Source organism: Telopea speciosissima, chromosome 6, assembly GCF_018873765.1.
Source record: "Telopea speciosissima isolate NSW1024214 ecotype Mountain lineage chromosome 6, Tspe_v1, whole genome shotgun sequence".
NCBI classification, from domain to species: Eukaryota; Viridiplantae; Streptophyta; class Magnoliopsida; order Proteales; family Proteaceae; genus Telopea; species Telopea speciosissima.
The window spans coordinates 45,218,273-45,279,220 of NC_057921.1; the positions used below are offsets into that span (position 1 = coordinate 45,218,273).

A 60,948-nucleotide genomic window follows, 5' to 3' on the forward strand; every position below is an offset into this window, starting at 1 on the left:
TGGGTCACTTATCTTATCACCACAATGAATTCTCAATTGTCACCAGGGAGCTACGTCGATCGAAACCTCCAAGACCACTCAGTGGCAGACCCCGATAACCAATACTATCATGACTGGCCTCCCTCCCCTCCACAGAATCCGGTGTACTGATTACCCAACACCTAAACCCCTATTGGTAAGGGTCGTAGCATAAGGGTGCAAAATCCTAGCCGCAGATATACTAAATGTAAGTCCTATCGTCCTGAGAGGTAATCCGGGCGGATCAACTTTTCATTTGGTTTAGTACCCGGTTACCAGCACGGCACGACGCATACAGTTCAACATGACGTTCAACATAATTACTTCATAAAAATATATATAGTATACGGGATTCCGGCACCGGCACCGGCACCCACCGGCACCGAGACCCATCAAAGTAAAGCATCTCCAATCAATCATCATAACAATCATATATAATGCAATATGCGCAAGCATGCTTAATAATTTATAATGATGACATAATATACAATGCAAAAATAAAATCAAGCCCAAACAGCCAAACCTACTCACCGTATGTGTTATGTCTCAAGTTATGGGTTGCCGCCGAGGTTAAGTAACACGTTGCAAGAAAGGGGAAATATAACCTACTGGAAAAGTGAGAACAGGGTTAATTATATAAAATGGGAGAATCCCCAAAAGATACCCCATAATTTAGCTAAGTTTAAGGTTTCAGAGATAGGGTGGTTTTATGGGTGGTTTCATGCCCAAAACCTAAATCCACATGTAAATCCTAGCTAACCAGGGGCTCAGGAAGGTCTTTGCCCAATGTGGTTTTATGGGTGATTTGTCTTAGAACATTAAACTACGCCTAAAACCGACTTTAACAGAGCTTTCTCAGGAGGGTGGTTTCAAGGTGGTTTCTCGTAGGTACTGAAACCGTATGTAAAACCACATACCTGTAGAACAGAAAATGGAAAGGTTTCTCATCAGGGGTTCCTTCCCCAAGGGGTTTGAGGGTAAGGAGGCTTCAAGAAAGCTTCCCCCTAAGTTCAGTAGGGTCCTATGACCTCATTAGGTCCATATAATCCCAAGAACTCAAGAGGAAAAGCAACGAGAATCCTATTTTAGGGCATAATAGGGTAGAAACCCTAAGTCTTTCAATTGGAGAAGGATTGTGAGCTTTAGGACTAGCCATGGAGTGAAATAGCTCCACAATAATCACAGCTAAGGGTTCCAATCGACCTTTGGGTTCTAAGACAAACCCTAGACCGATTCTCTCCCATTTCTCCAAATCCTAAATCAAAATAAAAGAAGGGAGAAAGCTTTAATGGCTTACCTACCCTAAGGTAGAAGCTCCACGTTGAGGCTCCAAGAGGTGGGGTCTCTAACCTCCCACTAAGCTGCTGCACTCTTCTCCCTCCTTCTCTCCTTCCTCTTTACTCCTCCACGTTTAGGGTAGATGAGAATGATGAATGAGAAGTAAATGTTCTCTCTCTCCCTCTTGGACTTATTTATAACAAGTGGGTATTTGGGTACCTCAAGTCAAATGGGTCATGAGGGCCTAATGGGTTGACCCATTAGTTCTATGTGGGTAAGTGAATGGGATAACCCATCCTTTGGTCAATAGGGTTAAATGGGCCTTTAGTGAAATGGACCATACAAGTTAAATGGCTTCTTAAGTTAAATGGGCCTGCCCACAAGCTTTAATTAAGGAAAAGCCCACTTTAAGATGGGTTCACATGAGATGGTTATAAGTTCTCAATGTACTTTCCAAAGGTAAGTGGGACCCAAAATTAAAATATTCCCCTCTCACATGAAATAGCTCAGCGGTTCAGGCCTTGACCTGCACTTCGAGGTCACCAAGGAAAGAATAAATAATAAAACTTGAGGGTTAGAACTTACTTTTCCCTGGTCATGGTTTATCACCCATGACCCCGAATAGCTTCGCCACCGCAATGCCAAGCTCATCACTGAACGAAGTGTCCAACTGAGACGACGGTCCAGGATGCTCTCTCCTAAAATCCTCGCTTCCCGGGCTGATACTTGGAGGATAGTCAACAAAGTCGCCGTCAACGAACTTTCCCCACTGGCGGTTGAGGAATCTTTCCTCCACAGGCAAACCCGTATTGTGGTCAATGATTTTGTAACTAGGTTTGACCAGCATGGAGAACAGGTCACCAGCATACATGGCAGCGGTATCTACACGTCACGAGAAGAAATAATATTTAATTATATCTCGAGGTGCAGGTATAACATCCCCCCCCACCTTATAAGAAATTTTGTCCTCAAAATTTGACGTACCTTGTAGATAGGCAAGAAAAGGGTATTTTGCCCGCATCTCTACCTCTACCTCCCAAGAAGCTTCCTCTTCAGGATAGTTGCACCATTTCACCTTCACATAATAGATGGACCGGTTGCGAAGATGAACAACTTTGCTATCCAAAATCTTTTTAGGGAGCTCTTTGTAGAACATGTCGGTCGCAAGTTCTGGCGGTCCATGTGTCAGTACATGGCTTGGATCATGGACATACTTCCTCAATATGGACACGTGGAAGACGTCATGCACACCTTCTAAAGATGGAGGGAGTGCTAACCGATACGCCACTGGTCCAATTCGTGCAAGGATCTCAAATGGCCCTATAAACCTCGGGCTCATCTTGCCCTTCTTGCTGAAGCGCATCACCCCTTTAGAGGGTGATACCTTAAGGAACACTTTATCGTCGATAGTGAACTCAAGGTCTTTTCGCCTCAGGTCTGCATAACCCTTCTGCCTGGACTGAGCCGCCTTGATCCGCTCACGAATTAAATCCACCTTCTCGCATGTCACCTGAATCAACTCGGGTCCAAGAATACGTCGTTCACCTACTTCGTCCCAATATAAAGGTGTCCGACACTTCTTCCCATACTGAGCCTCAAACGGTGCCATGCCTATAGTAGCCTGGTAACTGTTATTGTAAGCAAACTCAATAAGTGAGAGATGCTCGTCCCAGCTGCCCTGCATATCAATGGCACAAGCTCGGAGCATATCTTCTAATGTCTGAATAGTCCTCTCCGACTGTCCGTCCGTCTGAGGGTGGAAGGCTGTACTGAAACTCAACAGTGTACCCATTGCCTTCTGAAAACCACCCCAGAATTTAGATGTGATTCTAGGATCCCGGTCGGAGATGATGCAAACAGGAACTCCGTGCAGACGAACTACATTATCAATGTACAAGCGAGTCAGCTTGTCCATCGAAAAGGTGATCTTCATGGGGATGAAGTGAGCCGTCTTTGTCAATCTATCAACGACGACCCATATGGTATAGACACCTCTAGGTGTGCGGGGTAGCCCGGTGATGAAATCCATAGTAACATGCTCCCACTTCCACTCCAAAACAGGCAATGACTGTAAGAGGCCATGAGGTCACTGTCTGTCCGCCTTCACCTACTGACATGTAAGGCATTTTACCACATACTCAGCCACATCCCTCTTCATTCCACTCCACCAATAATATTCCTTCAGATCTCTATACATCTTCGTACTACCTGGATGAATAGAATAAGGAGAGTCATGGGCTTCAGCTAACACTTCCTTCCTCAACTGAGGGTCACTAGGAACACATAAGCGATGTCTAAACATGAGAACACCACTTTCTGTCAAAGTAAAGTCTAGTTCCCACTGTGTGTCTTCCCTGATAGCCACAATGATCTTTAGGAATTCTTCATTTGAAGCCTGAGCTGACTGGATTCGCCCTACTAGTGTTGACTGTACTGATAAAGCTGACAAGGATAAGGTAACACCATCAACTAGTAGTTTCAGGTCCATTCTTCTAGCTTCCTCAACAAGTTTCTCACTGACTACCAATGATGCCAGTGACAAGGACTGAGATTTCTGGCTCAGCGCATCAGCTACCACATTTGCCTTGCCGGGGTGGTAATGGATAGTACAATCATAATCTTTCAACAACTCCAACCACCGTCGCTGCGTCATATTGAGTTCCTTCTGTGTAAAGAAGTATTTGAGGCTCTTGTGATCACTGTAAATCTCGCCCTTCTCACCATACAAATAATGTCTCCAGATTTTCAAAGCGAAGACCACTGCTGCAAGGTCCAAGTCATGGGTCGGGTAGTTCTTCTCATAGTCCTTCAATTGCCGAGAAGCATAAGCCACAACCTTTCCATCTTGCATTAGGACACAACCTAAGCCCATTTTAGATGCATCACTGTAGACTACCATCCCTCTAGTACCATTAGGAATAGTAAGTACTGGAGCGGAAATCAGCCTCTGCTTGAGCTCTTGAAAGCTCTTCACACAGCTATCAGACCACTCAAACTTCACTCCCTTTCGGGTCAGTCATGTCATAGGAGCGGAGAGCCTTGAGAAGTTCTCAATGAACCTCCTGTAATACCCGGCTAGTCCCAAAAAACTACGAATGTCTGCCACACTCTTGGGTATCGCCCAGTCAACTACTGACTTCCCCTTGCCAGGGTCAACCTCTATACCCTTACCAGAAATAAGGTGTCCCAAAAATGCCACCTGTTATAGCCAAAACTCACACTTACTGAATTTGGCGTACAACTGCTTCTCCCTCAAGCGTTGTAATACTAGGCGAAGATGGTCTGCATGCTCCTCCTCGCTCTTAGAATAGACCAAGATGTCATCAATGAAGACAATGACATACTTGTCTAGAACATCGTGGAACACCCGGTTCATCAACTCCATAAAGGCGGCTGGGGCATTGGTCAACCCAAAGGACATGACCAAGAACTCATAATGACCATAGCGAGATCTGAATGTTGTCTTGCTGATATCACTATCTCTGATCTTCAACTGATGGTACCCTGATTGGAGATCAATCTTCGAGAACACCTTAGCACCCTGTAGTTGATCGAATAGGTCATCGATCCTAGGCAAAGGATATCAGTTCTTGATTGTCAATTTGTTTAACTCACGGCAGTCAATGCACAGATGCATACTACCGTCCTTCTTTTTCACAAACAACACAGGGGCTCCCCAAGGAGATACACTGGGTCTAATGAAACCGTTCTTCAACAGGTCATTCAACTGCTCTTGTAGCTCCTTCAACTCAGTTGGGGCCATCCTGTAAGGTGCCTTGGATACTGGGGCTGCACCAGGAATCTGATCTATCATGAACTCTGTCTCACGATCTGGTGGCAACCGTGTTAGATCTTCAGGAAAGACATCTGGAAAGTCTTTCACCACACACAACTCTTCTAAAGGCCTGACTTTGGCTTCAGTGTCTATCACAGATGCCAGGTAACACTGACATCCCTCTGCCAACAACTTCTGTACTGGGAGAGTAGAGATGATAACTTTCTTGGGTCTCTCCCGCCTAGTACCCATAAACACAAACTCTTCACCTTCAGCTGGTTTGAACAGAACCTTCCTCTTTGAACAGATTAGACTGGCCTTGTGAGTTGATAGCCAATCCATTCCCAAAATCACATTAAAGTCTTTCATATCCAGCAGTAATAAACTTGCTTTGAGCCCACGACCACACACATGTATAGGGCAAGGACCGCAAATTGAGTCAAGTTCAACCTTGCTACCCGTTGGTGTACTGACTATTAATTTTTGGGCCATTTGCTTTGGTTCGACAGGTATCTTCTTAGCAAAACTAGGGGACACAAAAGAATGTGATGCCCCCGAGTCAAACAAAGCATAAGCAGGCTGAGAGCAAATAAGAACCACACCTGACAAGCAACAGACAACCAATCATAGAAACAAAAGCTATAAATATGCACATCTTAAGAGTAGAGTGCATTACCTGTAATAACACTAGGATCGTCCTGGGCCTCTTCATTTGTCACAGAATATACCCGACCTTGAGATCTGTGGCCCGGAGTAGGAAGAAGAGAACGCACAACTGCCTTGGCTTGGGGTGCCTTTTGTGTAGTTGCACCTGGAGGACCTGTCATCCAAGGATGAGGACAGTCTCGAACCATATGCCCGGACTCCTTACAATTGTAACATATAAGGGTCTGGTAACCATAGTGAGGAGTTGATGTAGGCTTGGGTGCTTGCACCGCATCTGACCTACGGGACTGGACCGGAAAATCTATAATGTAGGATCCTCGCTTTTGGAATTTTGTGGATCCCTTAGGCTCATAAGAGGTCATGGGTCTTTTCCCAGCCTGAGTGGCCCTGTAGTTCTCTCTCTGCTGGTCCGCAATCACCTTGGCGGCCTGGACCATCTTAGCATAAGTAGGGTACTTGTGAAGCACCACAAAAGTACTAATGCTAGGTCTAAGCCCCTTCTCAAACTTCCTAGCCTTCACATCCTCAGCCTTCATGTGCATCGGGGCGAAGTAAAACAGCTCCTCAAAAGCTTGCTAGTACTCAAGGACCGATTTGGATCCTTGAAAGAAGCTCATAAACTCAAACTCCTTCTTATCACGGCTTATCACGGAAGTTCTGAGGGAAGAAATTTTTGAAGAAGACTTCTTTGAATTGAGCCCAAGTTGCCTCTGGGTGAGTTGCCCAAAAATGGTCTTTAGAGGAGAGCCACCAAGCATCAGAATCACCCCGAAGCTGGTAGGTAGCACACCGGATCTTGTCCTTGTCATTGCACTATATCACTTCAAAGATCCTCTCAAGGTCCCTTATAAATGTTGCCGGGAAAAAGGAATCATGGGCCATCTTGTAGAAGTTGGAGGACGATGTTTCTGAAATCTTTCCAACAGCTTAGCGGCATCTGCCCAAGCCGGAGCCACCGCTTGGACTGGAGGAGCCACTAAAGTGGGAGGTAGAGTAGGTGTTAGCACCTCTTGTGCCAAAGAAGTTCCAACGACAGTAGGAGTCAAGGGAACATTAGGTATGGCAGAATCCACAGGGGCAGGTGGGGGAGGATTGACTTGCACAGGAGGGGGCACTGACTACCTTTCCTTAACAAAGTCTTGGAACATAGTAGTCATATTTTGCATAAATTGGCGCTGCTCTTGTTGCGCCTCCCTATGCTCTCGTTCCATAGATTGTAATCTATTGCTCAACAAGGCGGCGACATCCACATTATTATTAACTGGCGGTGCTACCGATAAAACCGTATTCGAAGCCTCGTCGGCTTCTTCCCTAGCAGAGGAATGGTTGGCATTGGACCACGTGTTAACCATGGTAAACACCTGGTTACAGTCAAAACCCACAGTTATGGACACAATAACAATCATAGGCAATCAACCATAAAATTGCTTTACAAAGGTAACCACAGGCCATAAGAGGGGTAAGGGAAGCAATAATGAGGGTAATAAGCATTAGAAACAAGTCGGTTAAGTAAAACAGGGTCAAAAACTCTTTCTGGCCAGGGCGGTTTTAAGTGTGGTTTCACTTAATATTCAAAACCGCAGGTAAATCCGACTTTAACAGAACCCAGAAAATAGCTTCTGTTAAGTGCGGATTCACAGGTGGTTTAACTAGACTAAAACCATGGGTAAAACCACATGGCCCAAAACTTAAAAATTAAAAACCCGCGACTTAAAGGGTTACTGTTCTATTTTCAAAACACCTTTGAAAGGCTCTGGAGAACCTTAGGAGCAACCGTAGCCTCTCTCTCTCCACCATTTCTTGGTAGATTTTGGTACTCAAATCACTCCACCATAGCACTCGATCGATTTCAGGTATGGTCTCTTCCTTTTCTATCGATCCCTCTCTCTCTCCCATCAATTTCTCTCATGGAGAAGCCCCAATATGCGTTTTTTTGTTTATGGCAACTTGGGGTTTCACTTTCTTGTTGTAAAATAGACTGTTTATAGCCCACTCCTAATCGATTTCACACCATATGCAACCTATATGAGGCATCTCCCACGATTTTGCACCTGCATTAGGGATTTGGGTTGGGTTTTGGAGAAATCCCAAACCCTAACCGAAAAATTCCGTTTCTTTTTGCCCCAAATGAATTCGATTTTTCTATATAGTGTCAATTTGTACTAATTTGGGTTGTCACTATCATATTTACTTTGTTTTTCATTACTCAAATTCCCAACCCCAAGTCTAAACCGAAATTTCTGTTTTCCTTTTTGTCAAATCTGAATCAATTTTTTTTGCTATATATATGCTTAGTTTCCTCTAATTTAATTGCCTCAAGACATAGTTACTTGTTTATCATGATGTAAACTCCAAGCACCACATCTGAAAATTTCCTTTGAAATTTTGAGCATGCTTTATACCAATAAAGCCATATATAATTTTTTTTCTTCTTGTTTGGTCTTGCTATTTTGTATGAGATTTCAGGTTCTAAGTACAATATAACCATAGATCTTTGTTATCTACCAAATCACCCCCACAATGGCCATACATTCCCTATTTCCCTAGCATCTTAGGCCACAGATCGATAGAAATCTGAACTTTCAAATTTAAAATCCTGTTGTAATTTAGTTACTTGAAAGGGGAAAATCGAGGACTAAAGTTTAAGCCTCATTTCCTTACTTTATTCATTTGTTCATGCCTTAGCATTCAATATATTAACCTGCTATACATGTTTGATTTTGGCTGCAGGTTAACAAAATCCATGGCCCCAAGGACACGACGTGCACGGGCTGAACAAGCTGTACACCTATAGTTCTGGATCCATTGTGGTTTCGAGACATAGAGAAACAGGGGCTTTACCGAGACTACTTCCGCCTCAAGAGTATCATGGAAGGACAGGATGTAGTGTTGGATGATCTCAAAGCCTACAAGGTGGGGCCGAGATATGATGCATTGGGGTGGACCAACCTCCTCAATCTCCCAGAACCATTTTACCCCAAGCTCATCCATCACTTTTACTCCAATCTGGTCACCGAGAATTTGGGCACAAGAGACTATAGAATTATCTCATATGTCAAGGGAGTTACTATAACTTTCACAGCAGCACAGCTAGCAGGTATCCTAAATGTGGGTGTTTGGGGACCCCCCCCCCCCCCCCCCCCCCCCCCCCCCCCCCCCCCCCCCCCCCCCCCCCCCCCCCCCCCCCCCCCCCCCCCCCCCCCCCCCCCCCCCCCCCCCCCCCCCCCCCCCCCCCCCCCCCCGTCAAGAAACTCTCACCTCGACCCGACCCCGCCAGGTCGGGCCGGGTCGGGTTGGTCTTGATTTATGGCACCGTCCACGTGTCTCATTAGACCATGTTTTTGTAACATAGGATCTCAACCTATGGGACAACTAATAAATATGTTGAAAAAATGGCGTGTGTATAAACTCTCTCTCTACGTTGTAATCGTGTCCCCTCAATAGGCCTGGAAGCTTATAGGGGCTACAACTAAATAACAATCATGTCGCTGACTCTTTCTATGGTCCCGATCAAAATAGTAGATGATCTACTCTTTTTATGGGTTCCCACTTCATGATGATGACAAAGCTAGTAGTTATCTCTGCATAATTCTCTTCTGTTTTTTTTTTGTCAAGAAAATACTTATATTAAGTATATATATATATATATATATATATATATATATATATATATATATATATGTGTGTGTAATATTATATACCTATAATTAATACGTGAGGTCGGGTCGGGCGGGCCGGGCTAGGCCGAGGATCTAAACCCCGACCGACCCGACCCGCCAGTGGTCGACTATAACTAAACCCAAACCCGCCCTCGGGGTCAAAAAATCAGGGTCGGGCCCGGCCGGGCGCAGGGCGGGTTTGGGCTGGTTCGGGCCAGCCGGGCTTTATTGACACCCCTAGTAGTGCACCGAAAAAGAGCCATTATTCCTTCCTCAAGCGGAAGGCTTACATAGGACTATACAAGGAGCTTACCCACGGGGCATTTGAGAAGAAGGTGCCTAAAACCTCATTTGCGAAGTCTCCAAGGATACTGAGCCGAATTGTACAGCACAACATCGTGCCCATAGCAGGTCACCGCACCATGCCTTCTATCTTTGTGGGGTATGTGGCCTATCATCTTTACAAGGGCATACCAATCTGCCTACCCTACATCATTATGCGCACCATGGCTCATGTTGGGCAGAATCCTAAGAAGAACTTAGATTTACCTTATGGGAGGCTGCTTACAACTATCTTTCTACACTTCGGGGTTGACTTGGGCGGGGAGGATCAAGACTTAACTGAAGATCCACCTCTAGATCGCAATGCAGTGGCGAGGATGCAGATTACAATTGACACATACAGTGATGGGGAACCAATTCCCCCAGTAGAGGGTTACGGGCCTGAGCCTCAGGTACCGGAGCCTCCTCCTCAACCAGCTGCACACAAGGCCTCGACATCAGGCACTGCTCCAGGAGGGTCAGACATAGATAGGATTCTTGCGGTCTTGGGTCAGATGAGCACTGACATGACTCAGGGCTTCGCTGGTGTAAATGTCTGACTAGATGTATCCGACCAGCACATTGAGAACCTCGGGAGGCAGGTGCACGACATGCATTCCTATCTTCATGATGAAGGGACCGATGATGAGTCAGGCAGTGATGATGAGATGGACTTATAGACTCCCAACCCTTTCTAGCATATTTCTCCTTGGAACTTCCAGTTATTAGCCTTACTATTTAGCATTTTCTTTTTCTTCCCTGGTTGTAAGAACTCGCAGTTATCATTTCAGCTGAAATTTTATAATTCCCCTTTTTGGACTTGTGAACAATGTACTAAACAGCTGAAAATTAAGGAATATATATACATATATCTTTTCCTTCTACTATTGTTCCTATTATTCACTATTATCACCGGCTTTCACCCTCACTTGTCTTCTCTCTAAAGTACACACATATTTCAATTATTCTTGTTGAAGGCTTTTAAATTAGACCCTCGTTGTATAAAGTAAATCATAAGTCCGCAAGACTGTGGTTGGTGCAGAGCATCACGCTCTGATACCACGCTGTCACGCCTCTATTCCAGACAAGGAATATAATTTAATATAAAAGGTGACTAGGACGACGGGTGTCATCCTACTAAATCACCCAAATCACTGACACAGTATTCCAACACACAATCATAATCAATATTAACACAATATAATATCAGAATGCAGGAAAAAAGAATATTACATTCCAAAGATCAGTAGTATTGCGGAAGCGTATAGAATTAAATAGTTACAAGATGTTCAAAGGCTAGATGATAAATACAGTAGTTAGTTACATTTTCAATGACCATGTAATAATTATCAAAAGGGTATAACAATAAATGTTTCAACACAGGCCTAAGCCCCAAAAGTAAATCAAAAAGGGACCAAGTCCCGAATATCCTCACGGCCCTTAGGCGCAATCATCACAAGGACAACCGCCGCCATGTTCCTCGAACACAACTCCCGGCTCCTCTTCACCAATCTCATTGTATCCCGAGGGCTGAACTCCAAGTCCCGCGAGATACCCGCCACCTGCATCATAATCTAAAAAGTGTGCGCACGAGGGGGTTAGCTCCACTGAGCCAGTGAGGTGATGGGGATGCACAAACATGCAATTCACATAGTCCAATGATGCATGCACATGTTAATTCTATTTTTTCATCTAACAAACAACTAAGTCAGAGGTATATGCTACTGTGACAACTCGGAAGACAATGTGGGTCACTTATCTTATCACCACAATGAATTCTCAATTATCGCCAGGGAGCCTACGCCGATCGAAGCCTCCAAGACCACTCAGTGGCAGACCTCGATAACCAATACTACCATGACTGGTCTCTCTCCCCTCCACAGAATCCGGTGTACTGATTATCCAACACATAAATCCCTGTTGGTAAGGGTCGTAGCATAAGGGTGTAAAATCCTAACCGTAAATATACTACATGCAAGTCCTATCGTCCCGAGAGGTAATTCGGGTGCATCAACTTTTCATTTGGTTTAGTGTCCGGTTACCAGCACGGCACGTCGCATACAATTCAACATGACATTCAACATAATTACTTCATAAAAATATATATAGTATACGGGGTTCCGGCACCGGCACCCACCGACACCGAGACCCATCAAAGTAAAGCATCTCCAATCAATCATCATAACAATCATATATAAAAGTATGCAATATACGCAAGCATACTTAATAATTTATAATGATGACATAATATACAATGTAATAATAAAATCAAACCCAAACAGCCAAACCCACTCACCGTATGTGTTATGTCTCAAGTTATGGGTTGCCGCCGAGGTTAAGTAACACGTTGTAAGAAAGGAGAAATATAACCTAATGGAAAAGTGATAACAGGGTTAATTATATAAAAGGGGAGAATCCCCAAAAGATACCTCATAATTTAGCTAAGTTTAAGGTTTCAGAGACAGGGTGGTTTTATGGGTGGTCTCATACCCAAAACCTGAATCCACATGTAAATCCTAGCTAACCAGGGGTTCAGGAAGCTCTCTGCCCAGTGTGGTTTTATGGGTGATTTGTCTCAGAACATGAAACCACGCCTAAAATCGACTTTAACAGAGCTTTCTCAGGAGGATGGTTTCAGGGTGGTTTCTCGTAGGTACTGAAACCGTATGTAAAACCACATACCTGCATAACCAAAAATGAAAAGGTTTCTCATCAGGGGTTCCTTCCCCAAGGGGTTTGAGGGTAAGGAGGCTTCAAGAAAGCTTCCCCCTAAGTTCAGTAGGGCCCTATGATCTCATTAGGTCCATGTAATCCCAAGAACTCAAGAGGAAAAGCATCGAGAATCCTATTTTAGGGCATAATAGGGTAGAAACCCTAAGTCTTTCAATTGAGAGGGATTGTGAGCTTTAGGACTAGCCATGGAGTGAAATAGCTCCACAATAATCACAGCTAAGGGTTCCAATCAACCTTTGGGTTCTAAGACAAACCCTAGACCAATTCTCTCACATTTCTCCAAATCCCAAATCAAAATAAAAGAAGGGAGAAAGCTTTAATGGCTTACCTACCCTAAGGTAGAAGCTCCACGTTGAGGCTCCAAGAGGTGGGGTCTCTAACCTCCCACTAAGCTGCTGCACTCTTCTCCCTCCTTCTCTCCTTCCTCTTTACTCCTCCACATTTAGGGTAGATGAGAATGATGAATGAGAAGTAAATGTTCTCTCTCTCCCTCTTGGACTTATTTATAACAAGTGGGTATTTGGATACCTCAAGTCAAATGGGTCATGAGGGCCTAATGGGTTGACCCATTAGTTCTATGTGGGTAAGTGAATGGGATAACTCATCCTTGGGTTAATAGGGTTAAATGGGCCTTTAGTGAAATGGGCCATACAAGTTAAATGGCTTCTTAAGTTAAATGGGCATGCCCACAAGCTTTAATTAAGGAAAAGCCCACTTTAAGATGGGTTCACATGAGATGGTTATAAGTCCTCAATGTACTTCTCAAAGGTAAGTGGGACCTGAAATTAAAATATTCCCCTCTCACATGAAATAGCTCGAGCGGTTCAGGCCTTGACCCACACTTCGAGATCACCAAGGAAAGAATAAATAATAAAACTTGAGGGCTAGAACTTACTTTTTCCTTGTCATGGTTTATCACCCATGACCCTGAATAGCTTCGCCACCGCAATGCCAAGCTCATCACTGAACGAAGTGTCCAACTGAGGCGACGGTCCAGGATGCTCTCTCCTAAAATCCTCGCTTCCCGGGCTGGTACTTGGAGGATAGTCAACAAAGTCACTATCAACGAACTTTTCCCACTGGCGGTTGAGAAATCTTTCCTCCACAGGCAAACCCGTATTATTGTCAATAATTTTGTAACTAGGTTTAACCATCATGAAGAACAGGTCACCAGCATACATGGCAGCGGTATCTACACGTCACGAGAAGAAATAATGTTTAATTATATCCCAAGGTGTGGGTATAACAAGACAGTAACATGGCATTGTCAAAAGCAGAGGTAGGATCTACTGGGCTGTAGGAGCAGTCAAAATTGTGTCGTATATTTGGTATAATATGAAACCCTAGTTAGTGTATTACTCCGTGGATGGTAGGCACATTGTCGAACCACGTACATGCTGTGGTGTGGAGGATTGTGTCTATATTTGTAGAATTTGTGTGTTATTTGACTACAATATGAGTGAGCATAGTCCAATAGACTTGGCCACTATGCGGTAGCGGGATGGGTGTGCACACGACAATGTGATTATTACTATGATTAGATGTGTGTCGGAATTGACTGTGTGGTGGACTGGTAAACTTGGGATTACCCCGGCAAGTCTGTGAGAAACAATTACAGTACTGAAATACAGTGAGTTGCAATTGTGGATGCCGAAAATGCAGTGTGTTAGGGTTAGTGCATTTCTACACAAACAGAGCCATTAGTGGACAATAATGTTGCAACCATGGCAGAAATTTTTAAAAGTACATTGATTCAAACCCCCCCCCCCCCTTCAATCTAGAAAAATCAAAATGGTCTATAATCAATACAAAACGAGTAATTTTTGGAAGTCGCCAATTTTGCAATTATTGTGATAAGGTAACTGTTTTTTTTAATATTTACAAAATGAAAAAATATAAAATGCAAAATTCTGATATAGGACTATAATGGGTGTCATGGTATAAAATATACAGACGAGGGTATAGCATTAGATAGAAAGGGTAAATAATTGAATTTGAGATTGAAATTTGACATATGAATTAATTAAATCATTCTCTAAATATCCAACAATCAAAGTTACCACATCATTTTTCCTCCTGCCAAGGCAATGTGCATCCATTCAAATATTCTCTTGAATCTTGATGAGTTCTCATCCACGATAACTTTATCTTTTTTCATTATTGTCTATTAAACTTTTGTAATTAATTCCCTCCTTTAGTACAAACTACAGTTCTTTCAATCAGCCTGAACTGAAACCGGTCAGCTTCTCTGTTCAAATACACTCTAGTTTTGAAAACTATGCTTTTCGCCCATTTTACATTGAAACAAACAGAGCCTACAGCAAAATGGTTTTTCTTAAGGAGGGGTCAAAATTTACCAAAGTACTCATTTAATTCATGCGATTGTTTTTCAAATAAGCCTATTCCTTCTCAAAAATAGTCCAACCCATAAAATCCAATCATCCAATTGCCTCAGAGGATCCGGCTCCTCTGCAACGCAGGGATGCACTGGAAGATGTCCACCGAGGTGACGTTCCAACGGCGAGATGGATGCGCACCACCCAGCTGGTAATCCTTCTCTCCATCTTCCAGCGCACCCCTTTGCCAAAGAAGAGCCCGATGCATGCCTCAGAGCCCTCTGATTATGGGCTTCAGTTCACTAGAAGGAGAGGTCCCAATCATTTATAGGGGACCAGCAGAATTGGCCATGGAATGGTTCCATTACCTATATGGTTCGCAGATGAGAGACCCTTGGTACGTCATATCAGCAGGGGTGTCGAACCTTAACCCACCACCAACAGACCCAACCAAGCCCGACCGAATAAAACCGAAACCGAACCAACTGTTCAATAAACAGTCTGGATTCAGTTTTAAGAAATGTAACTTTGGATTAATCGGTCAATCTTGGTCCATCCAATAGACTGACTGATTAGGACCAATTAATTGAACCGCCTAAAACCCGACCGATTAAGACCAATCGGTCAGAATATTCATAAAAATTGATTTAACCGACCAATTAAGTACAATTAAGACCGACTAACCATAACCAATTACCACCGATAATTGAATGACATTATTAATGAATCTCATATTTTATTTTCAAGGACTGATTAAATATTTGGCACATGACCGATTTAAAGCCTAATGAAAACCGAACAAACCAACCTGTTGATACCAATCAGAACCGGTAACCACATTTTATTTGCTATATAACCTATTTTGTAGAGGTGTAAATGAATAGCCAAAATTCATTTTCGTATCCGTATGCGTTTAGCACTATCCGAATCCGTCCAAAAGCTAAACGGATGCAGATACAGATAGGCTATAGCTATCCGAAAAGCTATATTTACATGTAAACGGATAAAATATCTGATCCGTATCCGTGGCCGTATCCGTTTAGCACTATCTGAATCCGTCCGATAACTAATCAGATGCGGATGCGGATATAGCACTATCCGAGTCGAATCTGATCCATTTACAGCCCTACTATTTTGACACCAATCTGATGGTTAGGAACTTAGTAAATACACATATCATACGCACATTTAAACATTTATTAAATAAAATGTGTTTTACTTTATAAACGGTAAAAGAAATGCAGTTTTTCTAAGGGCACGTATTATACGTCTTCAAATACATTGCATTTAAAAAACTAAGAACGCAATCAAATGTAAAACACAAAAATCCCAATTTACGTTCACTCATGCCCCTTCTCTCTGAGGTTTAAGGGTGTCCTATACAAAACTGTTACGTAATAAATACATATCCGTATTTTTACCTACATAATAACGACCATATTAAACACATGCCGTATCATTTCCGTTTTTTAAGACCAATAAAATTATTTTGAGCTATTAAAGCCAACCGATTTCACCTTTCACTTCATTGCCAATTGGGAACCAATAATCAATAAAAAAGATCATCTCAGAGGTTAGTGTATGGCAGCATTTACTTGCCCTAACTTTGAGGCTGCTTTGATTGTTCTATCACAGTGTGCAATTAGGTACTCTGGTTTACCAAAGAAGGAAGGCATATTAATGAGACAGTTACAATCAATTTCCACATCATAACCTACAAGGTGGTCCAATACTTGTCTGAAGAAACCAATCAATAATTAATTAATAATGTGGGTGGTAGTAGTAGTAGTAGTCGTACAACACTCTGGAATGCAGAAGCAAAGCAACCGTACAATTAACAAACCATACGGAACTATCACACCTCACTCCCCAATAAGAGAGGGCAGAGTGGCAGCTTCACATGTGATGGTGGTCCCAATGAATGAACCCTAAAAGAGAAAATTGCATTTCAAGAATTTATGAGAGGTCATCTCACCTCAAGAACCTTATCCCAGACATGTTGGGTCCACTTTAAATCAATAAATGATCAAAGATAGCCACCCCACTGCCCCCACCCATATCAAATCCAAGAGGGAGGGAGTTAGCTATCCCTAAGCTAACTAACCAAGGGTTCTAATTGATGAGCTTTGTCTTGACTAAGACTTCAAGACTAAAGATGGAATGTGCTCTAGAGGGAATCACTCTTAACATGCCTGCAGAATGTGGAAACACGAATTTTCTAATTATATATATGAGATGAAAAGTGGGTTGTTTTGCTACCCTATTTTGCCTTTTTCACCTGTCATTAATAAATTGTGTTCATATGAAGAAGGTATGATGAACAAGAACCCCACCTGAGATTTGAAACCCCCTAAATTCTAAAACCTTAAACCACTCTCCCAACATGGTAACCACCCCACCACCAGTGTGGTATGGTGTGGTGTGGTGTGGTGTGACCCAAGAAAAATGGGAGGAGATGATGAGAACAGTGACAAGTAATCACCACAGAGAGGAGTAGATGGAGAAGACATGGGATGACAATGGGTGGTCACCACCAGTCCATTGGTGAAACTGAGATAGGTGTGGAAGGAGAAGATGGTGACAGTGATTGGCTAGCCTGCATATACAGATCAAGAAGAATGGGTATCTGGATACTGGACTGGAGGATATCCTAAGTGGAAGATGGGATACCTCAGGGTGATATTCCATTACAAAAACCAATATCATCTCCTTTGATCATCAAGCAAACATTGGCAATGAAACCAAGTCAACTGTCTTAAACCCAAGTCTTAATCACACGTAAAGGGGGGGGAGGGGTAAGGGAGTAAATAAGCTCTGTAATGCTAACCAGACAATGACACCATGTGGCTGATGTGTTAGGTTGTTGTTTCATCATTTTTTTGGGTGAATGATGTTTCATCATTCATTCATTCATTCAACAGCAATGTAGTTAGTTAGCTATCAATGGTGCATCAGATGGGTTGTCCCTGTTTTTCCTGTCATCAATAGATAAATCAGCTTTGCAAAGAACCAAGAGGAATGAGAACAGGGAACCACATATGATGGAATATAAAACATTGGTTAGCTGCATCGAATCCCCAGTGGCTAAAGAAAATGTGGCCATTCATATTGTAGATGTCATGTTGGCACCAAGCAGAACACACAGATTAGAAGCTGCTCCATATTACCCACATTCTAACAGGGAAAAAAAACAGCAGAGTTAAAATTCAAAATGAGATGGATTGAACATTACCTCCTCAGAGCATGTACTCAGTAACCTAAGCCAAACATCTAATTACAGTCTACTCTTATCTATGAAATAAGGACTTCAAAACCAGCTCAAGGATTTATGACCTTGGTTCATTGCCTAAGCTTATGTACAAAAGACTGCACCACTCTGATCTACATTCTGAAATAGTATCTGCAAAGCATTGGTTCCCACATAGGATTTGCAGTGTATTAAAACCAAGTACAGTGTCAAGCTATATAACCAGAGGTTTGACCATCCAGTTCAATGTACAGAAAGGGATATTAATTTTGATGCGAGGAACACATCAATGCATTAATATCTTAATATGGTAAGTGAAACCCAACCCAAGGTAGCTGTGAAAAGGCTTTGATTGGAAGGGGGGCTTTCAAAGCTGCCAGCTTTGAGGACATTTTCCAATTAATTTTATGGGTAAAGATTGCTACACTGCCCTTGTAAAGATTCCTTTCTACCCTCCTCACATAATAAACAGTGGGACCCACACTGACATTTCTCTCTCCTATTCTACCATATGGGTCTCATGTGGGCCCCTATGGATGTATCATTTTCTTACCCCCCATTGGTTGTAGTGTGCAGATTCCTTCTTACACTGCCCTTGTAGGAAACCCTCCCTTATTTTGTAGAAATATATATAGAATGTAGTATGTTTAATATCACCCTTTTTAACTTCAACAGCTGAACTCATCAAGGGCTTTCTCCCCATTCTCTCTCCCCTATTGTATGAACCACCCCCTACCCCCAAAATTTATGGCTATGATGGGTTCCACTTGTGAATTCCTTTCCAAGCTGCTAGATAGGAGATCCTCTCCCAAATTAATAATAGGCTAATAAATTTGTAACAGTGGTATTTAATAAGTTACGAAGTAAAATTACCAGTATTTAATATAGATATACATTCTTATGAAGTACATATTTTTTGTTATTCCTAAGAACCTGTGTCGTGATTTATATTTATATAGTATGGTTAAACAATTTAACTATCAGGTTTACATGGCTCAAAGGACAGTTTGAACAACCTGTAGCCCCGTCAATGGATTTTGAACTATTGAACGATTAAAATTTCAACCGAACTGCATAGATTGACAGTTGGTAGTTATACCAGTCAAGATTCTCAGGCAATGTCTGGCTGTCCCTTAACACACTATACATTGAAAAATTACATTATCCCAGTCATCCAATCCTACATCACTTCCTAGGTACTTTATTTGCTGGCTAGGAAATTTTACCAGATGAACCTGTTTTCAATGAGATCAGTAACTAAAAGGAGAGTGTGTTCCAAACCAAGCACCTAAGTTAGCATTACCAACACAAACAAGTAGGATGCCATGGTGGTTATGACCAAGTGAAAAGATAACCATAGTGTTTGTTTCCAGGTTACATCAGTTATAGCGATATCATCAAATCAATGACAAAAAGATAAGCAAAGGCTTCTGAACACAAGATTTGTAACTCAAAAACCAAATGCCACAGTAAAAGAAGAGGGATGGAGCTCAAAAAAAGCTATAGCAACTGAATTTCAACAATTCAGTATTTTTACAGTATTTTTAGGGCAAGAGATCACTACTTGGTCATGTGGCCCCTGCACCAGCACAGGGGCCAATGAGAGCAGAGACAGGTGCATCAACATGGATGGGATTTAGATTTCACGGGGATGGAGCAATAATTTCGTGCGCTCCTGTGTCTGGCGCAGGATCCACGCAACCAGGCAGCATTCATTTTCCTATATTTGTATTAAGGAAAGAGAAAGCAAAAACAACAACACAGAAATAGAAGATAAATTTAAAATAATCAAACTTTAAATCTATAATTAATCCCCGCCACACCAGGCAGGTTTTTTCTCGGTTTTGAGCTCAAGATTCCACTCAAAAGCAAGAACTGATATAACCTATCAGCTAGGGAAGCTTACTTCACAGAAGAAAACAAGGAAGCTAACCATAAAGACGGACAGTTTCCTTGTCATAAAGACATTTGCAGTAAACTGGTGAAATATCAAGACATGTAGAAATTTGATTCAATCAAGACCCAAGTCATTAGGATTCCGAAAACTTAGAACTCACAGATTCATGCAAAACTTGATTGATTTATCTCACTTTCAAGTTTCCCACAGAAACAACATATTTAGTCAACCTGACGATAGGCTTCCTTCATAGCCATTTTGAAACAATGAAGCAGGTAGGCAAAGTATAAGCATATTTCCACAAGGAAATTCCATTTTTAACGAGAACATCTCAAAGGTAAAAATAAAATCTTTGAACGCAATAGATTATACTGTTACACAGACTTTACGAAATAAAACAAGCAGGAATTTCCTAAATAGTTTGCAGTGAGCAGGTTTTTTTCATTAGATTAACGATAGTTTAAGTGCAGGTTTCAGTTAACAAATGTATGATAATAGCAGTACCAGGTAGAAGTCCAACTTCACCTTTCAGCTGAAACACAATAGTTAACAATTCCTACCTGCTATCATAATCTGCCAGCTCTGAAACTAAAAGAATCACTAACAGCTATAGTGAGTGCTGAATAGCACCATATTAGCCTCGGACAGGATCATATCCCTGTTAAAATCAAGCTGTATGGGCACGGCCAATCCATGTCCTGGTTCATGGAAGAGTGAAGTGCATTACGAGTGGCAGAATGAAACGGATTGAAATTAGATCTTGGCCAGCAAAATGGTCTGTTGGCTCATTACAGATTTTGTTTACAGTGATGATTTATGCCCAAATCAGTAATCATTTTAAAAAGCAACAAAACAAAGCGGAGAACATGATATTACAACTTTACAGTTTAAATGAATTGGACTCTCACTATTTCTCATTTTCTAGAGATAATGAGTTGTATCTTTTAATCAAGATGAACATTTACCCAAATAAGTTCAGTTTATAATTGTCAAAATTGATCCAAGGGGTTCTATTTAGTTGCTCAAATCGCGGGATATAATTCCCCACTCAGAAACAATGAATAAAATGAACCCAAAAAAATTATACAATCCAATTCAGTTCATTCTCCTTGGGCACTGCAAATAAAATAAAATTAGAATGAAATGGTTCATATTTACATTAATGAAAGGAACACAACACACAAAAATGGGTTGAGCAAACCCCCAAAGGAAAGAAACGAAAAGACATACTTTTTATTCACACTGCAGGCACCCCAAACAATACAGAAAACCCATTATTGTCATGCTGATAAATCTAAGAAAATTCTAAAAAAAAATTACAGATTAATAGAAAAGATGAGATCTTACAGGCATGAACCAAGAGCCTTTCCGCAGCATTCTTCACTAAGTTCCTCCACACGAACATAGAGAGCAAGAGAGAACCTCGTTGCAGAGACTTCCCCAGCACACAAGGCAGCAAATATCCCCTAATTATTTTCTCACAATAACCAACATAGCAGCTCGAACTCTTGGAGGCCAACTCTTTAGTCAGGATCCCCAGAGAAAAGAATTCCAGCTACACCAAGAAAATTAAACTTCAGATGCCCATGTAGCCTATCATCATGAACACAGTAGCCCAGAAGGGAAATCCGTAATAATTTCAGAAAAACCAAATTTCTTCACAGCAAGAGAGGTAATCCAGTCACTTCCTCAGAGCCCAATTCTGCAACTCGTAGCCTTCAACATCGCAAACCCAATCCTCATTAGGTAGCAGCAGCAGCAACAGGAACCACACCTTGCACTGAACCAGAAGAAAGTGGGAAAGACGAAAATCACATCATCCACCATCAATCAAAGATTATTCTCTGACTAACCCTTCATAGTTCATACTCCAGGAAATAGCAAAAACAACCCACAAAACTCCCTTCCAGTGAAGATATATCGCCGGGTTCACAACCCCCAAACAACAAAGTCCTCGCTCGCTCAACTCTCACTCCCATAAAACAACCCTAATAAACAGGGAAAGACAACAAAAAAATATGAAGAAGACTAAACCCTAACTTTCAGAGAGAATAGTAAGCATAGTGACTAATACAACCCCTACTCGATTGAATTCATAATTTTCCACAAACTAATACTTCTTTACTTCATCTTCCCCACCCCCCACCTCCAACAACCCAACCAACTAAAAACCTCAACCCTAACCATACCCATATAAATCCTCCTCTCGCAAGTGCCCAACAAACCCACACACCCACTCAGCTCAAAACACACTCGCACAAAAGCAATCAATCAACGAGGTTCATCGTCTCTTCTTCCCGACGAAGCCGAAGCACCAGACAATGAAGCAAGCAAATTCAGATACCCTTGAGCAATCGGAAGATAATTCCCAACCCTCGCCGCCGAGGCCTCGGCCATGGGTTGTTGTCCAAACCTCCCAGCCATCGTCATCTGCTGCGAAGCAACAGCTGCCGCCGGCGTCGGTACCACCATCTCCGGTGGTGCAGCAGCGAAGCTCCAAAGCTGACCAAAATCCGGCCGAGCCGGCACAGCCCAGAACCCACCAGAAGCGGGGCCCACAGAGGCACCACAGGCGGAGGAAGCAGCGGCGCCGCCTGTAGCAGTGGCTGAATCTTCTTTGGGAGCTGCGTCATCAGCATCATCATCATCGTCATCACTTCTAAGTCGCTTGCCGAGGATGAAGGGAGTGGGCCCCAGCATGGGTGGTGTGGGTTTCTGGTCGAGAGAAACGGAGACCGAATTGCTGGAAGAGCCTCTGACGGAGACGGCAACGGCGGAGAAGCTGGCAGGGGTGGTGCCCGTACCGGTAGCGGCGATGATAGAAGGTTCGGCCTGGCGGAGTAGCCACTCGATGGTTTGACCGTCCGATTTGTGGCCCAACTCACGGGTCAGTTGGAAGACCCGGGCGGCGCAGATGATCGGCATACGGATGCGGCGTCCACGGCCGTCCACTTTGCTGTGACGGTCTTTTGCCGGCGGTTTCTTCACCGTTAGTGCACCGTTGGCTGGGGCCTGCGGACGCTGTGGGTCCATGAGGGCACCGTTAGTTACGCCGTTAGAAGTGCCGTCTGTATTCGACATCACTCGCCGCTGCTACTGCCGTGAATAGAGAGAGAGAGAGAGAGAGAGAGAGAGAAGGATTGGAAAGGGCGGGCTATGCTAAGATGAGCTGGTGGGCGCTGTGTTGTGGTTGTCTTTCTTTGTTTGAGGTTGTTAAGTGAGAAAAAAGAAAGAGAAAGAGAGGGAGAGGGAAACTGGAAAGAAGGGCTCTAATCATTGAGCGGCAGGAGCGGGTGGAGACAGGCGGAAGGGCACATGGCGTGGTGGGGCCCACTACGCACAACCCCACTCCCTCTGATGCTTTGTGCAATCTCTCTCTTCTTCTGTCTCTTTCTCTCTCTTCTGTGGATGAAATGAAGTGTTCACAACTGACACTGGTTGAGTGTGAAATTACCAAAGGCTACTGGGGATTATTTGAATTTTATTTTTTTACCCAAAAAATCGTGTGTGAAGTTCCAAGAAGGCACTGAAACACGAAGACAGCAGGTTTGAGGAAATTAGGGCGGGGGAATTTTGGTCGTTTAGCTGAGGGACTTGAAGCTGATAGATACATGTAACAGCCTTTTACAGTTTTACCCCCGTAATGATCATGGATTTACAAAAACTTACTACACCGCTTAACTCTTTGAGTGGAGTGGAGTGGGGAGTTAACAATACTAGATTTTGGCATTGAGCTGGACCAAGGGTGTCAATCGATTTGGTTTCTGTTATTAAATTTGGTTTTGATTCGATTTAAGAAACAAAATGTAGAAACCAAAATGAAATCGAATCGATAATAGGAATATATTTTAAAATTAAAATCAAATCGATTTGGTTTGGTTCGTTTTTTATTCGATTTTGTATTCAACTTCTTATTGGGTTTTAATTTGGTTTCATATTCGGCTATAATCCTATTTTAAATGTCTGGACCAACTTTTTTACTTCTTCATCAATAAAAATCCCTTATTTGTTAGGATCAAAGTCCTCCAAACTTCTCTCAAACATTAAAATGGAAAAATATTTATCATCCACATTTGATTAAGTAAAAATATATATAATTTTATACGGTTCCTTAGTCGGTTTGAAAATAGGTAACTCAGTTCGGTTTAACAATTTTAAGCATAAAATTGAAACCAAACCAAACCTAGAAAAGATTTCAGCTTAGGAAACCAAAACTGAACCAATTTATTTCGGTTCAATTTTAAACGGTCAGTTTCAGTTATAAATTGACACCTTTAGAGTTGGTGGTGGTGGTGGTGGTGGTGGTGGTGATGAGGCCATCAAGAGACGAAGAGTGGTGTTTTATTTTTAAAATAAAATTGGTATTTTGCATCAAATTAAAGATGTGTTTTAAAGAGTAAAATTGAATGCATTTTCCATTTCGAAATTGAAAGAGTTTCTCACCTATTTTAGAATTGAGAAAAAGCTCGGTATACTAGCACCCTATGTGTCTCTCTCTCTTCCTTCCTTTGAGGGGTAAGTAAGCCATTTCAAAGGGAAAAAGAGAGCGACACATAGGGTGCTAGCTTATGTATACTGCTTACCTATCCCTCTACCTTTAGAATTTTAATGAAACTGATTTCTATTTTAATGAAATAAGGTGTAAAAATAAAACCAAAAAACTTTCGAAATAGAAATCACCTCCTGAAATTGAAATAGAAATCATTCTAAATCAAGTCTAAGACACAACTGGTTGACCATTATAGATACTTATACATCGGGGAAAATTGTTGTCTACATAGCTATAAGTAAGACAATCTTATTCAAAATTAAATCTCAAACGACTTAAAAAGCATAAACACAATAACTGTAATAAAGATGGTGAGATGGTCATGTGAAACAAAACTAGTAAAAAAATGAGTTGATTTAGAGGTGATCTGAATAAATGTTTTGTGGTTAGAACATTTGTAATTAAGGCCACTAAGTGTTCGAGTAGGGAGAGCTAATATTTTGTAGGTTGGAGGAGTTAATGACTTAGGTTAGATTAAGATGCCTTATACAAAGAAATGACACGCAAAGATATGAATGGAATTCCGATAACAATTAAAAGTTTCAACCATAATTGAAATAATGAAATAAGATACTTGAGGCAAACTCCATTTAATTGGAAAAAGGTTATGGCTGATTTTGTTTGATTTCGATTTCGATTTCAATCCGGACTACATTCCATTTAATAATCAATAAATAGATATTTGGTCAAAAATTTGAATTGTTTTGATTGCATCAATCTGTAATATTTCAAGAATAAGAAATCCATTTGTTATTTCAATTTTTAAGAGTAGATTTTCTTTATTTCTTTGGGAGAGGGCCACGGTGGTGGTGGTGGTGGTGGTGGTGGTGGTGGTGGTGGGAGAAGAGGAGGGAGCGAAACTAGAAAATGAATGGTGGTGGGCAGGGACAAGGGCAGGGTTGATCCTGGGAGGGGGTGATAGTAGTGGTGTGGTTGGTGGTAAAATAAAGTAATTTTGCTTTCATATCTTATAAGCATATCAAATGACGCATTTATCCCGATTATTAACACATGCTCATTAAAGTGAAGCACATAATAGACTTGAAATTGATTTCAATTTTAATATTGAAATAGTTCCTCAACTATTTCACTATGTTCAGATGAAATTGATTTCAATTTATGAAAAAAATCATACCAAATATTATAATTTCAATTTAAGACTTTGAAAATTTGAAATAGAAATCATACCAAAACAGCCCTTAGATGAGTTACTTTGAGATCACATTATTTACACTTCAAACAATTTTTTTAATAGATTACTAGTAAGTCATGAAGAAGGCTGACCTAGTTAAACTCATTTGAGTAAATAGAGTACCCATTACATTGCCTAAAAGCCACCATCTTGTGACTTTCTCTAATTTTAAGCTAACAAAATATATACCGGGTCGGGTCCATTATGTGGGTTGACCTAAGACTAATATGGGTGATAGGGTGCCTTTACCAAAACAGTATTATGGTTCATAGGGTGCTAGGCTTGAAGCCATAGCCCACTTCCTCTTTTGCCCATATTTATTCTCTCAATAGAGGGAAAAGAAAAGCAAAAAAATCGAATTTTTCACCCACACATTGATTTTGAAATTGTTTTGAGTGAGAGAGAAGAAAACAAGGAAGGAGGGAGGCAAGAGGAGAAATCAATTAGGCTGCTTTGACACTCTTCCCGGTTTCTTTTGGGTTTTGTTCTGGTTGCTGTCACCCAACATTGGTGGTTTACTTCAAGTCATTGGAGGAAAAGGATTGACCTTCTCACTACTTTAAGAAAATCTAATTTTTCTCCAGCATGCGCAGCCTGAGTCTATTTTTCTCCCACTCTCTATGGCAATGACCTCCCAGCCCTTTTCATCCCACCCTCTCTATTGGGCACAGCCGCTAGCTCCAAGAAGGCCGGCGATGTGCCCAACCTTCTCCCTTTTTTTTTTTTTTTTTTCGTTCTATTAGGTTTTGACGATTTCGGATTACTCGACATGCAAATCAAGTTATGTATATTTTAACTTCTGTTTCAAGTTTCATTCTTGGATAGTCCAATCTAAGTTCATATCCTCCCTTCCATGTATTTTCTATAATGAAGTAAATGAAGGGCTGATGTAGGTCATTTTAAATCATTGAGTAAGATTAGAGATCATGTGGATTAGTCATTTGTTAAATTTTGAATTCAAATTCAATCATTAATTATTCCAATGTTGATCGAGATTGAGCTATTAACTATGTCAGTTATATAGGTTCCGTTTGGTTTCAAGGGAAATCAAAGGGAAGGGAAGGGAAGTTAAAATTTTCAACCTTAAAAATGAAATTTTTTTGTAATCATTATACTCACATGATTATGTCACTAACTTCAAATCATTTCTTTGTTTTTTTTTTTGTTAGTAAGACTGTGTTTGGTATGCATTCTTGAAATGCATTCCAAATCGATTTTGCATTCTCGGATGATAAAAATAATTGTTTTTAGTGTTCAAGAATACGAAATCGACCTATAATGCATTCCAAGAATACATTCCAAACACAACCTAAATTACATTTTACTTTGCACCAAGTTCCATTGAATTTGAAATGTCATAAAAATTACATCTACAAATTTCATATTAAATATGATAAGAATTTTAAATACTTTATACAATCATGTTAGAAGTAATGATTATAAAAGTTTTTTTTTTATATTTGAAAATTTTCATTTCCCTTCCTTTTAATTCCCTCTTGCAACCAAACAGAATCATAATGTAATGTTTTAGACCCAAAACTTGCAACGATTATTTAATATTTTGACTCTAAAGTCTAAACATAATAACAAAACTAACAAACCAATTAGCAAAAGTACTCAAATACTTATCAAAAGCATCTTAAGCTTTTCTTTATAGCAAACTTTTCTCCCACTTGATAGTTATTTCGACCACATGAATGGCAGAGTTCACTCTGAAGACCTAGCTACTACCAACCAAGACCCTTACCAAATACCAACTAAAGTGCTGGCACCATAAAGGGAAAAATAGAAAAACTTTGTTGAAAACTATAATACATGGAAAGTGGAAGCCAAACAACAATCTCACCATAAATCAAAACAACCATCTAAGTACTTGTGAAATCCTAGAGTCTTTAAACTATAAGATTATAACCATAGTCTACATAGTCATGTGCCTAATTATAATGCCAGTGTGGCACTGCATTTTTCTTCTGCATGGCCTCTTGCCACATAAATAGAGTATCAAGGTAGTTCATAGTTCAAAGTTCTAAGTTTAAACACACTAGTGACCAAGCATTTTAATTTTAAATTTAAGGATAAATGTTTTATTCTCCTATTGAATATTTTTATCTCAATCCACTAAAAATCATATTTAACATAGGCAAAAAAATATCACATTAATCATTGTATTCTCTTTTCATTGGTGACGATGAGTAACCTACTAATCTAGTAATGTGATCAGAGTGTGGATGTAGTGATATTGTATGTTCCGACAACTCTAAAATCGTGTTTCTTCTTTGTTGGATTTTAATCCTAATCTTATTTTTTTCTTGTATTTTGATGATAACAAACATGAGTGTTTGATGGTAGCCAAACATGTGGATATGAATGGACAAAACATGCCTTAGTATGGTGCTCTGTGTAGGAACTGGTTTATCCAAGTAAGACTTATAAGCATGTTACTAATTGATGGAAAAGCTTTATCTAGAAAACACAAATGTTATAGGTAGCACAATTCCGGAGGCTTTGCTTTAATGCATTGTTGTATTCTAGATGATCTATAGTATGATTATGACAAATTTTGTTTTATGTAATCATTTAAAAGGATATTGACATTGATAGGAATAGTAACATATTCGTCGAATGATGTCTAAGCATCTTCCTAGAAGTCAAGATTTGAAGTTCATCAAGCATCTTAGAAGAAGAACTCGTAAACAAGCTAAGTACATCTTATGCAAGATGAAGTCAAATAATGCTAGCAAGAAAATCAAACAAAACATACCAAGTGATGAGATGGAGTTCTTCAGGGAATCATGGATCTTGGATAAGTCATGATCATACTCAAGAGTCAAGACCAAGACTTGGAAGCAAGCATTTTATCAAGAAGAAACTCCATCAACCATAAAATTAGTTTCATATTTGTAAATCATTTGCATTCCTATGTAATATTCTAGCATTTCCCAAAAGCCATTTGATGATTTTTGGAAAATTGTGACTTGTGTCTATTAGACACTGGTCAAACTTTATTTATAATAGAATAAGACTGGGTTTTTTTTTCATTTGCCGAAATTCAATTATCTTGTTTTAATCTGTGCAGGACATCAGATACCAAGAGTGAATTCAATATGATGGTCTTATATATTTTTGCTAGATGGCAAGTTTGCTTTGTTTGCTGCAGGGAATTTTAATTCGTCTCGTCATATGGAACCAAAATTAGTTAGTATCCGTACAGTTCTCGAGCATGCGTCTAGTCTAGGATTGAAGGTGAAAGAAGTGTGGTGCTCCAATCAACGGATTGTCGAGTCTCTTCCAACTCCAACACATACTCCTTGACCTTGGCCTCTTCTCAAGGAATTTTGTATATAAATACCATAGGACAAAACATTACGTTTAGTACTAAGGGGGACCTTTTTTGTTTTGCGGTGATTTATAACCTAACTAAAAATACTCAAGCAAGGAACTACATCTCTGTATCTTTTGCCTAGTTGTAATATATTTTATTTTCTCATCAAAAAAAAAAAAAAAGATGAAATACAAATACAATAGTGCCCTAGGGCCAAACAATCAAGAAACTCTTAAGGACAATTGTACCCTTATACCCATATTACAACATCATTAAAATAGTTAAGTAATCATTTTATACTTTGATGAAGTCAAGTAAATCTCAAAGGAGAGAAGTTGACTATTTAAGTGATTAAAAAGAACAAGGGGGTTGAGCCGAAGGGATGGGCCACCAACAAGCTAGAAGGACGATCTGATGATCATCCAGATGAAGGGGTGGGAAACTGAATAGACCAACAATAGGCTTTAATCGGAAGAGAATGTGTGTAAGACCCACAAGGGATGGAGGGTGTGCCCAGAAATCTGCATACTACCACCACGTTAATCTTTTTCTCATTTTCTACTATTAGGATTTATTCTATCAATAGAGATGTTATGTGCATCTTACACAAGACCTAGACCATAACTTGATACATCTTCTTGAGCTTAAAAGTTGGAATCAAGTTAGAGCACATATTAACTGCGTTGGTTCAGTCTGCTTTAGATCGGTTTTTTCATTCGATAATTAATCGGACTTGGCTCCTGTTAATCAGGGCAGCTGGACTGCATGTCCAGCACCAGAGGTGAGACGGCATGTATTTACCACCTTACCCCTGCCCAGGCGCCTTGCCTAATTAGGGGTAAGGCGGTCAATGCGCACTGCCTCACCTCTGATGCTGCATATGCAGCCCAGCTGCCCGGTTTGACAGGATCTTTGTCATAATTAATCAGTCTATAAACTTGAATCCGCAACCGATAACTATCGGTCAGGTTAGTTATGGTTCTTTATTTTCAATTTCTCTTAACAGTCTCTTATCAATCCCTATCCCTAGTCAGTTTGTTACTGGTTTGGTCTCGGTTTTTCATTAAAAATTGAGTTTTTTTTTTAACGATTTTACCCTTAATCCGATACCGATACTTGATCCAGGATCAGCCAAGTATTGATATCGGCCTCGACCGAGTTCGATACGATCTGGCAAACCGATATGTAATTACCAAAATGTACAATACTACAACTGTTGTTGCCCTGTAAACCACCAACACCACTACAAACTACAAAGGCACTAACAGTAGGCACTACTGGAACATGTAGTACCAGAAACACGTGTAAAACCCACATGGGACCTACCATCAAGATTTTTTGTTTTTTTTTTAAATGTCGCTCAAAGTTAGAACCTGATTGGGTTGGACCCTTCTTGACTTATGGAGTATTTTTCGATTGATTGATGTCTTTATCTGATTCGTCTTTATGGGGCTGTTTTTCTAAACCATATTTTCCAATTACAACCCATGAAGCAGCATGTTTATGGGTATTTTAGTAAATAGACTTGACTCATTAAATATTCATATTGACTTACTCTTGTGAAAACTTTTGGACTGCGTATCCTATCCAAATAAAATGGGCCCAAGGAATCTGCTAAATATTATATTTAAAAGGGCCCTACAATAATGATGGGAATTAGGGATATTTGTATCACAACCCTTATCTTGTACATCTAACCGACTTTGATGGCGGCCCACATTGGATCAGGTAGTTTTTTTTCTAAGCGGTTCCATTCTAACATCAGGTCAATCCTTTCTACGTGAGATTTGGAACCAAAGATCGACCACTCTAGTACCACTAATATGAATCTTGAGAGAATTTAAAGTCATAAATCGGTTTATCGATATGACTGATATAAGACCGCAAGTTTGACCTTCACTTTTTTTTTTTTCAGACCCCCAAGGGACCAAGTCTTGATCACCAACACTTATTCTAGAAATGACCTGACTTACTGCAGGGAATAGGAAAAGAGGGGTCTCTAACTGGAGACTAATATACATTAGATACCACAATGACCAGTGGTCCTAACCATCACTAACAGTAGAAACATCTTCTTGTTTCAACCATCAGAAATCATATGCTAAATTTGTACGCTCAGATTCTTTTGATGAGTGACCTTTATGGTAACAAAATACTATATCTTTAATATCTTTGCCACATGGGCCTATTGGATCATCTCATAGTGTCAGGTGGGCCTACGTGGGCCATATATCAGGAAAAATAGGCTAGGTCATTAAAAAAAATTATACATTCCCCTGATTATACCCATAAATTATTCTACATTTTAATTGATTAATGGGAAGTGTTTTCTAAAGAAATGATTTTTATAGAAATAATTTATAATTAAGAGGTAGACAAGGAGTTTCAAACACACACGAGAGGATATCTTCGATATTCTACCAACCCACATTTTTTTTTATAAATTAATATAATATTTTTCAATGATAAGACAAACACAGCCTATTAAGATTTGGTGTACTTAAATCTTTTAACTTCACTAATACGTTATTAATATAAATTTAAAATATAAATACGGGGAACATTCGCCTGTAATCAGATAAATTAATTTAATATTTTATTATTATTATATAGTTCTATTACAGTCACTAAAGTCTCACTTAGGACTTTATTTAAGTCCAGTTTTATGTTTTAGAGAGAGGTGAGAACCTTTAACGACAACTGGATCATTAATTTTCTATGATGTGTTTTAGGGACAGTTTGGAAAGGGTTAGCAGTTTAAGATAAGTTTAATTAAACCCTCCCAAGCTCAACAAAGGAAAAAACCTGAACTTAGGCTGGCTTCTATGAGCTTTTGGGTTGGATCTTTGTATTTTAATGTTATAATGTATAGTGATTTTGCCTTTACATGGTCTGTTGTAGAGAGGCTTCTCTCCATTAGACCCTCTACTTCTATCATGTGGTAGGATGATGTGGCAATTTAACTATTGTGTGCTTTACTATAATGTTGAGTTTCGAAACTATATTTTGCTATTTGCTAAATTCTATTTCGATTCAAATGGAACCTAGGGTTTGCTTTTTCATAAAATTTGGACCACGCCATGTGGCAAAACAGATGATCCTGAAGAAAAAGCTCTCTCCAAGACTATGAAGGAACTTTTGCCTTTATTTTGTTTTAAATCCTTAGACGATGCATGGAAATACATTAGAGAAGAGTATACGGTTAAATAAGAATCTAAAATTTGGCATGTGCGTCAATCTGATTATTCAACCAGTTGTTGGGAAGAGATGCGAAAAAACTTTCTCACCTGTGTAAATCAAAGAAAGCAAATAAAACGAAAAAAATGGAAACAAAATAAACAACCACAAACCAATAAACACAAGATTTAACGTGAAAAACCCTCTAATGTGAAGGAAAAACCACGAGACAACTCTGAGAATAATTCATTAAAACAAATAAAAGATTACTTAATTCACTTCTTAATGTCCAAACTTGAGATCCACTACAAGATTGAGAAAAAAAAATAACAAGCACTTGAAGAGATTATAAGATTACCTCAAGTTTTAACAGAAAATCACCAACAATTTCTCCCAAAGATTGGAGATCCCAAACCAAACAAGAAATATGGTTCACATTAAAAAATTTATTAGGATAGTAAATGATGATGTGAACAACACCTCCTTAGAAATTGAGTGACAATGAATTTTCCATATATAGTATCTGGTTTTTGGAAAACATCACCTAGCAATGATTGCAAATGTCATTCGAGTGTATATGAACTTTTTAAGAATACAACACTGAGAATCACAAGATTTTAATGATGTAATATACTAATACATTTAGTGGAGAGTACTGCAGCATCTTCCAGAGTTAATGGGTAGGTTGGTAAGGGTGAGCAACTATGGAAAGAGATCCTCTCCAACGCGCCAGCCCCTCCAGCATGCATCCGGCAGTTAGATGCGCTAGGGGTGTGTGATAAGGAGCTCCCAGCCGTCAGATGCACGTTAGAGGGGCTAGCGCACTAGATAGGATTCGGATCCGAGAAACTATGGCCCTAAGAAGCTATCACATTTTTTTACATTTTTTTTTTTTTGGGGGATAATTTCCTCGATCTATGAGATAAAAAAAAAAATTACAAAACAAATAGGTTTTTTTTTTTTTTTTTGCCGGGAGAGTGGGGAGTTGGGGATATGTGTTATAGTCCATGGTTTTAAACCTTGGATTAGAATTGGCAGAATCAGTTGATTAGAAATCAATTTGACTAATTCCGGTTAACATATTCTACGCATACTAAGTCTGGCCAAGTTCGGGGTGAGTCTAGACAATTCTGGCGAAGTCTGACCGATTCCTAGCTGATTTCGGAACAAGCCAAGTTTTTAAATGCTTATTGTACTTCAAAATAAGGGTGTCAATTGGGTACGGAACTGGTAATCGGTTCGGTTCCAAGCAGTACTAGTGGGATCCATATCCGGACCAAGTCCTGGATCGGTTCTAGAATTGATTACTGTAACCGATCCTAGTTGGTTCGGTTCGGATCTGGTTACAATTCGGTTCTTATCAAGTTACTACATCCGGTTATTATATCAAGAAAAAATATTTATGGAGAGAGAGAGAGACCATTACTTACCTTTAATACACAATGTTGCAGCCTTTGCTTGCCTTGGAACAATGCAGTAAGACCAATGGAGGAAAAGAAACAGAGAGCTAGAAAGATGATCCCACAAGCTCTACGTTCAGCCTTCACTGTGTTCATTTAGGATTCATGAGCACAGAAGAAGCTTAGAGAGAGATTAACTCCAACTTGCATGGAAGGAAATTGCAAGGTTGTTGAAGATGGAGAATCGACTATGAAGCCGGTGCATCACTGCTAGAGACGGAGAAGATGAAGCGGTAAAGAGAAAGAGGTGAATAATTGAAGAGTTACAAAAGAAGTCATAATCGTAAAAGAAATCAATATTTAGTATGACTTACGGACTAAGGAGTAAGCGAGTCTAAGGCTTAAAGGCACTAAGGGTTAACTGTCAACTTAGAGTCTTAAACCATTAAAACTCTAAACCTAATAAACTATTAGGGTTTTAGGTTAATATTTAAGGCATATATTCGATTCAGATTCGGTTAGATCCATTGGTTTAGGGGATAGATCCGGATCCGAACCGAACTGAATTATAAAGACATTTTCAGATCCAGGACTTAACCATATTAAATTTGATCGAGATCGAATCAGATTATTCGGTCAGATCCGGATTCGATATTTGGTTCCGATTACTCATTGACACCCTTACTTACAAAACAATCGAGAGAACCCATCCAAGTTGCATCATCTATCAACTAGTTGCTATCTACCGAAACATAAATGACACCTCCAAAAATGTCTTTTCAAAGCAATAAAGCAATTTTATTGTAGTTTCAGCCCAATCCACAAGTTTTCTTTTCTATGGATGGGCCTATAAAAATGTCATGGTGGTCTAAGTCTAACACTGCAGAAATTTGTTTGTCCCTCTAATTCCAAGTGGGTGGTGTTATATCAACATCGCATTGAATTTTGATCATGTTGGAACTAATTCTTTTGTTAGTTTACCCCCAAGCCAAAAAGATATTGGATTTGGAAGTATCTCTGTATGATATGTTCTGGGGAGCAAGAAATAGGTAAAGCAACAGCTCAAATATGAGGGATGGAATAAGGGAAAAATGCTACTTAGGGTGATAAGTTGTCATTGATCAAACAAGTTGACAATATAATCTTTGAAGTCAGACATAATTGTCTAGAAGTAAATTGATGTTCTACCAACAATTTATTTTTGGTGATGGAATAAGTTTTTGCTTCTAATACAAGTACACTTCATCTAGTGTCTGAATGTAGTTTCGAGTTTGATTAAGAGTATTGATGTGGCTCTTTTTTGCTTGATCCTAATTCGTTGCAAGAGTGGCAGTCATAGGGAAGAGCAAGCAATAGAAGGTCGAAAGAAGACTACACATAACCATCGATCGATCTCAAAGCTCGGAAAATCCGGGGCTAGGCACATAGTAGTGATTAGAATACCGTAGGCTTGCAAAGACATACATAGAAGGGTATTTATTGAATTTTGATTGATGGCATGTTATTGCCGAAGCCTGATCTTAGTCTAGAAAGTGTTGTGGCGAATCTTCGGTGGGCTGTTTCGTCTTCGAAACGCACCAGAATGGCCTAAAAGTGCATACATCAGTTCCATAGACACTATTATTTGTAGAGCTTGTCGAGACCTTCGAAATGATATGTATATCAACATATGTTAAGTTCTGGTCCAAATCAGAAAAGAAAAATCTTTTGGGCTTCTAGGGTCATTTCTGTACTTTTTTGGGTTAGGGTTCTCTTATAAATTATCCTTATCTCTTTGTGAGGGGTGTGTGAGATCTAAAGGTTTGTAATTTTTTGCTTCAGAGAAGTAGTGAAACCATTTCTATCGTCGACCGTGGATGTAGGCTTGTAGCCTACCTACTTGGGTGTGAATCACATAAAATCCTTGGTGTTGTGTGTTTGTTCTTCTCTTTATCTTTGTTTTCTTCTACAAAATCCCATTTCTGGGTGTTGTATTTCTAACAAGGCAGACCTCAGCATAACGGTGTCGTGGGTTCGAATCAGGAAATAGCCTCTCTCTGAAGCAAGGGTAAGGCTGTGTACATCATCTAATTCATGTGGCAAAAACAATAGTGGGAAGAAATTACTTACAGAGCAGAAGGGGCTGACACTCCATCTGGAAGTAAGACACTAGGAGTCCCAGAGCCCAACCCGGAGGGCTGGTATCAGAATCATTGGCACACTTTTCCAAGCTAAAGTCTGTAGATGCACACCAGCAGCGCCTTGCATCATAGTTACAAGCAGTCTGAAGAGCCAAACCTCAACGGCCATAGCTTCCTCAAGAATTGCGGAAGTGGAGAATTGGTGCTCTGTTGCAACCATAATTAAGCCCATCAGCTTCAATTTCTGGGTAAACAAGAGAGCCCATTAATGATTAATCCTTCTACTGACGGACAGAGATAGCTTCATGAACAAGCTTCATTACCCTCATTTAACCTGATCCTGCCCGAGTTTGGACAGAAACAATGTTATACGGTCGAACGCTCCAGAAACTTTTGTTTGTTTGCTTTTGTTTCTGTTTTGTTTTTTTTTTTTTTTTTTTTTTTTTTTTTTTTTTCAAATTAATGGTTAGGAACTCGGGATCCTAGTGAGAGAAGGATTTATGGACATCAATGTAAAAATTGAATTTAAAGTTAAAAACAGTAGCAGAACTTTAGAAATATCGAAAACTTAACCTGAAATGAGATTTGAATTCCAATAGTTAAAATTTGAGTTTCAAGGAATTCCTTGGTGGAATAAGAATTCAAATAAAAAACTTGAAAGAAAACGGGGTTTTATGCAAAGATTAGAACCAGAACATTAATGGAAGTTTAAACAAGAAAATAGTAATTTCAAACCATTAACTAGAAACAGACTCAGCTGCTAAACAATACCAATGAAAAATACAGTTATGTTTCGACCACCAGTTAAACTTGGGTTGATGTTTTTGTTCCAATTGTTTTGCTTTGTTTGTCTGGACCTAGTGCTTCTTGGTGGTATATCATTGTTTTGTAATATTTTTTTTATTTATTTTAGATTTAAATATGTTTATTTCTTCACCCAAAACTTACTTGGAATCGATGGAAGGATTAGAGAAGAGAATAAGAATAGAATAAGAGGATATTGCTGGAATCCAACCAGCAGTTTTTAAGTCTCACCAATAGAATAGTTGAATCCCACGACTGGATTCTGAGTCCCAGTTTAGAGCAGCAAAAAACCAACTTCATTCATTAATAAAATTTGTAAAATCAAAACAAACACAAATATTTAAAAGTGAGAGGCCTAACCCAATCCCTAACTAATAAGGTAACATTAACTGACTCAAAACAATCTAGTCTATCTAAAACACTTAATAACAATTAAAACAAAGAGACTGACTTAACTAATTTTGCAAGCCCAGCTTCTACCCATATTATAAACCTATTAGTTTGGTGCATTACAATGAAAACACATTGGATAAAAAGACCAACACATACATAACCCAACCCAAAGTTTATTCCCGCTAAAATAAACCTATTTGTATTTTTTCACATCAACCTCCCCACACCCAAAAAATAATCACCTCCAAAGACCAACCCAATCATTCCTAAGAAAAACCACGCAATTACAGTTTAGGTTCAGTTTGCTCAGGAGTAGTCCAAATGGCCAGGAATTTGTAACGTTTGCATTTAATTTGCTGAATTGACAGATTATATGCCTTTAAAGAAGCTGATTCCTGCATCATCATACAAATCAAACTCTGGACTTCCAAGTGGAAATCTCATACCTATCAGACTTGAGAATTGAGGCGCTGCAATGGATGAAAGGAACACTGCATCCAAGACAAATCAACAAAATTCCTAGCCGCCTGGATTCTCATGATCCAAATTGAGCTTCATTGAATTCTAGAATGGAATTTGAATTAGGGACTTTACAACCAAAATCTAAATAGTTAGGGGCAAAACAGCGGTAGCACACACACACGCACACTCCTTGTGCCATGACATGACTAGCACAATGGCCTGCTGGCTCCCCTTAAACTAGTCAGGTTCATAACAATTTTTCTCTATAATACAATTGCATTAGGGCTATATATAAATCCATTTAAAAGCCTGCAATTAAAGGATTATAAGAAGTACCCACCATTTTAAGTATGTTACACCCATAAAGTAACCAGCAATGGTGGATTTGATGTTAAACTGAAAGATGTAATAAGGCAGATTCAAACATGAGTAGGTAAAACAATTGATCAAAATCCACTGTAGTTAGCACACTCTGTAAAGGTATGAATTGATTTTCTGTAGAATTTAGCATTAGCTGGATGCAGCCTATCACTACTTTCAGGATTTAGTTGATAGTTTATGGACCTCTTCACATCTTTGTTTTGTTGAGATGAAAAGGCAATTCTAAAACTTATACTGAATAATTTATACATACAAACAAACAGCCTAAATTGAAAAATGCAAATATTAAACATGACCAAACACATAATGAAATGGCTCTCTGGAGGAATTTTACAAAAAATGCAAATTAATGGGAGCTCCAATTCTCTGGATTGATGAAATTACAAATGACTCTTTTCAGATGAAATATAAAAAGGCAGTACCTATTATGATCTAATCTTCAAATGTAACAGCACCACTCTTCTATGCATATGATTTGTCCATACATGATTACACATCTGAATCCTTTGGGGATTTAGATGTCCAGACTATCATGAAATAAAATTCTTTCTCAATTCTGAGATAAGAGGCATCGAGCTGCAAACCATGAAATTAAAAACAATCATTTTTAGTATTTGTAATGGAGAAGGCACCAACCAAAGAAAGTTACAATTCATCATGAAGTACATCAAACAAAGCATCAGCAATACAATATCCAAAAACAACAGGTAGCATGTAAGAACAAGAGACACTCACTAGGCAAGAGTTGAAGTAATCAATAGGCTTTCACAATACTGCCAGAAAAATTAGAGCATTTGTACAGATGAAAATGCAAATTAAAGAGTTGAAGATAGGTCCTTTGTTTTATTTACAACCAAACCTACAATTTTTTTCTGTTTATCCTCTCTTCATTTAACTTCCAGAATTACCCTTATTTAAACAATTGTTTCAAATTGAGTCGACTTTGTTTCTTCTCCCAAACATGGAAGAACTCGCGAGATCTCAACGAGTTTCTCGCTTTTTGAATTTGTCGAGACAAGATGCTACACGAGTTGAAAAAATACACCATCTCGGGCGAAATCTGGGTCGTGTCGAGATCTCAACCCAACCCAGATTTCGACCCTTTTTCCTTTAAAGACTTCCAGAACTCAACAGATCTCGGTCGAGTTCTACTGAGACTGCCATTTTTCCCCTGTGAGCTGGCTACTGCCTCATTTTGCACCTGGATATCAACGTACAACCTGCCGGAGACTACATTCAGCTACAAAATTGAAGGATTTGCATATTCCCAGTCTCAAACCAGCCACATCCATACATGCCTCAGTATGACAATAGCAGTGGATCTCAGATCTCATGGCAACTGGCTCTTCTATACCCTAAGATAGGGGACTTGGAATATGTTGATGACAACACTTGTATGAGTTCTATGGCAAACTATGTGTAACACTACAGCAGCATTATGACATGGGAAGAATATATAGACCGAATCGTTCTGAATGAGTGATTCGGTCACATTTTATGGGATGATAGATGTAATATGTTAAACAGATTGATGTATTGTACACTTTAACATTTGTAATGTTTATTTAAGTTGTTTTATATTAATTGTATGATTTGATTGCTTTTAATTACTAAATTATGTGTAGAATAGGCCCTATTAGTACCTTGTCGTCTACCAACCTAAGGTCCGAAGTGAAACTCCTATTTGGACTTAGTTTTTGCAAAATCTGATAGTGTCGTTGTGTTTAAATGGCCTACAATAGCCTACGTACCAAGTTTCAGCCCCAAAATAGGTCTAAAATCCATCGATACCAGGCATCGAGTTGGAAAAATAAAAATTACCCCAACTCACTATTTTGGTTGGTCGAAACCTGTACTCGAGACGAGTTCTTCTTCCTTGCTCCCAAAAGGACCCTAAACTGTTCACCATAATTACAGTTTTGCCACTGAACTCTTGATTTGAGTTATTTAGTATTCTTGTGGGCCCACAGCAATCCCAAGGGTTTCCTGACCTAGGATTGTCCCAACCTACCGATATATATAGGACCCAATGCTTTGCATGTGTGAAACGTCATGTTACTAGTGCCCCGAACAGGTCTTGTTGCCCAGACCAAAGACTTGCCCTTTCATTGACCACATAATATTGAACTTAATGTACATGTCTTATGTTAGATGCCAAAGGAGCAAAGTAGTTTAGAAGCTATCCTCAATGAAAATTGTTTTCATATGGCATTACTAGTGTTCTAGTACATTTGGGTTTTCTTCCAGTTAATTTTGCGTCAATTCTTGTTCTTGAAAAGGGTTGGGCAAGTAAGATGGGCATACCGACGCCACAAATAGGGCTTTAACCCCCTTATGGTACACGTCAACAATGGCTTTGTGTTGCCCCAATCATTCCCACCATGTGTATTCATCACAGAGGTGGACTGACTAAGATCCTAGGTGTAATTCCAAGGTCTACTCCTCTTCTATTGTACTTTCAATTTTCTGTCTTGCATTACAGCAGCCATATTCCGTACTTCACAAACCAGCACCACATTCCATATATTTTCTACATCAGCCAACTATCCAAAGAAAACCTAGCTCATTGGGCGCAACTCCAACCTCTCAGTGAAAGAGTGTTTTCTTCTTTACTCCAATTTGATATTACTTCAGAAGAGGATCTCTTTTAGTCCTTTAAACTACCCTTTCAAATCCTATTTTCTCATAAACCCAAGTCCCGAAACAGCTCCCTTCATCAACCTACCAAAATCCCCAACCTAAGTTTCAACATAACCTTATTTCAGATTTTACCTCACCCTTTCATAGACCTAAAAGGCAGCTATTTTCCCTTCTACATTGGGTCCAGTTAAGACACTGAGCCTGTTTTGAGCTTGATTCATTCTTTGAGGAAACACTGCTGGGGGCAAGCCTAGTCCAACATCATATTGATCATGTAATTTTCTATATAGCCAATTTTCTCATGCTGAAAAATAATAATAATAAGAGTTAGAAAGATACAACCCTGAAGTATTTATTGTTCTCATAGTGCTGCCAGACACAAAATAAAGATAGTCAAACAGGTAAGGAGAAAACTTTATGAAGGGGAAGATATGTTCTTCTGTGCAATGTGCGCTATCTAACATCCAATTTATTTCATGTCTTTGTTTCCCCATCTTGGCTTCAACTGCTTCATTTTAGGGCATTAAACTAGTTGAATGATAAGGAGAATCCTAAAAAAGTTCCTAGTTAATTGGGAAAAAATTGTAAACCAAAAGCAGGTGGCCTGGCATTCATCCCATAAGGAAAATGAATAAACCCATCTTTAGAGGACGATTATTGCATCTATGGCAGCAACTCATGATTGGGACCCAGATAAGTAATGTCTCATTGTCTCCCATAAAATATGGAGTTATTATTTGGAAAGGACTCTTGTAGGTAAGTGAAGCACTTAAAATCTCCATGAGTTTAAAATGAACACATATTGCTCCTCCAGTTCAATCCAGCCCATGTTCAGTGTGCCAGCAGATATGGATCATTGTTTGAAAACTCGTTTTGTTTCGGTGTTTCGGTCAGACCGAGATGAACAAAACTTCATCGAAACAGTGTATTTCTTCCCATGAGTTTCGCTTGGCCATTTCGGGGGCGTAAACAACTGAAATAAACGAAATGACCAAAATTTCAACGAAACAATGGATTTTTTAGACTGAAATGACCGAAATAACCGAAGTTTCGGATATTTAGGTCAAAAAAGTCTAGTCGCATATTTCGTATAGAGTTTCGTTTCAGTGCCTTTGAAACTACCGAAGTATTTGAAATTTCAGCGAGTTTTCGAACTATGCTAAGGACACATTGACATTGTTGAGCAATTACTTTGAGTTAGTGGCTAACAACTTGGTGTTGGGGCCTAAACTTAAATGAATTCCTAATAATTCGAACATAAATTCCTCTTATGGTGTTTATTTCAACAATCTCTGAAGTCCATGTCCACATAAATTCCAAAAATAGGAGTATATGGTATCACCATCTACATAGCTGTTTACACCATACCATTTTCCCCCCTTCTTCTGAAGAAGTCCCCAGATAAAAATCTTTCCCAGCACACTCTATTAGGAATTTTATCATCTCACGTAGCAGGGACTACATATCCCCAATTTGCATGTTTGATGAAGAGATTAGTCAGAGATCGCTTTTCTTTTTTTGCCCCTCCTCATTTTCCGCTAGTGCCAACAACCTTGTGAAATGCCAGTTCTGTGAGCCACTGCAAGAGATTTAGCATCTCTCTCATTTTTATTTTTCTTTATCAAACATCTCTCTCATTGACAGCTTGCAGTCCGGGCCTTCACTAAGAGAAGCCAGATCCTCTGGAGGGAAATAGTCATACATGCTCTTTAGTTCCCCTACTGAGACAATCTTTAATACCACTTATAGATTGATCTGAACTCCGTAGCATATCCTGGCCCATATGATTTTGGAGGAGTACCCAGGAGTAAGAGGATCCTGTGACTTATTTATCCATAATCTGAACTTTGATGGAAGTTCCTTGACATATCCTGGCCCAGCTGGTATTGGAGGAGTGCCCAGGATTTAGAGGAAACCATCATTCTTGATTAATCCAGGAAAATTAGAGTGATTGACCAGACAAAAGCATTACTCAATTGATACTATGACTATGTTTGGCTATTGACACTTCTAGGGGCATATCTTCAACTCCACCATAAGAGAGAGAGAGAGAGCGGAAGGAATTAGCTAGATATGCTCCTAAGTTCTGCCAATGAGAGCATCTCGAACAACATTTGGCTGGATTTCCATTAATATGAGCTTTGACAGAAGTTCCCTATCATATCCCCACCCAGCTGGTAATGGAAGATTTCCTAGGATTCAGACGATTCCGTGATATTGTTTATTAAAGAGCAATTGGAGTGGCTTATCTAATAATAGCACTACTAATAGACCAGCCTCCAAGGCCCAATTAATTAGGGATTTGATGTATATTCAGCTCCTACAACTGAGCATGCGTTCCTTCAGCAACTATCTCTTCCACTTGGTTTTTTATCTGTAATAAGATAATTTCCAAAAAATTTTCCATCCTTAACCAACTCCCCCTCTTCCACCTCATCCAATCCCAAGAAATCAGCACTTATTTCTTTAGTAATCCCATCCAGAAAGGCAAATTGATTCCCCTTCTCAATCCTATCTACAACATCCCTCGTTATGCAATAGGAAACCCCTTTCTAGTAAGCATATCACCACACCCATCAATGCACCCAAGATTGTTGACATTAATAACCAAATTTGCACCTTCCATACCAAGCCCCAATTTTGAATTTGAGAAACACCAACCGCTTGCAACTCACCATCCACCACCATGCATGGAGGAGCAACAACATCCCCAGCCCAATGATTTTTACTCCATCACGGAAAGTAGAGGCCAGGTTTACTGTAGGGGGAGAAGATGGGTGCGTTGCTTGCCCATAATACGACAGAATGCCCAAAAACCTCACAAAACACCTCTGAGGCTGCTATTCAAAAGCAACCGGTTGCTCAAAAGAGTGGCCATTCTCCAAACAGACTTTGATATTTTGTTGGAGCTCCACAGTAGAGGAGATTTCAACGTACACCCTCGCATAAGAAAGCCATTCACGTGACATCATACGACTGTCCATGAAGAGCGGAATGTCGAGCACACTAAAGATGGCGCTAAGAGACTCCGGCGACCAGAACCGAAAGGGGAGGGCTGGCAACCAGACCCAAACCAGAATGGAGGACGGTTCAACCCTCTTAAGTGACGCGTCCGGATTCCATGGCGAAGAATAAGAGGACGACGCTGAAGAACCCAAAGCCCTCTTTCCAGGGTTCTCAACATGTCAGCTTTAAGGAAGTAGCGAAAAACAAAGAAATCCGAGTCCAGTAGACTAACTTCCAGATTACCAAAAGATTTTCATAGGCGTTGCACTGTGGCTGGAAGGGGCCAGTAGGGAAGAAGGGAATTTCAGAGTTGCAGGGCAGAGGGGAAATCTCATAAGAAGAAAATAAAAGGAGGGGGGGGGGAGAAGGAGATCGCACAAGCCACAGCCACACGGGCACTTCGAACTCAACTTTCAATTCATTCTCAAATCTGTCCAATGAATTGGGTTTACAAGCTTATTTATAAAGACGAAATCAAAGTTTCTTAATTGAAGTCAAAAACAGCAATAGAATTAAAATCTATCTCCTAATTACTTCCTAAAACTTAAACTAACAAAATTAGAAACTCAATAAAACTCAAATTGGAAATTTCCCTACATGTCTAATAGCTACCTCAAAATTAAAGATTACATATCCTTCCCAAATAAAATAAATCTTAAATATCCTACTGAACCAGAAAAAGGTTGGGACCCAGTTCATCTTGGTTTGGGTTCTCAAACGGGTTTGGGTCGGTCCAAGGTAGTGCACCTGCATCAATTTCCACAGTGTTGAGGGAACGGAAGAATTAAAAGGTCACGAGCGGGGGGGCTATCGGTTCCATGTTTGCAACTTGAAGAAAATCCAAAATATGAAGTTTTAGGGGTGCATCCATGGAGGCAAAATCGTGAGGGAGAACGTACTCATGATGGGGAATAGCTTTCACAACACTAGCTTCGGTCATGACCTATTCAACGATCTTCTCGTCTTCTGTTGCCACTATTTGACGTTCTGGTTAAGGTTGCATCACTAGTGTTCACTCTTTTGGCCTTGAGCAAACTTCATCAACTAACCCATGAAGGATGAATGTTTGGCACACATGAAAAGGTTGTAGGGTGCACAAGTTGTTGTCACGATCAATGATGCCTTTTCATTCTTCTAACCACTCATGACCCAATTTAATAATACACTGAGGAGAATCAAATACTTCACACATGCACCGTCACAATATTGAGAAACAAAGAATTCGACGAGTACATAATCCTCAGAGTGAATAATGATCTGGTCGGTCTTTGAGAGCATCTCGACCACAGATCGTGAGACAAAATTATCTCTTTGCCTTTCATCAATAAACAGAGCAGCAAGTTTTCCGTTAGGCAAGCGCACTCTAAACTTGAACACAAAGGAGTCCAGGGTCAGGGTTGTATTTGGATTCGGTGTGGGTCCAGGTCCACACAAATAAGAGGATACTCAAATCAAGGAGTTAGTGGCAAAGCAGTAAATAATTGAAGCTTGAGAGAAAATGGCACGATTGTAAATAATGGCAAACAAAGAAAACAACTTCAATGGGACAACACGTATGAGGGGGAGGGGTACTCTTGGAACAGAAATTTATAAAGAATGGGGGAAAGGGTGATTTAGTGAAATAAGGGTAAAATAGGACATATTAGAATAAGGGAGAAAAGTGGGGTAAAGCTGGAAAAAATTAAAACACAAAGTAACTAAGACGTAAGGGAAGGGGGAGGGAAGGACAAACTTGGAACTAAATAAAAAGAAGGATAAAACAGAATAAGGATAAATAGGGGTAAAATCGGCAAAAAAAAAGAATGTTGATGCATACGCAAGAAAGGGGGGGGAAAGAGGGGTGACCGTTTTCAACTCGGATGTCTCCTACCTCTGGAGAACCAGAGAAAAACCAACGAGGAGTGGAAAGACCTTGCGAGTTGTCGGCAGCAGAATCGAGTGCAATTAGGATTATGGTCTTCGACTTCAACAAGGATTTTTGCAGTTTTGAAGGAGGCTGATCGCAGCTGGAGCTTCAAAAACCAGGTTTCTTTTTCTTTCTTTTTTTTGCTGGCTCTCGCTCTTTGTTATCTTCTTCTTTCTATCTCTTTTTTTTTTCCTGCTTCTCTTGGTTGAATCTGAGAAGGGGGGCATGTTCGATTGGTTTCCAGAAGGGGGAAAAGAAGCTGGTGGGGAGGATTTCAACTTTTCTGTTTCTTGGCACAGTTGTTTTTTTCTGTCTGTGTGGGAATTGAACGGATGGGCTGGGGTAGGGTTTCAGTGGATGTCGAAGGGAGGGGTGGGTTTAGGTTTCAGTGGGTTGGGGAAGAAAGAGAGGATAGGGATGTTGTGATATCACAGGGGACGATAGCGAGGAGTTTTTTTTTTCACTGTTACTGGTCGTATGGCAGAACAGTAACGGGAAAGAAGAAAAATGAGGTGAGAAAGATTGATAGAGAAGGGGATGAGAGAAGTTGATGGGGAAGGAGATTGATCCTTCAGCTCTGATACCAAATTGGTGGGGGGGGGGGGGGCGGCGGTAGGGAAGAAGGGAATTTCAGAGTTGCAAGGTAGAGGGTAAATTGCATACAAATAAAAAAAGGGGGGGGGGGGGGAGAAAGAGATCGCACAAGCCACAGCCACTTGGGCACTTCAAACTCAACTTTCAATTCATTCTCAAATCTGCCCCATGAATTGGGTTTCAAGCTTATTTATAAAAACGAAATTAATTGAAGTCTAAAACAGTTATAGAATTAAAATCTATCCCCTAATTACTTCTTAAAACTTAGAATAACAAAAATAGAAACTCAATAAAACACAAATTGAAAATTTCCCTACATGTCTAATAGCTACCCTCTTTCCCAAATAAAATAAATCCTAAATATCCTACTGAGAACCAGAACAAGGTTGGGACCCAGGTTCATCTTGGTTTGGATTCTCAAACAGGTTTGGGTCGATCCAAGGTAGGGCACCTGCATCAGTGGCCCCACATACAAGTAATTGAGGAGTGACTCTTCTTTCACTTTAGTGCTTAAGCATATACCTCAACTTCATCAAAAATTGGTGTACCCAGTGCACAAGGCTCCAGCCATTGCGGAGTCTGGGGAGGGTCATAACGTACGCAGCAGCAGGGAGGCTGTTTCTAGACTCAAACCACAATGGAGCAACCTTACCGTTGCACCAAGGCCTGCCCTTTATACCTCAACTTCATCATCTTCATAATTCTATCTTTAGTACAGTACTGATTTTTGTCATCACTGAGTGATATTATATGTGATGATACCTCCTCTTTGCCTTCTTAGTTCTTACTTAAACATTTCTTGAAGATCTGATGATGTTTTTCTCTCACCCATTTCAACCTTAAATAAGTTTACATATTTTTTGCACAAAGAATAATAAAAACCTCTTTTGAACAAGCATTTATACTTTGTTGATTAAAATTTTGTCCATCCTTTTAGGAACATAATAAGAGATTCAAATGGTTTTTGAGAAAATCTGCCCAAAAGTTCAACACATCGAATCTAGGCATGCCATCTCTAATGGTGTCTAGTAGCAAGAGGCATGGAGAACAAGCAACCACAACATAAGCACCATAATACAACCTCAGGTCACATAACCTAGCTTTTGGATCGTTATGGACCTAGTAAAGTGATGAAATTTTCATATGGAAGAATGAGTGGCAATTTGGTAATTTTATGAACAATTAAGACCCTAAATAGTGAAGTAATCAAATAACAGGACCAAACTGGGATTAAACATGAAATGAAAGGCCTTCTGAAATTTCAGAGAAAAAAAGACTGGAGTAATTAGAATCAACTTAAGAAAGAAGGGGCTTTTTTGAAATAATAGAAATCTGTACTTACATGCAATTTATAAGACTACATTCTTCAACCTCGCGTTGTTGCAAACAGAAACAGCAGAATACATTTCTTGCGGTTGCTCCAGTTTCACAACCAAATGCTTCAAGACTCTTGTGGTTTTAGGAGTAGGCTCACAATCTCCACACCTCTTGATTCCAAACCACAAAAACCTCAAACCCAAGTAAAGATTTGGCAAAATATTATAAAATCAGGTTGGAGATTATTGGTTGTGCTTTCGGTGTAGGTTTGCAACTCTCGATTCAGGTATAAGTTCAAGCAGGGGAATTGCAGACCTGGTCGTTCTAGGGTCTTGATGTGTACCCCAAGATTTGAAGGTGAAAGGGAAAGCAAGATCGAACAAATCTCTCACAGTCCGGATGGTTTGATAGCAGCAGGGGAAGAAGTAAAAAAGAAAGTATTAATAAGGAGTGGAGGAGAAGAATAAAGTAAAGGAAAGAAAGAGATCGTACCTGAGAGGAGAGAACAGAGATAAGAGCAAGAATAGGAGGAGGAAGGAAACAATCCACCAACCTTGTCACACAGCTCCACAGCCGTACAGCAATTCAAACGCGCACACAGCAGCCAAAGAGAGTACGCTCGCTGGTGTCTCGGTGGGGGGGATTTCCACCTTTCATAGGGGGCGGGGCAGTCAAGTTGCCCCCCCCCCACAGAGATCATTTTCCCAATTATATATATAATAAAGACTCCTAATTACTTTCTAAAACTGAAATAGGACTCAACTCAAACTAGGGAACTAAAAAACTCAATCAAATCTCCTAAGTAAAAATAAAATGTAAATTACAAGAATACCCCTAAGAAATAAATAAATTTCCTATCAACCCCTATTGGACCAGAATCCAAGTTTTGACCTGGTTTGTCTTACTCTGGGTTTTCAGTCGGGTCATGCCAGTCCAGCCAAGCACATGCAACTGCATCACACCATGCCCACTGCCATACGTAGCAGGAGGCAAGCGATGATCACTAGAGGCCAAGAGTAAGCCACATTGCCATGTGCAGTGTTCTAGTAACAATGGCTTTGAGCATCACCTCTGAGTCATGCCCAGGTGCAAAGTTTGTCCTGCCAAGACTTACTGGTCAATGTTTTCTGTGAGACTTCCACCTCTTAAATAGGCCCATGTCAAAAACAGAAATTATGGAGCCAATTGCCGATGCCTGCATATGCAGAAGGAGGACTCTAAATAAGTCATTATATCCCAATTCAAACATTGTTTGAAGTGACTCAAAAGCATTCCTTAATTAGTCTATTTCCGACCACAAAACAGACAGGTTTTTAGAGAAGAAAATAACAACCAAACCAAGCTTAAGAAAATTAGCCTGAATGGATTCAGATGTAGTTATTAAAGTTTTAGAACCACACAAATACATGAAACATCATTGAACTACTACCATACGATGGACTTTCCAATAAACACTTTACTCAATTACCTTTTTATGCTTACGTCATCATTCCTATCCAGTACGGTTTCTTAAATCATCAATTATGTTATCATCAGGCATCTTATAACCTATGAAAATCATTTTTAAACCTAAGTATAAACATATTAATGCTACAACCTTAAGGTTCAATGCAGTGCTGCCAACAACATAATTCTTTCTAAATTGGGTCCATAGTACAGAAAATACAAAATTAAGGAGCTGACTTCAGCTGCCAGCATACAAAGGAAGGGAACTCTAAATAAGTCATTAGCAGCATATTCAAATTACCAGTTCAAATATTTTTCAAAGTGACTCAAAACACTGCTTATTGTAACAATGCCAACACATGCCAGATGAGATTTTAGAGAAGAATTCAAAACCAATTCATACTCAAAACAATTAGCTGGCATGGAACCAGATGTAGACATTTAAACCTTAAAATGTTCACTACTGATAAGATAGCATCCTAATGTTTTCAATTAGAGCAGCCCTATACGGACCACATGGATCGTGGTTATCACTACTACCATAAGATGGATTTTCCAATAAACTTACTCACATCATTCCTACCCACCAAGTCTCTAAAACCACTAATACCGTTATCATCAGGCCTCAACTAATCTATGAATGTTATTTAAACCTATGCATACACCTATTGACGCTACAACCACTCATTCCAATGCTACCTCTACAAGATTCGATTCCCGGGTTTTTAACTTATCAAGAAGCCATCAAAGAAAATAAAAACTAAGAGAAGGAAATATAAAAAAAGCAATGATATTAACAACAAAAAATAACGCGAAAGAAAAAGAAAAAATTCCAGTTTCAAGAATAGCACCTACAACTCTTAATCCAAGTCCTCTTGCCTGGTCTCAGACCCAAAGTGTCGACTCCCCCGACTTCCTGTATTCGATTCGTTGCCATTGTTACCACCATCCCTGCTGTTGCTCGTCTCTGCTTGCCCACCAAATGACCTAAATAGTGATGGCAACGAAATGCTAAACCTCCGTTGTGCCGTTCTGGGCGAAGGGTTATTCTCCTGAGTTCCTGCTCTGCCACTACCAGAATCCGCCAACCCAGAACCCGCAGTCGAATTCCCAGGTCTCGTCTCCCGAGTTCGTTGCTCGTAATCGGGATCATCCGTTGGCAGCTCATATCGACAAACAGGGCAAGAATTATGCAGCTCAAGCCATGGAAGAATACAATCAGAATGATAAATGTGCTTACAAGGCATCTGTTTCGCCACCATGCCGAGCTCAAACGTGTCCTTGCAAACCGCACACTGGGATGAATCGGAAGCCAGCAATTCCTCTGAAATCTTAATGTTCGGTAGAGCTTCGATGGCAGATTTTGACGCGGGAGGCGTGCCATAGCGGTTTGGATCGTTCTCCGCGAGCTGCTGGATCAATTGCTCGAGGCCGGGACCGATGAAGTAATCACCAAGATTCGCCGGAAGCCGGAAACCACTAGAATCCGAAGGGTTGTTTTCAATGACAAATTGGATGTTGGCACCACCTGCACGCAGAGATTGGAGGTAATTCTGGAGAAAGAGAAAGGGATTGAAGACGTCTGGGTCTTGCATCGTCGTCGTCGATCGCTGACGGATTTCAGGACCGAAGAGGGCGGAGAAATCGGGGGGGACTTCCATGGTGCTGGAACTGGAGAGGAGGAAGGGGAGACCGGCAAGCCCAGCGGCAAGGGAAGGGAAAGCGGCGCCACCACTAGAAAAGCTGTCGGAGTAGGTGAAAAAGGGATTAGGGGGAGGGATAGGGTTTTCATATTCTTCGAGGAAACCACCGTTGCAGTCTGGGCAGACAAGGTCGGAGGTGGTAGATGGCCTTATCGAGACGGTATGGTTGCACTGATGGCAGAAATAGAGCTGAGATTCGGGTGTGGCACCACCGGTTGTGCCGCTAGATATTCCTGCAAATGACATTTTCCCGGCAAGAAAGACGATCGTTCGTCCGAAAGAAAGGTTAGAGGGAGGGAGCGGAGAGTTTCACAACGAAGAGACTTCAGTGATTGTGATTTTATACGGAGAGAGAAAGAGAGGGTGAATGGCTGAATGGTGTCTGACGGTCTAACGGACTAATAATGAGTCGTTCGGTGAACCAACCTTGATTCAGGGGTGTCAATCTGTCGGATGGACCGGTCTCCATTCGGTTTCAGTACGAGAATGAGAGTCTAAAACATGGTCGTCTGCGATTTTGATTCGGTTTACTATCAGTTTGGTTGCGGTTTAGTTTTCGCTTACCGTGTAAATATCATATCATACTATCATACTATCATATTATTTTTTTTGGTAAAGGGGAGATTTATTTAGAACGGGAGTGTGTACAAGCAGCAGCTTCACAAGAACATAGCTCATGGAGCCACTGAGTGGAAAGAGGCCAATCTGTCAAACACACCAATGACATGGCTTTCCTGGCTAGGGCATCGACAACACCATTAATAGCCCTAGAAATACAATGAAAGGAAATAGAAGAAAAGGAAGAAGAGAGCTTCCAAATGTCACCAATCACCACAGCTGAATCAATAGGGGCTGAACACGAGTGATCCAAGATGTATTTCACAACCTCTCTACAGTCTGTTTCAACCTGAACCTGTGTGAAACCCAACTCAAGAGCCAGCCGCAGAGCAGCACGCACAGCAAGTATTTCTCCTTGAAGAGCTGAGTTGAAGTACATGGGAATGGAAACAAACTTCCTCTTAACACCAGCATGGTCTCTCAAAACCAAACCCAGACCACCCTTTACACTGTCTTGCAGGAGAGCAGCATCATAGTTTATTTTAATAATACCTGTAGGAAGTGCAATCCAGACTTGAGGGACGGAGTCTCTATCTGCTACCTGAGGAGAATTTAAATGACCTGCAGGCTTCTCAACCTTTGCATATTCCAAGTAAGCCTTGTTTGCCATGGAGATGACTTCGGAGGGAGTCCAGCAAATAGAGTTGAAGCACAACTCATTTTGAGCTCTCCACAAGTACCAACACAAGAAGGCTGCCTTCGACAGTGCCTCATGAGACAGCCTTTTATCTTGTCAAAATACAACATCCCAGTTACCTAACCAGCCAGCAATGGTGGGAGTAATATTCGAAGGAGGGGAATAATGAAGAGAACTTCCATGCCAGACTGCTCTAGCGAAGGGACAGTCCAACAACAGATGATCCCCAGTTTCCTTCTCACAACTGCAGCGTGGGCACGCTGGATCAATGGGAATTTGCCTAGTATGAAGACCTGAACCTGTTGGGAGTCCTTCATTGCAAGTTCTCCAAATAAAGGCTTTAATCTTCGGCAGGGTATCGATCTTCCAAATTCTCCTCCAAACCTTTTCTGGAACCATCTCCCAGTTGTGAACTCTAGAAGATGCTGCCCTTGACCTTTGATTCTCCTCCTCCTTCGCAAGGAGCCAATAAGCTGACTTAACAGAGAATCACTCATCCTTGGAGGCACCCCAGACCTGAATATCCTCTTCCATAAAGATACTAAGAGAGATCTTTAGAATGGCATTAACCTCCGCCGGCTGAAATAATCGCTGTAAAAGACTAGACTTCCATGTGCAGCTAATTGGATCAATTAAGTCAGCTACAAAAGTAAGCTCACAATCCACCGGCCTTTGGGATTGCACCCTATATATTAGGCAGCAAAGGAATCCAATTGTCCTTCCAGATATCAACCTTTCGCCCATCACCAATTCTCCACAATAAGCCATCCAAAAGCACCGCCCTCCCCTCCAACAAACTCCTCCAACCCCACGAAGGTCGATTACCCAATTTTGCATGAAAGAAATCAGTGTTGGGGTAGTAAATAGACTTTAAAAATCTAGCCCAGTAAGAATCTGGAGTTGACCACAAACGTCAAACCGCCTTTGCTGAGAGAGCCCGATTCTGCAACCTTGTATTCTTGAAACCCAACCTACCAACCGATTTTGGTTTGCATAATCTCGGCCAAGAGATCCAATGGATCCTTCTATTATTTTCAGCATTACCCTAATAGAAATTTGAGGACGCCCTCTTGATGGCATTGTGAAACGAGGCCGGTAGCTTGAAGTGGGATCCTGCAAAATTTGACATGGGGCTTACGGCTGATTTTAAGAGGACTTTCTTGCCAGCATAGGAGAGCAAACTACCCTTCCACCCCTGTAACTTATTCAGAGTTTTCTCCTTCACTTCATTGAAAATGGTCTTTTTTGAGGTACCAAAGTCAGTTGGCAATCCCAAATATTTCGACGGGCCTTATCCATATTTCACCTTTAACACCCTTGAAATCCATCTTTTGAATTTAACATGGGTATTTGGACTGAAAGTGAGGCTAGACTTCTGCAAATTAATAGTCTGGCCCATCGCTTTACAATAGAGATCTAAGCACTCCTTGAGAGAGTTCACTTCCTGCAAATTAACTCTAGAAAAGTGTTAAGATAATATCCGTGGAGGTGTTTGAATTGCCTTAAATGGCTTGAAATGTTTGTATTGAGAGTATCACTATATAGGAATGTTACAAGAAATAATAGGTAAGAAAATAATAGGAAAGATACAAGAAGGAAAGAATACAGGCAGATATATCTCCTATTAATCTATAGGCTAATTGCTGATTTATCTCCTACTAATCTAGAGATTGATTTATATGCACAATATCTTCATTATCCTTATTAGGATGAAGATATAAATGGTAAGACCCCCCCTCAAGGTGGAGCGTGAAGGTTACAAACGCCCAGCTTGGAACATAGGAGATGGAATTGTTTCCGACCCAATGCCTTGGTGAATAAATCTACAATCTGTGCTGCACTAGCTATTTTTCTGGGTTGCAATAATCCCTGTTGGAGCTTTTCACGAACAATATGACAATCAATTTCAATGTGCTTAGTGCGTTTGTGAAAGACGGGATTGGATGCTATGTGAAGGGCCGCCTGATTATCACAGTATAATGGTGTCGGTGTGGTAATGGGAACACCGAGATCACGGAGGAGAGATGTAATCCATGTTATTTCACAAGTAGCAATCGCCATGGCCCGGTATTCAGCTTTTATTGATGATCGAGACACCGTTGTCTGTTTCTTGGTCTTCCACAAAATCAGGCTAGATCCCAAAAAAATACAGTACCCTGTCATAGAGTGTCGAGTCATTGGACAAGTCACCCAGTCCGAGTCACAATATGCTTTTAATTGAAGTGAACCATCAGAGGGTAAAAAAATCCCTTGACCCGGGCTAGCTTTGAGATATCTCAATAACCTGTGAGCAGCGTCCAAGTGGGGCTGGCAAGGTTGGTGCATGAATTGGCTGAGGATGTTGATGGTGTAAACAATGCCAGGCCTAGTAATAGTGAGATATATCAATCGACCAACCAGGCGACAATAGATAGAGGGGTCTGGCAATAAGACACCATTAGAGTCAGTGAGACGAAGATTCTGCTCCATGGGAATATCGGTAGGGCGGGTGCCAGTGAGTCCACTATCAAGTAAAATGTCAAGCACGTACTTTCGATAGGATAGACAAATACCAGTGGAAGACCGTGCCACCTCAATGCCCAAGAAATATTTCAGGGTACCCAGATCCTTGATACGAAAGCGCTGGCTAAGAAAGGCTTTTACATCAGCTATTAAGGACACATCAGAGCCAGTAATGACGATGTCATCCACATATAAAATGATGAAGACAGAGGCACCATGACGCCTCAAGATAAACAATGAGTAATCTGCCTGGGATTGAGAGAATCCAAAATCCAGAAAGCAGTGGAAAACTTTGAGAACCATTGGCGTGAAGCCTGCTTGAGGCCGTAGAGAGATTTATGAAGCTTACAAACAAGACTCTCCCCCTTACGACGATATCCAGGTGAGGGCATCATATAAACATCCTCATCGAGGTCCCCGTGTAAGAAAGCATTATGGACATCCATCTGGTGTAGAACCCAGCCTTTGGCGGAGGCAACGGCAAGTAACGTGCCCACAGTAACCAGCTTGGCTACCGGGGCAAAAGTGTCATGATAATCAAGGCCCTCGATCTGGGTGTAACCTTTAGCAACCAATCGGGCTTTGTATCGTTCAATCGTGCCATCAGAATGCCGCTTGATTTTAAAAACCCACTTAGAACCAATTGGTTTCTTGCCCGCAGGCAGAGGAACAAGAGACTAGGTGTTATTATCAGATAGGGTTGTTATCTCGGCCTACATCGCGTCACGCCAGTGCGGATATTTCATTGCCTCAATGAAGGTATGCGGCTCTGTATTGATAGATAAGGAAGATAGAAAAGCAAGATGTGGTGCAGAGAAATGGTTATACTGTAAAAAAATTTACTAGGGGATGAGATGTCCCTGAAAGGACAGTCGAAGAAGACCTTGTGGGGTGGGTAAAACTACATTGGTAATCGTTGTATTGGATAGGCATTTGTCGGGTACGTTGGGGGCGGGTGGGTGCAGGAGTAGTGGGAGGTGGTGGTTCAACCGGGGTGGGTACCTCAACCGGGGTAGGAACCATGACCGGGTTGGGTACCTCAACCGGGGTGGAGGATAGTGGCGTGTCATCAGGTTCAGGGAGGGGAAGTGGTAAAACAGGGGAAGATGGTGAACTGTCAATGGTTTGAAATCAGGTGACATCTCGGGAAACATAAACTTTGGCAGTAGCTAAATCATAAATTCGAAAGACCTTCTGGCCAAACGGGTAACGTAGAAATATACCCGGGGCAGCCCGCTGATCAAATTTGTGTAGGGTGGAACTGTTGCGAGCAAAACAGAGGCAACCAAAAATCCTCAAGTGAGAGAGGGACAGTTTGGTTCCAAAGAGGATTTCAAAAGGGGTCTTGCCATGAAGGACAGGGGTAGGTAAACGGTTTATCAAATATGCGGCCGTTAAAACACAGTCGCCCCAAAAACTAAGCGGTAGGTGGGCCTGAAACCGTAAGGCACGGGCAATGTTGAGGAGGTGGCGATGTTTACGTTCTACCACCCCATTGTGTTGAGGGGTGGAAACGCAACTAGACTGATGTATGACCCCATGGCTGGCTAGAAATGTATTGGTTGGGGCATTAAAAAATTCAGACCCATTATCAGTACACAATATTTTAATTGTTTTCCCAAATTGCGTACCGACCCTTACAAAAAAAGATTGGATAAGGGTATTCACTTCCGACTTAGATTGCATTAAATAAAGCCAGGTTCCCCGAGAATAATCATCCACGATGGTTAGGAAAAACCGGGCACCAGATAGAGATGTGATGCGATACGGGCCCCAAACATCAAGATGTGGTAATTCAAAGCAAGCAGTAGTTGTAATAGAACTATTAAAAAAAGGTAATCTAGTTTGTTTGGTCAAGGGGCAAATATGACATAAGCAATGTGTAAATGAAATTCCAGAGTCCAAAGTCTTTAAAGAAGAAACAAGAGAATAACCAGGGTGACCCAGGCGACAATGCCAAAGGTCGAAATTAGATTCAACAGTGGCAGCAATTGGTGAAGTGGATCGGTCCAATATGTAAAGATCACCAACGCGTTTATCTGTTGCAAAAATCTTCTTCGAGCATGGGTCCTGAAAAGTACACAAATCATGAGTAAAATGAACATGACATTTAGTGGCAAAAGTAAGCTTAGGAATGGATAAAAGGTTGAATCGAAAAGATGGAACATATAGAACATTATGCAAAACAAGAAAAGGTGTAAGAGAAATTGAAGCAATATGGGTAACAGGAGATTTGGTGCCATCGGGTAAGGTAATGGGTATAGGATGGGAATGAGGCATGAAGGCAAAAAATAATGTATAATCTGAGGCAATGTGATCCGTCGCTCCCGAATCCAAAATCCAAGGATTGGAGCCTAAAGACGTGTTGAAGCAACAGTTACCTGCGAGATTGGCCAGAGGGTGGATGTTACCAGTGGGCACCAAGGTCAATAAGTGTTGAATCTGGGCAGTAGTCAGAGTGGGTGCCTGCGCGGTACTCAATTCTGCAGTGGCAGCAACAACAGCAGCCATGGGAGGGCGAGACTGGGACTGCCCACGGCCGCCAGCACGCCTAGGCTGCCGAGGGGTCCAACCTTCAGGGTAACCGTGCTTCTTGAAGCAACGGGACTCAGAATGTCCATCCATGTCTCAAAATGTGCAGTGATAATGTGGTTTGGATCGCTGAACAGAGGACGCCGAAAGATCCTTGGAATTGGTAGCCATGGCATCATGATCAAGTGTAGTTGGAACAGTAGCATGGAGAGAGCGTTGGCGCTCCTCTTGTAATAAGAGTGAATATGCTTTTGGAACCGATGGCAAGGGGTCCATAAGCAAAACCTGACTGCGCACAGCCGCATATGAATCATTTAACCCTTGTAAAAAATCCATCAAATAGTCTGTCTCTGAGATCGCATGGAGCTCGGCAACGCTGCCATAAGTACAAGCTGGAAAAGATCGATATGAAAACAACTCATCACGGTGACCTTTTAGCGTGGTGTAATAAGCTGATATTGAGTCCATGCCCTGGCTGAGAGTGGATTTGGCGTGATGTATCTCAAAGATATGAGGCGCGTTCTTCTAAGAAAACCGAGTATGAAGATCAAGCCATGCGTCCCTGGCTGAATCAAACCAAAGAATGTTGTGTGCGATGGTGGGAATAGTCGAGTGTACAATCCATGAACGAACCATACTATTGCACCTAACCCAATGGGGAAGGTCAGGAGAAGTCGCAGCAGGCCGGGGCAGCGAGCCATCAATGAAAGAAATTTTGTTTTTGGCTTCAAGAGCCATCGTCATTGCCCTGTGCCAGGTGGGAAAATTATTCCCATCAAGAGCAGGGGTAACCAAGGAAGCATTTGGTTGATCAGATGAATGCAAGAAGTATGGGGAGGTCACGGGTAGAGTTGCCGAAGGTGCTGTAGTAGCAGCAGCAGTGGTGCCCAAAGGATCGTTGGAATCACCCATGGTTGCAAAAAGAAAGAAGAAAAAACTGAGAGAAGAGGATCAACCTACTGATACCATGTTAAGATAATATCCGTGGAGGTGTTTGAATTGCTTTGAATGGCTTGAAATGTTTGTATTGAGAGTATCACTATATAGGAATATTATAAGAAATAATAGGTAAGAAAACAATAGGAAAGATACAAGAAGGAAAGAATACAGGCAGATATATCTCCTATTAATCTACAGGCTAATTGTTGATTTATCTCCTACTAATCTAGAGACTGATTTATATGCACAATATCTTCATCATCCTTATTGGGATGAAGATATAAATGGTAAGAAAAAGAGCAAACAGTCGTCAACAAAAAGCAAGTGCGTGATGGCAGCTCCCCTATGCCTCACCCTGACACCGTGAAGGTTCCCATTAGCCTCAGCTCTCTTAATAACAGCAGTAAGAGCTTGAGAACATAAAATGAAAATAGCAGGCGAGATGGGGTCTCCCTGTCTAATCCCCCTTGTCGGGGTGATAATACCCTTTATGCAACCATTAATAAGGAGGTTATAAGTGATTGTCTTAATATAAGACATCATCGTGTCAACCCAAAGTTGACATCATACTATCATATCATACTATTATATAAGTGTATGAACTCATGCTTTGTGGCTATTTTTTTATTTGACTATTTTATCATTCTTTCTTATTAAAATACGTTATCTTTTTTATTATATAATTTTTTATTTTTTTTATTTTTCCCAAAATATTGGTATCCTTTTCATTTTTTTTAATATTCAATTACTCATTAAAAAATTAATTTTCTTATTCCTCTGATCTTTCACATCTCACGTTCACATCTCACGTCTCACGTCTCACGTTCCCTCTTTATCTCTCATTCTTTTTATGTTCTCTCTCTTTCACTCTCCCTTTTTTTTTTCTTACTCGCTTTCCCACTTTCCCTCTTTCCTTTTTTTACTTCCAAAACTCTTCCCTTACCCCTTTTCTCACTCTCTCACGTTGCCCTCTCTCTCTCTTTCTAAAATCTCCCATTCCTCCTAATATGGCCGCCCACCCAAATTTATATCTTTCCAAATTCTCTCCTAATCTTTTTTTTTTTTTTTTTTTTTTTTTTTTGGGTAGAATCCTAATCTCAGTTTCCTTATCAGTAAAATCATAAAATTTTAATATGACCAAGACGGATCTCTTTATCTCTTTTCTTTCTCACATTTTATTCTCATTTTTATATTTTCAATGTTTTTCCCCCCACTTCTCACCCTCGATGAAGATGTTAGAGAGCATATAGTGTTTGCGATTGAATATGGGAAATGACTCCACGAACCCTAAGCGGGTACCCCTCAATCCCAACAGGGCTCAACTGCAACAAGTACACATCTTTCTCTGTGTGTAGATTTGTGTCTAATGAAGTAGCCATTGGTTTGCCTCTCAGAAACTGAAAAGCGACGCGCCAAAGCCATTTAAACCTTCAGTTGATTCGGACAGACAAACCCAAGAAAGCGTATTAGGTGAGAAATTTTGTAAATATGTGCGTGTATGTATAAAGGAGTGTGTTTTTTTTGTTCTTCTTTGTACTCTAAGCTTCGTCTGTGGAAGGTTTCGGTTCAGGGAAACGTAAAGAGAGAGAGGATGCCGAACCCACTTCTCAGAAGTCTATTCTCACTCCAGTCACGAATGATTGCAGGTGCTTCTCCATTACTATGTCTATTCTTCTTCGTTTCTTTCTCATGAAGATACTGTTCTTCCCCTTAAAGAAGTTATTTTGTGTTTAGTAAGAAAATGTGTGTGTTGTTTATGCCCAAAAGGAGAGATTACTTATGTACCCTGTCTTTGATCATAGCAGTATCATAAGTTTGAAGCTTCGTTGTAAATTATTTCTTTGAGAAATAATTCTGTTTTGTTAAAGATCACATGAAATTCTGGTCATTAGGTCACAGATTCGTTTTGGTTTGATGGCTCACGGATACCTATTGCTCTTATATTTTTACAATCACTTCAAATTGATAGAAAGAACAGAGAACAAATTTGGAATGGAAATCAAGAACCAATTTCTGGTTATGAAAATAGATTTGCATGAATTGTGCAATAAGTTCAAGTAACCAATGAGGGGAAACCATGGAAGTCCTGATGAATCTGGTTAGATCTTGTCATTAACGTGTATAATTCGACTATTGTGTGCTATGTTAATTAAAACCAATTTTTGTTATGTTTGGGAGTACATAGATTGTATCCTGAAGCCCCAGGTTCCATTCCATGTTGGACTGGATACCTTCTCCAACACTGTCTTAAAGCATGGAATGACCTTTCTTTCTCAAAAATCACTAATATGTGTGGGGTGGTTTCCATTAAAGCTTCTTGATGTTGAATGACTCTTGGTTCCTATTTAAAATACCTCTGTAAGGACATTTGAATGCTTCAAGGGGTGATAGTTACCCTTGTCTAGCTGAGTGATGCAGGTGCACTACCTTGAACCGACCCAAATCCAATTGGGAACCCTCAAAACCAACTGATTGAGATTTTTTTGTTCTTTTGGGTTTTCATGGTTCATGGATTCAATTTTTGTTCTTATTGTCTGGAAAGCTGTTGAAGTTCTTAATGTTTTGGAAGAGTTATTATGTTGACAAGGCCTCAGAAGATGTTGTAGTTGTTTTGGGTTCATTAGGAAGCCAAAAAGATCATTGAGGCCTCCTGCTTGCTCAGGCATTAATTCGTTTCTCTACTATAGAAACTCTTATTTGAAATCATTTTGTTTATAAGAAAGAAGACTATCTGAATCCATTTTAACAACCAATTACGAATGAACAAATATGAAATGTTCTATAAACCAATATAGAATCTGACTGAAGAACAAATTCAGTCAATTGATCTGGTTTAATTCTGTAAGGTTCAATTGATCTGATTATTAATTCTGTATGGTTTTATTGTTCTAGTAATTTACCTCTATGGAACAAGAATTGATAAATTAATATTAGTCAATTTTTAGACTGACCAGGTAATTCAATAGGGTTCAATTCTGATATCAGTAAATTTCAACCTATAATTCAAGCACCCAATGTAGAGAGAATGAACTTGGTATTGGTATCTGTAAGGCCCCAATTTTAACAAAGGGCGCACCTAGTGCACAAGGCTCCTGCCACTGCGGGGTATGGGGAGGGTCATAATGTACGCAGCCTTACCCCTGCTTTCGCAGAGAGACTGTTTCCAGACTCAAACCCGTGACCACTTGGCCCTCTCCCCAATTATTTGTCTCTCAAGTAAGCCACCGATCATACCAGCAGCAAAATCTGCAAGTAATTTCTCCCGGAATCTGTTAATCGATTGATGATTGCTGGGGTTTCACTTGGATTCCATTGATGATCTCTACATTTGGCATTCGATCTTCACTGTACTTTTTTTAATTTTAAGCTAGTGTTTCA

At 40.4% G+C, this 60,948-nt stretch overlaps 3 protein-coding genes and 2 long non-coding RNA genes across 8 annotated transcripts; 2 read left to right on the forward strand and 3 right to left on the reverse strand.

The window, feature by feature from the left end:
* Positions 1 to 21,024: 21,024 nt before the first annotated feature.
* On the reverse strand, positions 21,025 to 23,052 carry LOC122663915 (transcription factor TCP7-like). Its single transcript, XM_043859585.1, has one exon. It carries the CDS (start codon positions 23,009 to 23,011, stop codon positions 22,202 to 22,204), a length of 810 nt encoding a protein of 269 aa, XP_043715520.1. The 5' UTR covers positions 23,012 to 23,052; the 3' UTR covers positions 21,025 to 22,201.
* Positions 23,053 to 23,079: 27 nt separating this feature from the next.
* On the forward strand, positions 23,080 to 37,532 carry LOC122663916. The gene is made up of 3 exons (XR_006333245.1): positions 23,080 to 23,334; positions 24,409 to 24,418; positions 37,520 to 37,532. It is a non-coding gene; the product is annotated as an uncharacterized LOC122663916 (long non-coding RNA).
* LOC122663914 (E3 ubiquitin-protein ligase RING1-like) lies at positions 31,053 to 50,647 on the reverse strand. 4 transcript variants are annotated; one of them, XM_043859584.1, is made up of 4 exons: positions 49,495 to 50,647; positions 46,562 to 46,569; positions 37,527 to 37,535; positions 31,053 to 31,064 (listed from the first exon to the last, which is right to left on the reverse strand). In XM_043859584.1, the coding sequence occupies exon 1, from the start codon at positions 50,586 to 50,588 to the stop codon at positions 49,500 to 49,502; it is 1,089 nt and encodes a 362-aa protein (XP_043715519.1). In that variant the 5' UTR covers positions 50,589 to 50,647; the 3' UTR covers positions 31,053 to 31,064; positions 37,527 to 37,535; positions 46,562 to 46,569; positions 49,495 to 49,499. The 4 variants fall into 4 exon arrangements, with proteins under 4 accessions (XP_043715519.1, XP_043715518.1, XP_043715517.1 ...); XM_043859583.1 differs by having other exon boundaries at positions 31,055 to 31,064; positions 49,491 to 50,647; XM_043859582.1 differs by lacking the exons at positions 31,053 to 31,064; positions 37,527 to 37,535; positions 46,562 to 46,569 and adding an exon at positions 38,037 to 38,306.
* Positions 50,648 to 50,967: 320 nt separating this feature from the next.
* Positions 50,968 to 51,570, reverse strand: LOC122665808. Its single transcript, XM_043861944.1, has one exon. It carries the CDS (start codon positions 51,568 to 51,570, stop codon positions 50,968 to 50,970), a length of 603 nt encoding a protein of 200 aa, XP_043717879.1.
* Positions 51,571 to 58,795: 7,225 nt separating this feature from the next.
* Positions 58,796 to 59,286, forward strand: LOC122665268. The gene is made up of 3 exons (XR_006333463.1): positions 58,796 to 58,901; positions 58,965 to 59,040; positions 59,141 to 59,286. It is a non-coding gene; the product is annotated as an uncharacterized LOC122665268 (long non-coding RNA).
* Positions 59,287 to 60,948: the final 1,662 nt, after the last annotated feature.

What these genes read in the sequence shown, in the direction of transcription:
- LOC122663915 (XM_043859585.1), bottom strand. Translation starts at nt 23,011, where the DNA reads ATGTCGAATACAGACGGCACTTCTAACGGCGTAACTAACGGTGCCCTC.
- LOC122663914 (XM_043859584.1), bottom strand. Translation starts at nt 50,588, where the DNA reads ATGTCATTTGCAGGAATATCTAGCGGCACAACCGGTGGTGCCACACCC.
- LOC122665808 (XM_043861944.1), bottom strand. Translation starts at nt 51,570, where the DNA reads ATGGCAAACAAGGCTTACTTGGAATATGCAAAGGTTGAGAAGCCTGCA.